The sequence below is a fragment of the Pinus tabuliformis genome, chromosome 8 (assembly GCF_031772625.1).
Source record: "Pinus tabuliformis cultivar Carrire ecotype Pingquan chromosome 8, CPIR1, whole genome shotgun sequence".
NCBI lineage: Eukaryota > Viridiplantae > Streptophyta > Pinopsida > Pinales > Pinaceae > Pinus > Pinus tabuliformis.
This window is the reverse complement of record NC_142294.1, coordinates 1,808,926,734-1,808,998,822: the sequence shown is the minus strand read 5'-3', so window position 1 is coordinate 1,808,998,822 and position 72,089 is coordinate 1,808,926,734. Positions and strand designations below refer to the sequence as shown.

At 38.3% G+C, this 72,089-nt stretch overlaps 1 protein-coding gene and 1 pseudogene across 4 annotated transcripts; both read left to right on the top strand.

The window, feature by feature from the left end:
- The first annotated feature begins 25,464 nt into the window (after positions 1-25,464).
- On the top strand, positions 25,465-42,512 carry LOC149243491 (potassium transporter 6-like). 4 transcript variants are annotated; one of them, XM_089374537.1, is made up of 10 exons: positions 25,465-26,054; positions 26,951-27,131; positions 29,118-29,352; positions 29,676-29,921; positions 30,019-30,066; positions 40,041-40,301; positions 40,424-40,476; positions 40,612-40,735; positions 40,890-41,144; positions 41,272-42,512. In XM_089374537.1, the coding sequence occupies exons 2-10, from the start codon at positions 27,036-27,038 to the stop codon at positions 42,345-42,347; spliced, it is 2,394 nt and encodes a 797-aa protein (XP_089230663.1). In that variant the 5' UTR covers positions 25,465-26,054; positions 26,951-27,035; the 3' UTR covers positions 42,348-42,512. The 4 variants fall into 4 exon arrangements, with proteins under 4 accessions (XP_089230663.1, XP_089230661.1, XP_089230660.1 ...); XM_089374535.1 differs by lacking the exon at positions 25,465-26,054 and adding an exon at positions 26,095-26,459; XM_089374534.1 differs by lacking the exon at positions 25,465-26,054 and adding an exon at positions 26,466-26,823.
- Positions 42,513-42,763: 251 nt separating this feature from the next.
- LOC149243490 (potassium transporter 7 pseudogene) lies at positions 42,764-45,330 on the top strand (annotated as a pseudogene).
- Positions 45,331-72,089: the final 26,759 nt, after the last annotated feature.

The following is a 72,089-nucleotide window of genomic DNA, read 5'->3' as shown; positions in this document are numbered from 1 at the left end:
AGTGTTTATTACATTGAAATTGATGCCTATGAGATTAAAATTCTAATATTTCCTATCCTTACATGATCCTAAGATTTTGACTAAAAATTATAGAATTTCAAAGTGAGGAATTTGAGTGTTTATGGTGTTAGGAACATCTCAAGGACACAACGACCTCAAGATTGGAAACAAGAAGGCTAATGGATCCTTAAACAAAAATGTATAACACACTTCAAATGGTGAAGCTCATATCACATTGTGCATGTCATTATTGTCATTATTGTAATATTGGCATTCCATCTCTTTAGATGTTTGTGGCTAAAAATTTGCAACCATATAATCATGGTACGGTGATTTATTATATTATTTTTTCCAAATGTACATGGATGGAAGGCGATACTTCTTCTTAGTTTATTAGTCATCAAACTCCAAAATACTTGCCAAAAATAGTTCAAAAATATATTCTCACAGTTGGATATGATCAATAATGGTAATCTAAAGTGCACCCAAACTCATTCAAAAAAAAACTAAGCAACTTGATATAGTACATTCATATTCTTGCAATATATCGTCATAATCATTTTGTTAAATCGGTCCATGAATATCATTAAATAACAATCAAATATATTTGCTATCAATAAACCTCTTCAAAAAAATCGTTGATACCAACTCACATGTCCTACACACTGTAGAAATTTTGAATAATTTAACACATATTCAATGGAGATTATCCTGATCATGTACTATTGCGGAAAACATACACAATACATAAGCTCCTCTACGTTGATCATCAATATAGCAGCATCAATAACAATAAAACATCAAGAGCATTCACACATTAACACAGTATGTATCCCGGGGAAAGCATCTCGCTAAAAACCCCAACTATCTGTATATTAATGATTGAGTCATGTAACATTACACAACATAATACTTCTCACAAGTATCTCCACCTCTGTTACACACAATACAGCTCAGATCTGATCTCCAAATCTCTTCCACTGCTTGCCTGCCTCCACTGCTCAATACTTGCTCAAGAACTGATGAGAATGGCTCACCAAACTCGTTTTTCACCTGCAAAATAGTCACTCACTCTTTGTTGGACGTGAGCACAAGCTATAATGTGGGCAAATACGTGAGCAAACTCATTGGCATACTCAATCCCTTGATTGTGCAAGATCTGGTGCACAACTATAGTCACAACTGATAGCAATCTGATTCTCTACCACCTGTCCCTGTTGAACTGAAAATGCACTGACATGCAACTGAGTTAACTGATGTATTCATTAGTTGTATTATGAGTTAATAACTTGTGAATTAATTAATAACTAATTCACCCAACTCATCTCTAGTCTATTTGACAGTTAGACTAAATACAACCAGTTTAACAAAGCTAAACTGAACACAACTCCATCAACTCCACAATCAACTCCACCAAACTCAACTGATTGAGTTCTAACTGAAGTCATGCATGCAACAACTCAACTGACTCATAAGAAAAGCGTATTTCCTTCTGACAGCTGCATGTGCCACCTCTGTAGCTCAAACTGAAGTGCTCCAAGAGAATAAGATTAAGTTTATAGTCCAAATATTATTGTGAGATAATAATATTTGACTTTTCTATTTTTGACAGCCAGTCTAAAAATAGACTTTGATCACTCACACTGTGATCACTCACACTTTCATCAAAAATAGAAGTCCATCTATTTTTCCCAACTTGATCAATCATCCATAAACGGCAACCTGCAATCCATAGACATGATCCATATGTCTAAAAATAGACATAGTCTAAAAATAGACTTGCGCCAAAAATAGCCTGCGGGCCCACTTAGTGAAGGCGACTCTTTTCACTAAGCTCCATCATCTTGTTGCAATCTCAACACTCCCTCTCGACAAGATATGGATTATCAGCAACCCCTATCCTGCCTCGGTGGTACTCGAATTTGCTCCTGGTGAGAGCCTTCGTCAGAATATCAGCATCCTGATCCTCCGTTGGAATGTACGAAAGTAACATGATCCTCCGCTGCACACAATCTCTGATATGATGGTACCTGATGTCAATATGTTTAGATCTATCATGAAATACAGGATTAGCCGAGAGTTTAATGCAACTTTGGTTATCACAGTAAATCACAGTAGGATCCAAATGAGAACCGAACAAACCAACTAGGATCTTCCTCATCCATATAGCCTCGCATGCAGCCAAACTTGCTGCCATATACTCGGCCTCCGCTGAACTGAGTGCCACGGATCTTTGTTTCCTGCTGTACCAAGAAACTGTTGTCGATCCAATACTGAAGACCCCTCCTGATGTGCTCTTTCTGTCTGTTGGGCTCCCTGCCCAATCTGCATCCGTGAAGCCACATAGCTTCACCTCATCCTCCTGTCTGTACCACAAACCATATCCCGATGTGCCTCTCAAGTAGCGCAATACATGCTTGCCCGCCTTCCAGAAGAGCTTGGTAGGCTTAACCATAGCTTGTGAAAGCTGGTTAACTGCATAGCATATATCAGGTCGTGTATTGACCAAATACATCAGCGACCCCACCAACTGTCGATAAACAGTGGCATCCACTTCTTCTCCCGAAGTGGCATCCTCCTTCCTCCAACCTCCAGGAAGAGGAGTATCAACAGGCTTGCAGCCATGCATGTTGAACTTCTCCAGTATCTCCCGAGCATACTTGCCCTGAGAAACAAACAGTCCACCACTGCACTGCCATATTTCCAATCCCAAGAAATAGTGAAGGAGGCCCAAATCCTTCATCTCAAACTCTGTAGCAAGATCCTTCTTGCATGACAGTATCAACAGCTCATCACCTGTTAGAATCAAATCATCAACATACAGTACAATGATAAGCAACTTACCCTCCACCACAATCTGGTATAGGTTCGGATCCGCCTCGCTCTTGGAGAATCCAAGTCCTGTGAAATAGCTGTCTATCCGTGTGTACCAAGCACGTGGTGCTTGCTTCAACCCATACAGCGCTCTCTTGAGCCTGCACACATGCGACTCGCTGCTGAAGACTTCAAAGCCTTCGGGTTGCTCAATGTACACCTCCTCCTCAATGACTCCGTTGAGGAACGCAGTCTTCACATCCATCTGATGAATGTGCCATCCCATCTGCGCTGAGAGAGCAAGAATCGTCCGTATGGAAGAATACCTTGCGACAGGTGCAAAGGTCTCCTCATAATCGATCCCCTCAATCTGTGAAAAGCCTCGGGCAACAAATCTTGCCTTGTACTTCTCCACACTCCCGTCAGCTGCCTGCTTAACTTTGTAGATCCATCTCGAACCCACCACTGATTTCCCTTCCGGTCTAGGAACAATCTCCCATGCACTGTTTCTGACAATAGAATCATACTCTTCCACCATGGCGTCTACCCATGCGGGAACCTCCACAGTTTCCTCGAAAGAGGATGGCTCAGTCACAACACACTTGCTCATAAGAGCCATGTATCCAGTGTACCGATCAGGTGACTGTCTCTGCCTGCGTTGGGCTGTAGGTGGTCCTACAACTTTCTCTGCATCTTGAGCCAGTCGCTCAGCTTCTGTCAAGCGCTTTCGCCCTCTGATGGTTGGCGCTGCATGAGTGGTCTCTTCCACTCCATGAACCTCGTCCTGTGGCTGATCCACGTCCTGAAGCTCATCCTTAGGAACTAATAGCTCCTCATCTGCATGCAAGTGTAGCTCCCTCTCAAGCGAACACTTCATGGCTTTCTCCTCCTGAAATTTTATATCCCGTCGCACAACAGTTTTACCACTGTCTGGCAAATACACACGATAGTTGTGGGGCGTATCAGTGTACCCCACAAATATCCCAACCTCTGCGGTCGGCTCCAACTTCTTCCTGGCATCCTTCGTCACATGCATGTAAACGTTAGCACCAAAAATCCTCAAATGAGAAAGATCAGGCTTCTTACCAGAATAAGTCTCCTCAGGTGTACTCATGCCAAGTATCCTATGAGGACAACGGTTCTGCACATAAACTGTTGTATTGCATGCTTCCGCCCACAAGTGAAGGGTAGGCCCTGATCATGCAACATTTCCCGTGCATCACCCACAATCGTTCTGTTCTTCCGCTCAGCTACCCCGTTCTGTTGTGGGTTATGGGGAGCTATGAGCTCTCTACGAATCCCTTCTGTCTTGCAGAAATCCTTGAACTCGTCCGAGATGTATTCACCACCATTATCGCTCCTAAGAGCCTTCACCTTCTTCCCCGACTCCTTCTCGACCAGTGCTTTGAATTCACAGAACTTTGAATATGTCTCGCTCTTCTTCTGCATGAAGAAGATCCAGCACTTACGAGAGAAATCATCAACAAAAATCACATAATACCTGTGTTTTGCTGTCGAAGCAACTGAGAAAGGTCCACACACGTCTGTGTGAATTCTCTCAAGGATCGTCGTGGCGCGACTATCCTTCTCGTGAAAGGTGGCTTTCACAAACTTCCCCAAAGTACACCCCTTGCACTGATCTGACTGCGCAAGTGTGCCTTTAGGAAGCCCTGTAGTGATCTGCTGCAGTATCTTCAAGGCTCCATGGTGAAGGTGACCCAATCTCCTGTGCCACAACTCGCCATCATCCCGGCTCACCAATCCTTCTGCCTTGCCTGCCATTGCTGCGCATCCATCTACATGCAACTGATAAAGGTTCCTCACTCGAACCCCTATCTTCGGGTCTCACCAGTTGTCTTGCTGCGCAGGAAGGCCTTTCCCTCGCTGAAAACAACATCATACCCCTTGTCTTCTAACATCGCCACTGAGATGAGATTCTTCTTCAATCCTGGAACATGCATGACTTCCTTCAATACAAAGGGTTTACCAGACTCCCTCTCAAAGGAAATGGTACCGATACCGGTCGCACTGTATCTACCATCATCGCCCATCTCGATGTGCACTCCAAGATCTTTGTCCTCCAGATCAGAGAACAAATCTCTATCTCCCGTCATGTGAAAAGACGCACCACTGTCCAAGAACCACACTGATCCCATCACACTTGAAACCAAGCATGCGATCAATGAAAAATCAAGCTCAAACTGAGAAGCTAAGGCCTCTCCCCCTGCAGATCCAGCAGCTTGCTTGTTCTTCTTCTTCTGCGGACAATTTGTGGCATAGTGTCCGTGCTGGTGACAGTGAAAACACTTCATCTTGGACATATCCTGCTTCTTGCCTTTCGCACCAGACTGAGAAGCTTTCTTGCTCTTCCCTTTCTTTGCTTTGGCAGCCAAAGCGCAATTCTCTTCATCAGATACCTTTGATGAAGATCCATTCTCACCTTTATTGTTTCTGAGTTTATCCTTGAGCGCCAGGTCGCTCTTGCTTTGGAATAACATTTGCAATCCGTTGAAAGACATTTTCAACAACACTGTTGCAAAATTCGAATTCCACCAGCACCAACTCAACTGCTTCCAATCTAAGATTCGTGAGAACACAATATTTCTCGTACAGAGATCGACTGTATGGGCTTTTACCGGATATTTCACCTTCCAAAGGAAGGATGAATCCAGAGGCTACCTGGCCCGATTACAGGCTCTGCCTAGAGAAATAGAATGTAAACACTTCCTGAATAGTAGATATGATGATCAACTGCTCCGATACCATGTAGAATTTTTTCTACAATTATCTAGCTCGCTCTGATACCATGTAGAAATTTTGAATAATTTAACACATATTCAATGGAGATTATCCTGATCATGTACTATTGCGGAAAACATACACAATACATAAGCTCCTCTACGTTGATCATCAATATAGCAGCATCAATAACAATAAAACATCAAGAGCATTCACACATTAACACAGTATGTATCCCGGGGAAAGCATCTCGCTAAAAACCCCAACTATTTGTATATTAATGATTGAGTCATGTAACATTACACAGCATAATACTTCTCACAAGTATCTCCACCTCTGTTACACACAATACAGCTCAGATCTGATCTCCAAATCTCTTCCACTGCTTGCCTGCCTCCACTGCTCAATACCTGCTCAAGAACTGATGAGAATGGCTCACCAAACTCGTTTTTCACCTGCAAAATAGTCACTCACTCTTTGTTGGACGTGAGCACAAGCTATAATGTGGGCAAATACGTGAGCAAACTCATTGGCATACTCAATCCCTTGATTGTGCAAGATCTGGTGCACAACTATAGTCACAACTGATAGCAATCTGATTCTCTACCACCTGTCCCTCTTGAACTGAACATGCACTGACATGCAACTGAGTTAACTGATGTATTCATTAGTTGTATTATGAGTTAATAACTTGTGAATTAATTAATAACTAATTCACCCAACTCGTCTCTAGTCTATTTGACAATTAGACTAAATACAACCAGTTTAACAAAGCTAAACTGAACACAACTCCATCAACTCCACAATCAACTCCACCAAACTCAACTGATTGAGTTCTAACTGAAGTCATGCATGCAACAACTCAACTGACTCATAAGAAAAGCGTATTTCCTTCTGACAGCTGCATGTGCCACCTCTGTAGCTCAAACTGAAGTGCTCCAAGAGAATAAGATTAAGTTTATAGTCCAAATATTATTGTGAGATAATAATATTTGACTTTTCTATTTTTGACAGCCAGTCTAAAAATAGACTTTGATCACTCACACTGTGATCACTCACACTTTCATCAAAAATAGAAGTCCATCTATTTTTCCCAACTTGATCAATCATCCATAAACGACAACCTGCAATCCATAGACATGATCCATATGTCTAAAAATAGACATAGTCTAAAAATAGACTTGCGCCAAAAATAGCCTGCGGGCCCACTTAGTGAAGGCGACTCTTTTCACTAAGCTCCATCATCTTGCTGCAATCTCAACAAGACTAGAAGTGGAATATACTTACTTATATTTTGATTTATTGGCATCAATATTGTACAAATATAACAACTTCTTGCAAATTTTACCACTATCTATAACATTCTCAACTAGAAGAAATATATCTAGAAATTAACATGTGCTAACCTCTCCATAGTGTTCTAATATGTTAAAATGGTGTGCCTTACACAAATACTATAATTTATGCTCTCCCTTGGGAATTCAAATAATGCTTATCTTCTATGGAATTTCATCCTTCAATAGATAGTTGTAAAACTATTCATCTTGTGTCGTTATTGTAGAGTTATGTAGGAATATACAAATCTATATAGACTTTGGACATAGCATGTAAGCTTCTTCAAATGAACTAAAGTCAAACTATTGAAATTTTGTCAAACCAATGCTAGTGGCTACAATAGAAAATTTTATATTTTATGTATGTTCCTTTCTAATGCTTTGTCACAATGTTGAATTGTTGGAAATAATCTATCCACTTCATGAAATGTGCATTCTTTTTGTTGTCGTAAGTTTGGAAGAAGTAGAAATGATTATGTTCCTCATGAATGAATATATATTTTACAAGAAAATAATGTTTCACTACTTGATCAAACACATATATGTCATGGATATACAATGGATAATTTGTAACAATGAGGTTGATGTGTGATGTGTCTTTAATATTGCATCAAAATTGCACCTATTAAATGACCAAAGGCATCCACCTCAATACGAAATACTTTTTGGATGTCAAGTAAGGGAAGGGCATTAGTAGCCACAAATAAATTCTTGTCTCTTCAAACTCTACTTGTTGTGTGGCTTCTCAACTGAAATAGATTTGGTTGTAATTTAGTACATTAAGAAGGTGCATGACATGGGAAAGTTAGATAATATAATTTATAAGATAATTTTTCATTCCCACGAAACTTGGCTTGCCATGACTATTCTTTAATAATGGGATGAAATCTTCATCAGATCAATGTTAACCTATCTTGGTATAGAGAAATTCCAACATAAACAAGTTCCCATTGTCCAAAAGCATGTTCCTTATGCTCACTAACAATTTATCTCTACGTGATGTTGTAAGTTCTTAAGGATCCAAATGGTGTGCATGATCACAATTGAGTCAAGATGCATTATTAAAACTTCATTCATCATCTTCATGAACATCACAAGGGAATTAGTAACCAATTGACATTACAAGTGAATCCAAAATATGTTTGTCACATTTTGAAGGCTGTCTTTCATGTATCCTTTGGTTTGATACATACTTGATGGTAATTTGACTTTAGGTTGATCTCATTGAAATATTTGGCTTCATCAAGTTGACGTAACAAGTTTAGTAATGGATATTATCCTCAAGAGCCAATAATTCGCATTCATTTTTCACATGCCATATTTTTCAAAACAACAACAATGGCATATTCACAAGGAAATAAACTTGGGCGAATAGGTCCTTATTTAATAACCCATGAACGCACCTCTTGACATATTCATTCTCCAAAAAATAAGCCTTGTATAACATCTTATTTGAGAGAAAAACGAATCTTTAGAAGTAATGGAGTACTTGATCAATGGTAATTCATGTGGTTCCTAGGGCAACTTAGAATAATGTTGAATCAACTTGTCCAACTACTTATTCTCTTCTAACTTCTCATTAGTTTTAATATTGGATTCATGCATGTTAATCCTTTCCATCATGACATAGAATGGGGAGTACCACTCTCTCCTATTTCTTTGGAAGAATAACTAAAAAAAAAATTGTCTTAGGACTCTTTGATCAATATCTAGACTTCAATGTTTAAAATATGTGCTAAGGTTGGATTTTTTTGCATTGTGATTGAGCAAGATTAGTCATATTTGATAAGTTTGTGTTGGTTTAGGTGTCATTAATAGATTGGATATTGACCCCAAGTATATAGATTGCAAAATATTACTCTACACAAATCCAAAGGAAAACCATTGAACTCTACTTCTGATGTAATCGATTAACATGGTGTCCTTGATCTTTGCATTTATTGTGGAGATGAAAGTGCTTTTTCTAGCTAAGAAAAAATAAGAAATTGGCTTCAGGATGCACAATTGTTAATAAAATGGGTTTCTTTACTATCACATATATGTTCAGGTCCCACTCACTATCATTATCAAAATTTGTAGTTATAGTTTTTTTCTTTATTTGGATCTTAATAAAGAAAAGTTTATTGTCCCGCACAACTAGGAAGGTCCATTTTCATCAAATAAACTCATTTTCTCACAAAGTCAAGTGCCCTTATCCCTTTTTCTCTCTACTTCAAATGTGTGTACTTTTGGGGCTTTCCCAACTGCAAGTCTCCAATAAGTATATTTATCATTTCCTTTTTATTTGCAATAATTGCAAAAGGTCGTATTTTTTCTTTAATGCTCTCTATCCTTCTTTTAAATATTTGGAGTATATATTATACATATTCACCTACTAAATGGCTTTCCTTTTTTACCATCTATTGTAATAGTATTCTTTCCTTGACTAGAACAAGTGCCAACAATGCTATTTGGATTCCTCCAATTTTTATTTGCTTTTGCTAAATTACCCTTTTCATATGTATCTTTAAGAGTGTGGATGCCAAACATATTAATCTCCTTTTCAAGTTGAATGAAAAATTAACTAATAAGTCACCAAATTTTCTTTTCCATCCATTAGACATTAAATAAATGGTATAGTGATTGAACACTAGGATATTGACATATACTACATAGTTGAAGGTCTCTCATGGAAATTGGCACTACTGATGTTATTCCTTCCAATGCTTGTTGAGCTATAATTTTCCTTGATAATGGCCTTGAAATCTGTTGAAATTGTAGCAAGTAATGGCTTCTTTGACTTGTGCCTTAGTCAAAGATGCTAATTTGAATTCAGACTCATATTTATTTGAGTTAGCTGTCAATTAACATGTGTGAGGTGGCATGCCACTAGTTTATTGTCAGTTAATTCGAGTTACATGGCTTTTAGTGAGTTGTGTACTGGTTGATAGCTAAAAGTTAGATATCTAGTGGAGTTAGACTCTAGTGTATGTCAATTAATTGACCTCAGTTCTATAATAGAGACAAGCTTCGGTTCTTGAGTTTAGTTGAGTAGTTTGACTTTTGTTAACTCAACTGACTCTCAGTTAACTAGTTGCAACTACTAAATTTAACCCTAGTAGGTCATGCAATTCGAAATGCCTATTGAGATTGAATGAAGGCACAAATATATTTATTCATTGTACACAATTTTTTGTGTAGAGGGTTGAGAAGCAAGTAAAGCAATTTTTCTTGGGAATTGTGCAAAGAAATAGGAGAAATTCCCATTTTTTAGGGGCAGAATTGCACTAGGAAATAAGAGGCTCCTAGCAAGGCTAATTTGCCTAAGTGTTGGGAAATCCTTGAGAGAGAGTTGATTAGTATTGCAGGAGCTTCAAGATTGAAGAAAATTCTTTGCAATAAATCATATTGCTCAGTTGATTTAATACAAGCAAGAGGGTTTTTTCCTAGTTGGGTTCCCTAGATAAATATTATGTTTTTATGTGTGATTGTGTTTCTATACATTGTTTTCTTTCCACATAATTTTGGTAGAGAAATATTGTGTCTTTTGTTACCAGTTTGATCTCATTAGCATTTGTGAGCTTTCAAGTATTTTCTATAGGGTATCATAGCACAAAACAAGATAGAGACCGAGTTCCTTGATCATATTCAAAATGTGTTGGAGAGAAGATCAATTATTATAGGAATTCTACAAGTGCGGCAATCATGTCATTCTATGGTTTGAGGATAGAGCATTCCCTAGAAGGGACTTCAAAATTTTGTGCATGAAAAGACAGAATGGAGGTTGTGTTAGATGATAATGGGGTTTTGGAATACATCAAAATTGATATTCATAAACCTCTTGCATTAGTTTCACAACCACTGACTCAATGGAAGAAGGACACTGCCAAATCTAGGAGGATGATCCTAGAAGGAGTGAAAGACCATAATGTTCTAAATTTGTATGTGAAGGAGACACCATTCCAGATGTGGAAGGACCTTGTTAATATGTTTGAAAGCATTAGTGATGCCAGAAAACTAGCATTGAAGGAAAAATTGAGGGACATTTGAATGGGCAAGAATGAGCCCATTCTTACACACCTATCCATGTTTTCTTAAGTGAGGGATGAACTTGGAGTTTTTTGAGAGATAGTTCCACTAGAAGATCTTGTGAGCCTTGCTCTTCTTAGGCTTCCCAAGTCTTGGCAGAGTTTCTAGGATGTAGTGAATGGCAGAGATAAGCTCCCTAATTAGGAGAGACTGTGGTCAGATATTGTGCAAGAAGAGATAAGGAGGAGCACAAGGGATGGAGCCTCATATAGGGTAGAATATGAGGAGAACTTTGCTTTAGCTGGAAAAGGGAAGAAAGCCAAGGGAAAGAAGGCCCAAGGAAAAACCAATATAATCAGATTGGAGGCAAGAAAAAGAAGGATATTAACAAGATCAAGTGTTTTCATTGTCATGAATTTGGACATTACGCTACAAAATGTCCAGAGAAGAAATCCAACAAGCATGATGCAACAATAGCATGAGGAAAATCACTCTCTTCCCAGTTTGAGTTGGATTTCTCTTTGGTAGCTTGCATGGCAAGCTCAACTCGAAGTAGCAAGTGGTACATTAACTCAGGGGCTTCATCCACGTGACAAGGACTAAAGAAAACTTCAGCAGTTTGGAGGATAAAGACATGCAGTTCCATGTCAAGCTTGGAGATGATCATAGATATATGACCAAAGGAGTTGGTTTAGTGAGCTTTAAGAGGGAATCCGAAGAATGTGATGTATTTTCCAGGATTGAAGAAAAATCTTGTCTCAATAACATTCCTTGAAGACAAAGGGTATGATCTAGTATTCAACAAAGTGAAGGCCTACCTCAAGCATTATGCTTCATGACAAGTCAATAATATTAGTTTCAAGATCAAGAACCTCTACAAATTTGAGGTTGAGGCATGTGAAACCTTAAGTAGCAAGACAAAGAATTCTTAGATTAAAGATGTGGTGATTGAGCAAGAGAAGGATAGAGCTCTCAAGGTGGAGCCTTAGACAATATCTCAGATTGAATCTACGGTAATTGGAAGTTGGGTTGATCAACACAATGATAAGGAGCATAGCCCACGACGAGAGGAGGCAACCACTCAATAAAAAACTTCTAGTATAGGGAAATTTTGAGCCAAGTAGGTAGAGGATTTGGTTAAGGGAGATCAGAAGAGAATTGAGTCCCTCATCTTCAAGAAGTAGAGAATGATGGGAATTAAAGAATGTGTCTTCAAAACAGGTTCTATAGAAGAAGAAAAGAATTCTTCTAGTTCAGGGGAGTAGCTGCAGCAACAAAGAACTTGGTAGAGTTGAAGACAGATCCAAGTGGATAGGTTTCTTCCAAGAAGCCCTTCCTCGCTAAGAGGGAGTGTTAAAATCATCGCAAGGAATAACTTCTTTGACTTGTGCCTTAATCAAAGATGCTAATTCAAATTCAGTCTCATAAAAATTTTAGTTAGTTGTTAGTTAACATGTTTGATGTTGCCTATCACTAGTTTATTTTCAATTAATTTGAGTTAGATGGCTTTCAGTGAGTCATGTACTAGTTGATAGCTAAAATTTAGCTATCGAGTGGAGTTAAAATCTAGTGTTTTTCAGTTGATTGATCTCTAGTTCCATAATAGAGATAAACTTGAGTTCTTGAGTTTAGTTGAGTAGTCTGACTTTTGTAAAATCAACTGAATCTTAGTTAACTAGTTGCAGGTACTAAATTTAGCCCTAGTAGGTCATGTAATTTGAATTGCATATTGAGATTGAATGAAGGCAAAAATATATTTATTCATTGCACATAGTTTTTTTGTGTAGAGGGTTGAGAAGCAAGCAAAGTACTTTCTCATGGGAATTGCACAAGGAAATATAAGTTATTCCTAATTTTTAGGGTAGAATTGCACTAGGAAATAGGAGGATCCTAATAAGGTTGATTTGCCTAAGTGTTGGGTAAGCCTTGAGAGAGAGTTGATTAGTATTACAGGGGCTTCAGGCTTGAAGGAGATTCTTTATAATAGATCAGCTTGCTTAGTTGATTTAATACAAGCAAGAGGGTTTTTTCCCAGTTGGGTTCCCCTGATAAATATTATGTTCTATGTGTGATTATGTTCCTATTCATTGTTATATTTCGACAAAATTTTGGTAAATAAATCTTGTGTCTTTTGTTATCAGTTTGATCTCATTAGTAGTTGTAAGGTTTCAAGGATTTTCTACAAAATCATCCTATGTCATGGCTTGGGTGTACTTGGATATAAACATCTACTGCATAGTTGGAGGTCCCTCATAAAAAGCAGGCCCCTCATAAAAATTGACACTATTGATGTCATTCCTTCCAATGCTTTTGAATCTATAATTTTCCTTGAAAATGGCTTTGAAATCATCCAATGTCATGGCTTTGGTGGCATCATTGGTTGAAAATTTAGCCTCCCATAAATTTTCCCACCAAATGTTAGCTTCTTCACACATAATTTTGTGAAGGCATTTATTTTTTCTTCATTTATAACTTTTTATACCGCAATAAAAATAATCTAGCTACCTCAGTGAATCATAAAGGTGCGGGGCATCCATCTAACCCTTGTAGGTGAAAATATTCACATTGATTTATACGTTGAGACAAGAAACCATATTCAATGACTAACATCCACCTTTACCTCCAATCTACACTTTTAAGTTTGGATTTCTTCTTAGGGTTTGTGGTCGATAACAATTTGCAATGGTGTGAGATAAGTTGTTAACATCCACAACATATGTAAAATATTGTTAATTGTGCATCTATACTCTACTTTGAGACAAGAACCCTATTCAATATATAACTTCCACCTTCATTCTTCAATTTTAAGTCTGGGGTTTGTGGTGGATAGCGGTTTGTAATGTTGTGAGATAAGTTGTTAACATCCACAACATATGGGAAATATTTTAATTGTGCATCCATACTCTACTTTAAGACAAGAACCCACATTCAATATATAACATCCACCTTCATTCTTCAAATTTAAGTTTGGGGTTTGTGATGGATAGTAATTTTCAATGTTTTGAGATAGTTTATTATCATCCACAACATATGGGCAATATTGTCAATTGTCCATCCGTACTCCTAACCTTTCTAGTAAGATTAAAAACTCTTTCTTTCAATATTCAATTTGACTTAGTAAGTCATTCTCCATTTCTTTCTTTTATGAAAGAATGTATCACAAACTTTGTACAAACTCCATAAATTATGCATGGAATGAAGCTCTGATATTGTTTTGATCCATAAAAAGAGTGCACTAGTAAAATTAGCATAACTACAATAACATCTTCAACAAGTTCCAACTTATACATATAACCCAACTTATGGTGCAAAAAATTGACAACAAATTTATAAAAATGTTTTATACATTCAAACATAATTGATTTGACAATATATGAAACAAAGTCAACCCAAAACCTTCTTGAATTCACTAAAAATAAACAATGAGATTCGACCAATCTAAATTTCTATGTCAAAGAATAAAACCAACCAACCTATTTACAATCTTAGGGTGATGTATATATAATTTACTATAAAAATATAAGTTATTTGTTTTTTCTTTGTTCATATCCTAGATTACATGTACAAAATTAGGGAAAATAAAGAGAGAGAAAATAAGGCGATTCATCATGAATATTGGACTTTCGCACACAACAATGCATCAATTTATCCATCCACACAAATGCTTACAGTGTTTTAGGTTCAAAGCATGTTTGTAAGAAAGGTCAATGTGTTGAAGTAGTGTGATAATGTATTAGTGCGATGTAACTTGCTAAGTGCATGATAGGTTGTATCATTAGGGTTGCACATCTAACCACTAACTTAATAAACCAACCAACCTATTTACAATCTTAGGGTTGTAAAATTGAGGGCAGTGTTATTGCTAGACTTTCGCAGTTCCATCATCGGAAATTTAGGGAAGCTCTTGAGATTGAAAAGAGGCCGAGCAATCTCAATAGAGAGGATGGTTGGAAAATCAGTAGGTGTTGGGTCCCAACACTCTCTTCCTGGTCGTTTTTTCCGCCTCCCTCCTCGTTTTTTTTCTTTTTTGGCTCCTCTAATTTATTTATTTATTTTAGACATTATTAAATTAATTTAACATATACAATTATTTTTCTGATATTTTTAGAATATTAGTACTTTTTATAACCAACTTTTTTCTTAATTAATTAATTTTTTTTTTTTAATTTTTTTTGGATAAGTTATTTATTTATTATTATTATTTATTTTTCTATTTTTTTTAAGGTTAATTTAACATTTAGATATTTAATTTAACTTAATATTATTTTCTCGTTCTAATATGTATTTATTAATTCTAAGTAACTATTATCTTAACATCCTATTAATATTACTTTATATATTTATGTATTTATATATACATATAATTTATACATATATTAAAAGAAAGGTCCTTTATATAACTAACTTCCATTTGAATTACTAAATATCTTATAATTTTTAATTATTAAATAATACCTTTTTAACTAACTATTAGCATATATATATATATATATATATATATATATATATATATATATATATATATATATATATATATATTTTAAGGGAATGGTCACCTAATATAACTAACTTCCATTAAATTATAAAATTTTTATGACCCTGATCCCAAAGTCAAAATTAGTTGTTGGTCAAGTTAGCCGTTGGAGGCTCTGCTCAGAGTATTTAACATGCAAAGCTGGATCTGTTTCTTCAACTTGTCCTGACGATGAACCACACTGGTTGGTTCGAAACGCGTCGACAAATGGTATTTCATGTGATTTTCGCCGAAAAATCTCTCGTAAATCTTAGGGTTGTTAAGGAATCTAGGGCATTAGTATTAGTTGATTTCTCTTCTATTAGTGACTGCTTGTGAATTCTTTTTACTTGATTAGATTAGGATCTTATTTACATTAGTTTCTTAGTGTTCTTCTTCATCAAATAGTAACCAATGCATGAACATAAATAGACAAGAGACATAGTATGTAGGCTATGAGCCAGGGCCAAAACCTCTCTCTTTGAGAGGAAAACATGCACAAATTCTTCTTATAGAGATTTCAATTAACAAATACCAATACCAAGACCCTTGACCTATTAGCCACTCCAATACCAAGACATTGTCTTCTCTTCTTCTCCTCCTCTTCGATCTTCTTGTCACCACCAAGATCTTCTTGCTATCTTCATATTGAGAGCATCGATCTCTTTCCTTGATCTAGTACTGATGTCCTTCCTTCAAGGTAGCACCGAGACCTTGATGTTCGACTGCCTCACTGAATTCCAACTCTTCCATGACACCTAATTGTCTTTTGCATTATTGTAATCATTGTTCTTGATTACTAGATATGAACTCCTCTCACTGCAATGACATACAAAATCACCCACCAAAACAAAGATTTGAATTGCTAGAGGTTCGAGCCCATCACTATTTTTCTTCATCTGAAAATATCCACATTGTTGAGTGAGATTACCCTCTGAAAATATCAGAGAAATACGAACCCTCTAAATGTGCCAAAGTTTTGAATTTATCTCTGTCTTTCCCATATGAAAAACTTCGAGATGTCACTGAAATGTTGGCTCTACTCCATCATCCAAACTTCATAAGAATCCGAACTTGTGACTATTTCAGGAGTATCGAACTATGGTCTATACAGAGACCAATCTTCATTATCATTGTGATCTACATTTAAGAGGGATCTGAATTCCATTCTCCATATAACTGTAGTCTTGTAACCTTCAAACTATATCCTTCACCGAAACATAGATGATTTGAATCCCTTTATTGTCTCTATTCACTGAAATCTCAAATATGTGTAGTTATGGAATGTATTAATGTGAGGAGCCTAGCCTCCTATATATAGTGATTCGACCATATATTTAAGTGGACTTGAACCATGTGAACTTATGTGACTTCATAAGGTAGGTCGACGTGATCTTTACTTTGTTTGGAGGCCGACTTCAAGAGAGAAGAATTGTGCTTGTCTTTAGAGGGCTTTCTAGACACTTAATTGACTCATATACATTTTACACATGCTCAAGAAGAGCTCTTCATACATGACATTAATTCTTTAACCTTAATGACAAATCCTAAGGCTCTTAATAGGGGCCATCTAAAATAAAATTCACTTGCTCATGAAACCCATGAAGCAAGACTTATGAAAATAATTTTATTTTCTTCATTACATCATTTACAAAAGTCAAAATTACATGTCATTATGAAGACCGAACCTAGTTACACTTTTCAACACTCCCTCTTAATTGTGGAGGTATTCATAATGGTACTTGGTCATTCTCAATCTGAAGAATTTCTCAAAAGAAGAATCAAATTGGTAACCCATGTGTCTAGCATCATATCAATCAGCATTGTCACATAGCAAGGCCTTGACTAACAACTCTATCAAAGCACAATGCTGGTGAGACCAATGATTCCTAGACACCAAAATCATTGTCTCTCAAGGTATATACTCCACTCGGGTGTTCACAAAGTATGACCTTCTTTGGACTATTCTTATCTTAGATAGCTAGTCCTCAAAGAATATTGGTCCATGACTACTCTTATCTTGGATTCCCTATCTCATCCTCAAAGAGTATCGGATGTCAAATGATTACCCAATCCTCTGTTTTGTCTTCCCAGGTGAAGACCAGAATGATTTGTCTATATTTCCCTCTCAATTAAGGAGGACATATCAATTCCAATAACATAATGTACTCATTCCTATGGAAGGAATGTGCCTAAGCTCCCTCTTGGATTAGGAATTTCCCAGTTTCTTCCAAGTAAGAAACTTGCTTTTAGGCTCCCTCTTAATTAGGGAACTATAACAGCTCCTCGACCAGTTGCTTGAAGAGCTCATTCCTTTGATATCATGAATTTATTTGTCCAAGAGTCTTCATATTTTGTGGCTTCTACATAGGGCACAAACCATCCATCACTTTCATCCACGAGTCAGTCACATCATCATTCCTTTCATCAGAAACTAATCCTTCAATCTTCATCTAACCTTGCTTAATGTCATGTTGCTTTATTCATGCCATATTTTCAGAAGGATCTTACATCCTTATATATGGTCCTCTTGGAATTTATCCATAATTCTTCCCTTTGGTAGTCCTGCATAAGCCCATCCATATATTTGTTAAAAAATAAGAAATGAACACATAAATTAAAAAATTACCTTTGTGATGGTCTTTCATCATGACATCTTCTTGTAGGCATCAACATCATGCATACATGTTGACACATCTCCCAAATATATCCATTTTCAAGGGTCTCCATCTTTTTCAAACTTCCAGCAGTCTTCATATCTTTCTGTGATATTTCCTAGTCAAATGTTCTTGGTCTTTTGGATGTTGATTGCCTTTACCATGGTTGTATATCTCACGATCTCTTCCTTCCTTTTTTCACACATTTTATTCCTAGGAGCTTCCAATCAGAGTTCCTTAATTGTAGTCAACCACCTCATACTTCATATGAGGACATATTATGTTGATTTCATCTAGTGTGACTTATGCCTTCTTGCATCCTTTTAGAGGAGGAAATCCTTTTCCCTTTTCACACATTTTGTTCCTAGAAGCTTCCAATCAGAGTTCCTTAATTGTATTCAACCACCTCAAACTTCATATGAGGACATATTATGTTGATTTCATCTAGTGTGACTTATTCCTTCTTGCATCCTTTAGAGGAGGAGATCCTTTTCCCTTTATCATGCTTCTCAAGATAGAAGTGTGTTACCTACAATCATACAACATGACATTATAATATTAAATACAAGCATACATACCTCATTTACCTTTAGGTCATCTAGGCTTCTTTTAGTAGCTTCCTTGATTGAAAATATCTTCAATCCCTTTATCTGCTACATCTCTTATGTCATCATATCATCATCCCATGAACTCCACAATTTGGAGTCCCTAATGAAACACTTGCTTCCTCTCTAGATCGATGAACCCTTCGATGAGGATTCCATCAGAGAATCTTGAGGATCTTGTATATCCATATCTGGAAAATGTTTCCTTTTTGACTTGATGTATGATGAGCCTTTTCCTAGATGACTTCTTCCTTTCCTTAAGTTTTGCAATGAGGTTTCCAAGAGCTATATCCTTCATATTTGATTTCCATGGATTTTGTTTCATCTGTCCTTCATGATTCCCTATGGTGATGTCACGAACTCTTATTTCTAATGCTTCCATGATGCCACGATGCATCTTATTATTTATTATAGCCATATCCTATAATATTTAGAAGGCATGTCAAGTCCTTTTGTGAGGGAGACTATCTCAACACAGTAGAGCTCTCTTACTTCCTCTTTTCTTGGGCTTATTCTCTTTGGCTTCCTCCACTTCTTCGGTGATATGGGTTTCTTCTCTTCCTCTTTTGATATTGTCCCTTTAAGACAATATTTATTGTAATGTCCATAATTTTTACATCCATAACATTGAATCTCAGCTATGCTCTTCTTTCTTTTCTGAGGAACAAATTTTCCAAACTTCCCTCTCCTTCATGTAAATGTTTGAGTTCTTTTACTTTCAACACTTTTACCGTCAACTTGTCGTCTTCACTCTTGCATAGAAACCACAAGTTGTCGAATGAGGTAACTTTATTATCCCCATGGATATTTGTTAATTTGTTCATCAGTTAATGCATTTAGAGCAATGAATATTATCTTCTTAACATTTCTCTCATATCCCGCAGTTGAGATCTTATGAAGATATCCCTTCGTTATTTAATACCTTCAATTTTGTCTAGATTAGATCTAAGTCATGTGACCTTCTTTGTTGCATCTTCAGATAATAACCTTACGAACTTATCATATACTTCTCTTTTATGTCTCCAATATTTCTATATGAGGGGACCTTTCATAAGAATCCCTTTCCATGTATTCAGAGGAGACCTTTTCATTGATATGTTCAATGACTTCACTTTCTTCAAGGACTATGTCTATCCTCCTTTTCCATGCAAGGAATTTCGATGACCCAACCAACTTATATATCTCCTTGCAAACACGAAGTCATTTTACCAAATTTGATCAAAGAATGAAAGATACTTACTTGACAAGTGAAGATGAAATATTCAACTTGGTCACTTTCATGATGGTTGAATAATATCTATTAGTGCTCCTTCTTGGATGATCTTCTTCAAGGAAAAGGAGAGGATCCTTGCTTCAGTGAGAGGGAACTTGCCTCATAGATTTGAAGATGATGATAATGCCTTCTTGATTTCAAGATACTTCAACTACTTTGGTAGTGAATGAGTGCAAATAAGAATTTATTCTAGGGTTGCAACTTTCTCCAAGATGATGTGATCTTTGTCTTTAAAGTCCTTCGAGCTACCTTGCTTTGTAGATAACTTGATGAGGGTCTTTGTGGTCTTTTGATGATGACTAGAGGATCCAAAACTTTTGTTGTTGTAGATTGCTTCTTTGATCTAGGGTTTTATTCTTCAATGTAGATCTTGATCTTTTTCTTTGATAACCTTCGACTTGCTTAGATGCCTTTCTTGAAACTCGATCCTTGAGTGTCTCTTTGATTAGATGCACTTCGTTTGAATTCAACACCTTAGCTTTGACTCCATGCCGAGAAATCTAGGGAATTAGTATTAGTTGATCTCTCTTCTATTTATGACTGCTTGTGAATGCTTTTTAGTTGATTAGATTAGGATCTTCTTTATGTTAGTTTCTTAGTGTTCTTCTTCATCAAACGATAACCAATGAATGAAAATAAATAGACAACAAACTCAACATGTAGGCTATGAGCCAGGACCAAAACCTCTCACTCTTTGAGAGAAAAACCCGCACAAATTCTTCTTATAGAGATTCCAATTGATGAATACCAAGACCAAGACCGTTGACCTATTAGCCACTCCAAGACCAAGACATTGTCTTCTCTTCTTCTTCTCCTCTTCGATTTTCTTATCACCACTGAGATCTTCTTGTTTTATTCATATTGAGAGCATCAATCTCTTTCCTTGATCTAGTACTGATGTCCTTCCTTTAAGGTAGCACCGAGACCTTGATGTTCCACTGCCTCACTAAATTGAAACTCTTCCATGACACCTAACTGTCTTTCATATTACTGTAATCATTGTTCTTGATTACTATATCCAAATTGCTCTCACTATAATGACATCTGAATTCACACACCAAAACAGAGATCCGAATTTCTAGAGGTCTGAGCCCATCACTGTTTTTCTTCATCCCAAAATATCCATACTGTTGATTGAGATTACCCTCCGAAAATTTCAGAGAAATCTGAACCCTCTAACTATGCCAAAGATTTGAATTTATCTTTGTATTGCCCATATGAAAAACTCAAAGATATCACCGAATTGTTGGCTCTACTCCATCATCGAAACTTCAGAAGAATCCGAACTTGTGACTATTTCAGGAGTATCGAATTATGGTCTATACAGATACCAATCTTCATTGTCATTGTGATCTACATTTAAGAGGGATCTGAATTCCCTTCTCCATAGAACTGTAGTCTTGTAACCTTCAAACTACAGTCTTCATCGAAACATAGATGATCTGAATCCCTTTGTTGTTTTTGTTCACTGAAATCTCAGATATCCGAAGTTTTGGATTGTATTAATGCGAGGAACCTAGCCTCCTATATATAGTGATTCAACCATATACTTAAGCCGACTTGAACCATGTGAATTGATGTGACTTCATAAGGTAGGCTGACATGATCTTTACTTTATTTGGAGGCCAAATTCAAGAGAGAATAACCGTGCTTGTCTTTTGGAGGGATTTATAGACACTTAATTGACTCATATACATTTTACACATGCTCAAGAAGAGCTCTTCATACATGACATTAATTATTTGACCTTAATGACAAATCCTAAGGCTCTCAATGGCAACCATCTAAAATAAATTTCACTTGCTCATGAAACCCATGAAGCAAGACTTACAAAAATAATTTTATTTTCTTCATTACATCATTTACAAAAGTCACAATTACATGTCATTATAAAGTCCGAACGTAGTTACACTTTTAAAAAAGGGTGGTATATAAATAATTTACTATAAAAATACAAATGATTTGTTTTTTCATTTCTCATATCCTAAATTACATGTATAAAATTAGGGAAAAGAAAGAGAAAAAATAAGAGAATTTATCATGACTATTGAAATTCCACACACAACAATGTATCGACTTATCCATCTACATCAATGCTTGCATTATTTAGGTTCAAAGCATGTTTGCGTGAAAGGGGAATGTGTCAAAGAAGTGTGATAAAGTATTAGCATGATGTTCATATCACTAGGGTTGCACACCTAATATTAGCACATTTGTGACACACCATCAAATTTTCACTCTAATTTGTGTCAAAATTGTCAATTGTAACATACACCTTGTATTAGTGATTCAATGTCACCCCCACTTGACCATGGAAATTCTTAACTTTAAGCATTATTACAATACCATGGGCCAAGATCATATTGATACCACATGCCAAAAGAACCATAACTCATTTCATATGACACTGGTTCATATAATATTTTTTTTTAATTAATTAATTTACTTCAAAGGGAAAAAAGGGAATAATTGATTTTGAGATAATTCTCAACCTTTAATCTCTCACTACTAGTAAGAATATCCTAGAATATTATGTGAAGTTAAATCCCTACTTTCCACCTAGGCTTCTAGAATTTTAATTTATTTATCAATAATTATTATGTGGATGGTAGGAATTTAAACTCCATAAAATATTTTAGAATATTCTTAGTAATATACAAAAATCAACAATTGAGATCTATTTCCAAAGTAGTTATGATTTTTTAACATTTTAATTAAATTCATTAATAAAAAAAAATGTCATGTGAAATGAGCCAATGGCTACACCTAATCTCAAATCCGTAAGGCCTTTCCTGATGTTTCCAATCCCAAATCCCATTATGTTTCCTCTTGTCCTCCCCAAGGTCAAGTCTCTATTCCCTATATTAAAGGGACCACTATCCACAGGTTTTGTGGTCCAATCCTAGACAAAACTATGTATGCCTAAGAGCTGCTCCATGCATGATTTCTTCAGTTGAAAAAAAGATATTAAAGAGACCACTAACCTCATTTCAAAAATCTTATCAAAAGCAACATTCAAATCACCTTTAAACTTCAAAAAATATGAAATAGATGCTTCAGTTAGCCAAAGATAAGTATGACCCCATGCTATGCTGATTTACCAAAATCTTTGTTCATGCGAGAAATCTTATATTGGTTAGACGGGTCGTCCCTTCAAAGCTCGCTTGAAGGAGCATATAGTTGATACCAACCATCTCTGTTTATCAAAGTCAACCATTGTTGAACACTCATTTAATTCAAACCACCTTGTTTGCTTTGATCAATCCAAAATATTGGCCTTGGTTCCTTTTCACAACACTGGCATAAATAGGGAAGCTCTTGAAATCAAGATGCACCATGATAATTTCAATAGAGAAGATGGATTTAAATTAAGTCAATATTGGAAGGTTTCTATCCATCACCTTTCTTGTTAAATTTATTTTCTTTCCTCCTCTTTTCTCCCTTTTTCTTTTTTCCGATATAGTTTTCTATGGATCTTGATTTATTTATCTAATTTATTTTGGTTGATTTGTTCTCTCTAATTTAATCTAGTCTCATCTATTTTGTGTTTTGGTTTTCATTCGGTTCTTTGTTGCCCACCTTATTCCTCCTTAGTCCACCCCAACCATTAGATAGCTTAATAATAATCTTATACATAGTTTCATTAACAAATCTTCATTATATCATATATATATATATATATATATATATATATATATATATATATATACATATATATATATATATATATATATACATATACATATATATATATATATACATATACATGTACATATATACATACATATATATACATACATACTATATATATATATAACTTTAAGATTCACCCCAACTTGTTTCTTAACTTATAAATAGATATTGTTACAATACCACATGCCAAAAATTCATAACTCATTTCATATGACACTTGTACATATGACATTTATTTTGAATTAATTAATTTAATTAAAAGGGTAAAAAGGGCATATTTGTTTTTTCAACTTTTGATTTGTGACCACTGGTAAAAATATTCTAAAATATTATGTGAAGGTTAAATCCCTACATTCCACCTAATAATTATGATAATTAAATTAAAATTCTAGAAGCCCCACTATGAAATAGGGATGCCTCTTGGTATAATTAATCAATAAAAGTTATATAGTAAAAAATGGTAACGGTTAAAAAAATTAACCATCTACTTCTTACTAATAAAAATGATAAAGTGTTTTTTTAGAGAGGCTAAAGCCTAGACTAACCCATCTATTAGATGGAAGAACGAGTTGGGTAGAGAACACTCCCCCAAAAATAACTTGCATCCTCAACCTCTCCCAATGAGATTTGAACCGCATACGGAGAGAAACTAAACCCCACTCAAAGCAATTGGTTTACACCTCATAGGTAAAGATCAAATATTTTATTATGCCCACTAAAATCGAATTCAGTTGTTTAATATGTAATAAGTCCTTTTGATAATAAGAAAAATCAATATCTAAAAATAATACACTACATTTACATTTAATTTCATCTCCTATTTTCTACTTCAATATATATTAATTATTTTAATTTAATTAATTTATTTATTCTAGTTAAGTTGAAGTCAAAACAAGTTCCAATGATTTTCTCACCTATAAAATGATGTCACCAATCCAATGATTTTCTCATTGTAAAATGATGTCACCAAATTTGTGCTTCTAGATGCCCCATGCCCATGAGATAATTTGAATAATTCTCACTCTCAAAACCTTTTATAAAATTTAAACCAATAACTTAACTAAAAGCAACCTGGATCCATCTTAACTATGGATTTATTAATTGTGCAGAGGGATCAAATCTTTTTCACACTAAAAGTAGTTTTCACTTCAAAAGATTTGATTCCTCTAGAAACTTGAGATCAAATCTTTTTCACTCTAAAAGTAGTTTTTTCACTTCAAAAGATTTGATTCCTCTAGAAACTTGATAGATCTTGAGTTAAAATATATTATTTCTTCATACGTAAAAACACGTAAAAACACCTTAGGTTATCAAAACTTGTAGCCAAAAAAATACCAACATTAAATTGACTATTTCACTTTTTTTTTTACCAAATCAAAATATTTAAACAAAAAGACATTACAATATCAAAAAAACACAACATTACAATATATCTTCTATACTAATTAAAAAACACCACTCAAAACAACAATTAAAAATCAATTATCTACGCATCATGAAATTTCTAACTTCAACTTACACCTTAATTTCTACTCTCAACTTCAACTTACACCTTAATGCCTCACCTATTTAGCAAAAATGACACAATAAAGTCCATTATTGATTGTCTTAATAATTCAGTATTCACGCTTAATAATTAATTTTAATTAATACGTAAATTAATGTTTGCCTATATTTAGTGAGTCCCCATGTTTTATGGTTGTTGTTTTGTGTAACCTCCTCTGGCATATCCCTTGTCAAGACAGTGGTTGTCTTTGCAACGTCTTCATTTCACTGACCCAAGCCACATGTCCTGATGATCCGATGATCCATGTCTACACAACGAAGCACGGAAGCATAAGCCCGTGCAATGTAGGCATTCACATTTTGCAATAGCAACGATCCTTATACCATTTTTTCCACTTTTATTGCACCTGGTTTCATTGCAATCGTCAAGGAATCCTGCCAATTCCCAACTACCCACTAAACCCTGCTAGCAGATTCCCTGCGCCCAAATCCAAGCAGCCAACCTTACATCTTGATTCCGAAACACTTTATACTATTGTTCTCACTCGAACCTTCACCAGATGCTAGCATAAAGTTGATTTTCAATCATCCAAATAGCTTAAAAAGGGGCCCAGATAATTTGTTCTGTTCTAATTGCAGTCATCATGATAGTATTATGATGAAATCTTTCACGCTTGCTATTTACAAACTTCCAATCTCCAGTCAATTTCAATGAAATCACTGTCTACAACTTTTACCAGCCATTGGAACAGGGCCATACCAGTTATATGGCTATCTAGGGCACAGTCATTTGGTGTATTGTTGTAGTTTTACATAAAATGAAAACCTCATTGAAGGTAAATTCTGTGAAAGCCGGAATGGGAAATACCCACTTGAGTTCTCATTGGCATAAACTTATATTAGTGATTATAGGTGAGTTCTCACTATGAATTTTCATTCTGGGCACAGAGATCTCATGTGTTTTTATCAGCCATTGAACCCATAAGTCCTTTTAGATCTGTTGAAACTGATCCATGTAATACTGTGAAGTCTTCATCATTGACATGCATGCTTTTGACCGCCTAAAAGAACAAACCCACAATCAATCTTTCACTCTTAAATGCACTACACGTTTTCGTACTCAGCCAATCGCCCATAGCCATATGGCAAACCTTCCCTATTTTATCAAAAACAATAAAATGACAAAAATCCTGTGAATTTACTGTGGCGAATGATGGCTAAATGTCCTTAAAATGGTAGTCAAATCATCTATATATCAACCCATTGAGCTACTTACTCCCATATTCGCAGTTCTTTCCGCCTGATAATACCCTTGAGGTAAAATCCCGAGAAACAGATCACGTAAATGCTATTCTGTCATGAATGTGCATCATACTCATATGAACCAGCAAAGCCCTGTAACCGCCCTTATTATTTTTTTAATTCTCATACCACCAAAACTCCCACTGTATTGAAAGAACTTTTAAAAGGCCAAAACCCACCTGACCCAAGAAAATTCTTTTGTATCTCCTTCATTTCCATTTATGCCTCTTGGCTCTACCCCACTACCGTTTTCCTGTTCTCTGAGCATTTTGTCGGGTGTCTGGGCAATTTATTCTGTTTTTTATATATCGTCTGGTTTCCTTTTAAGTGACAAGTGTTGTGCACAAGGTCCATTGGAGAGGCTGCTTCGAAACACCTGGTGATCAGAATCCCATGTTTATGTGATTTGGGGACTTTGGATATTGTGCAAAGCATTATAGTTTTGTGTAATCGAAATCCTTCTTCTGTGTTATCTCTTACCAATGCCAATCTCTTCATGGCCACAGGCACTCTCACAGCATGATACGGTACTCTGTGCCCCACCTTGCAGTGCTGCTTTTTGTGTGGAGGTGAGACAGAAGATGATTACCTATGGAGAATAGGCATATACCTCTATGTACTAACAAGATTGACTGGTACTACCCTCAAATGGATCTTGAAGTAGGGGCCTATGCCCATGTTGCACAGGTTAGGTTTTTCCTGCCTTGGGCCTCTTTTCTAATGCTCTTTTGATCAGTTTGTGGTGGTGTGTGCATATATTTCTCAGGCGTATTTGATCAGATTGTGGTGGTGTATATGCATGTATACTTTACGCTTATTTGATCAGATAGTGGTGGTACAAGTTACAACTAGTTTGGTCTTATTGTTCACTGGATCATCAAATTATGGTGATAGTTACAGGCCTTAGTTCTTTCAGCTCAGATTGTGGTAGCATATATATGCCATGCCTTAATATAATCTAACCAGACTGCCGTGACATGTTCATGGAGGCCTGCTGCTTATATCAGACGATGGTGCTATATAAACAAATTTTTGTTTTGCTCTGCTGCACGGTTATTGGCAATGCCTATATTGATCTGGCGTGCAGTATTGGGTACTCAATCAGACATTCCCATCCACCCCACAGACTTTCTCATTGTCTTATATTACTCCTAACATTTTGAGTTAACTCTTGGACCTTGGGTGAACTATGATTAGGGAAAAATCTGCGTCATGGATGAGAAAGTCTGTCCAATCTCAGATTAGTATGATGCTCCTCGGAAGATATTTGCAATTTGTTGCTACATTAAGGATTTCTCTGCTCTACTCTAATCTCGTGTTTTTAATAGATTTCAATTGAAAATATCTTATAGATATTTCAAAGGTGATTCAACGAGGGGAACTGATGTCCATCAGACGATTTCAAAGGTGATTCAATGAAGGGAACTGATGTCCATCAGACTCACACTGTGTTTTCGGGAAAGGCCATTAAAGTTGTTCGATCCTAAATCTAGCTCTTCCAGTAGTTTTCCGTTTGCAAGTACACATGCAAATCTTTAATTACCGCTTTTGAATAAGGTAATCCGTGGAACTGCTTCTCTGAATTGCCCACGAAACCATTCCCGAGATGATCTGTTGCAACATATTTACTTTTTCCTTGGATGATTCCAGTAGAACAGTTATTGCAAATTCCCAATCCAGAGTTTCAGTAAAAAAAATCATATTTAATATATTCATTTCCTTTGAAGACTAATTTTCGTTACGGAACACCACTCAAATTTTAGTCTGTGACGACAATATAACAAGGTGGAGCTGGGCATTTCCCCTACGAATTGGATCTGGTTAGTTGTTTAATGTTATTGTTTCAATCTTGGCCTATGCACTAATTAGACTTTGGCTATAGTGGAAATGGATAGTGACACTGGCTGAATGGTATATTCATCCTTATGTGTTATTGCAAGTCGTGCTTGAGGAGTCACTCTGTATTCCTCCACTGGGTGCTTCATCCATTTCAACCATGGTTTTTATGTGCTTGTCTTCTTTGGTTTGTGTTTTTTAAAAGCAGCTTTTTAAAACTGTTCTGTTTCTCTTCATTATGCTCGTTTTTGCTGGGGTTGGTAGGATATACAGATAGGTAAGTTGTAACGAGCCATTAGTTTTCTGGGTACCATATCGCTATTTCTAAGAACCCACTATAATGAGGATTGTGAATCTTACACTGCTTTTATTCGGCAATTTATCTGCTTTCAATATAGAAAACCAAGGCAGACAGTGCAATTACTTGAGATCAACTGCTGAGTATTATTGGCAGTATTGTTTTTGTGCACAGTGAGATTTATATATTTGATGTATTAAATTTCTGCTATCACTGCCTGTTAGTATTTTTTGATGTTACTGGCAATTGTATTCAAGGTAAAATTTTAGGAAAATGCATTTTAACGAAAGAACGCATGTATTTTGAGATCAGTTAGACTGCAACAATCAAAAGTAAGTTAGCATTTCTGAAATAAATTCCAGTATTAAATGCAAAACATATATTTGAGCCCTATGCGTTCTGATACAGCTAGCAAGGCATCCCAATTGGTGAGGAGTTTGAGAATGCAATTCAGTTTTTTCTTTTCTCTTAAGAAGCATGGCATCAAAGAATCGGGATTTCTTGACTTACGAAATATTGTTCATTTGCTCCTTGTGCAGAAAGAATCTTGGAAGACTATTTTGACTTTGGCCTATCAAAGCCTTGGAGTAGTCTATGGAGATTTGAGCATATCTCCACTTTATGTTTACAGAAACACTTTTGCCGGAGATATTGAGCACTCTGATACCAACGAGGAGATATATGGAGTATTGTCCTTTGTCTTCTGGACTCTAACCTTGATACCACTGTTTAAGTATGTTTTTATAGTTCTAAAAGCTGATGACAATGGAGAAGGTACCTTCTCAAAAGTCTCAATTAGCATATTTAAATAGTTATTGCAGTTTTCATCTGTGGAAATCACAGGATTGCTTTCTATATTATGGGGGTCAACGCTGATACCTCTACGATTATGTCTTTGCAGTACATAGGGAAGTTTAATTATCACGTGTTCAAAATTCAAAGGCAATAGCTTGCTGATATCAATGTTGTAAATTTTGTGTAATGTGTGCTAGTTATTCTTGGGCAAAGATGATATTCTGGTTTATCCTCTAGCATCTTAATATGACACAAGGATTTCTACCTCTCTGTGGCCTGTCTAATCCTGCAGATTCATGCAGGTGGAACTTTTGCATTGTATTCTCTATTATGCAGGCATGCCAAAATTAGCCTTTTGCCAAATTGCCAAGTGGCTGATGAGGAGCTTTCAACATACAACATTGATGATTTCCCTCAGACAAAGACTGGGTCAAGGGTGAAAAGTGTGCTTGAAAAATGTAGAATTTTTCACACTATGTTGCTTATTGTTGCTCTAATTGGCACATGCATGGTTATTGGAGATGGGGTCCTGACTCCCGCTATTTCTGGTATGTTGTTTATATTTCCTTTGCATTAAATACACTGCTGTTAATAGACATTCTTACTGGCATTTGCTAAAACAAAAAACCTTATTCTACTGTGCAGTTTTTTCTGCAGTGTCAGGCCTCGAACTCTCAATGTCACACCATGAATGTAAGAGCTCCTTTTTACACTAAAACTCTGTTGATATGCCACTATTAAAATCAATGTTGAGGGAACCTGCTACACCTTGTATATGCTCAAGCCTCAATATGCTATCTTATGTTGTGCTGGAAATAGTCAACAGTACTTATCATTGCTTTTAAGTTTTTCTGAATTGATTATGTCATACATAATACTATTCGAGGTATCTTCTTGTTTCTTTTTAAACCACAAGAGTGCCATAAAGCATGCAAATTGTAGACCTTTGGTGAACAATGCACCGCCAATGAAGTTTGTAGTATACAAAACCCAGTCAATGGGGATGGGGTGGACTAACTATCAAACAAAGAAAGCAAGTACTAAAAATTTTGATCCTCGAGATAAAGCCATGGATCTTTGTAATATTAAAGGTACTATGAACCATGGCCCAATGGAATACCTCAATTTCCAGGAATAAAGTTCACCCTGCCTGAGCTAAGACTGTTGGCTTTGTCTCCAAAAATTGTATTTATCTTCCTTTCTTCACCAGTGAGGCAATTATACAACCATTGTGCTTAGGCTTTTCCATGTATTTATACTCACTTTCTTCCTCACAGTTTGGTACAAAATTCTTGGATTGAAACTATGTATATAGGACAATCCTTTCTCTTCTATTCACAAGCATCCAATAGTCTAGTGTTGAAGTATTTTCCTAGGTAACGTAGTTGTAATTATGTCCTAACTTTTCCCTATGTGCTTTATATTTTCACATTCTTTAATAGGCTTAGTGAAATAACATGAAGTCACGGTATGACATAGTTCGTTCATTACTGTCATCCAGAAATTGTTGTCACTGTTACCATTTAAACTTGATTTATCTCCACGAATGCTTATACGGAAGTTGTTACTAGTGTACTCTTATGGCATGCAATTCTTATACCATAGAAAATATTTTTTCAGTATATCCCTTTTTTTGCTTCTGTAATCCAATGCCATCTAGCTATTAAATTATATTTTTGATTTATATGCCTAAGATAGGTACAGTTGAAAGTAGTAAAAAGAAGACTACATATTAGCGAGCCAAGAACATTGGTGCTGCCATATTGGAAAAATTAATATGTCCAGATTCTAGTTAAAAAAAAATTCAATATGATAAATGTCTAATGCCAAACAAGTGCTATCTGATTTGGGAATAGTTTAATCCTCACATTTGGCTCAGTCCACTCATATTGTGTCATTAATGCATTTGGTTAGGCATTAATGCAATCATTTATTATAGTACTAGGTTGTGGTTAAGGCCAACCTAGTCAGCTTCAGCCTTCATGTAGGCCCACGGTCCCTCCATGGGAAAGCACCCTGGTCCCCATCTACTCATGTATAAGTACACTAGAACTCATTTGTAAGATATCATCTTGTGATCTTCTTGATCTCTCTATATAGTGTTTATTCCTAAGGGCACCTATATCCAATGCTGTGCTCTATTGTTCAAACTTCATGGGCGTATTTCTCTCTAGTGATTGCTGATCCTTTCTCTAGGGCACTTTATGGTTCAGCTCTAGTGTAGTGCTGTTTTGCCCCTTATTGCAGGATTTGGGTTGTTGTTGGTTCCATTTGATCCCGTCTATTCTCTGGTGAACTCAACATGTGAAATTTTTTCTTTCACATGTAGTACAATCTTGTCAGCCAAACCATTGTCAAGTCTGAAAACAACTAAGACTAAAAGATTTATATTATAAAGGAAAAATTGTTAGTAAATAACAGACACAAAACTTGGGAGGATAGATGTCTAAGGAACCTTGAAAAAACAGTCTTGATTATAATCAGCATAAAAGATGGCATTATAATTTTTAACACGGTAACATGCAAATGAAGATAGTAAAGCGTAACGTATTTTCTCCACAGCCTCAAGACCACACATGAACTCGAGTACAGATCATACAAGAACTATTGAGAATAGCTCATCTTGTATGGGAAAACAGTTACCATATTTTTCCATTTCATTTAGATTTCAAGTCAAGACTCATAATCAATAACTTGGATGTTAGAGAAAAATCACAGCGATATGAAGATAGCAGTGCCCTTAAATTGATTGAGCATGTGTGGAAAGAGTCCAATCTATCATGCTCCAGCATATGGTTTGTTGTAAACAAGCTGTTCCGTATGTCTTTGTCCAACCCAAGTTTAAGACCCAAGTACTTTTCCGACATGGAATTGAGCATTGTTAGATGTGGAATTCTGGACATTGACCTATATACTCTTGTCAACATTAGTGAGAAACTGGAATGAATGCAATCAAGTTCTATGTATTTAAAAAGTTTACATATCAGAAGCACTTTGATCTGGAAGTTCTTTGCCAAATGTTAAATTTGGCAACTAGGGCCAAACTCCACCTTGGACAGCTCATATGATGCAGCTGATATTCTTATTGGATTCCTCTTTCTGAGAGGTGTAGGATTGATCTAAAGATCATCTCATTCTGAATGTTCAAATGGAAATATGAATTTATTTCCTTCATGGACAAATTGTCAAGGTCGGCCAGCAATCTAATGTAGGCTCAGAATCCCAAAAGACATGTCTTTTCATCTTCAACGTTGCTTATAAATATAAGGTGCATCTACCTCATTTGGACATCATTCATCTCACGCATATTTCTCTCTCCTCATCTGAATGGGTCGTATAAACTTCAGGCTGCCTTCTTCTCCTCCACGTGCGAAGTTTGAGTGCGATTTTCTGTTTCCAGCATTGACCAAGTTGCAGAAAGTTTGACCAGCATTGACCTTGTTTGACTGCGATTTTTGTGGGATTATTTCTGTTTGGGCAGGCCGCATTTCTGGGCACAAAAATTGAGGCATTCTGATTTGTTTGACCAGTGTTGACCATAGAGAAGTTGACCGCAGGTTTGACTCTGTGTTGACCAAGTTTGATTGATATTTTCAGGACTGTTTTGCACTGATTCAGACTGTCCTTGGAGGTCGAATTCACTGGGTTTGACCGAGCTGATTTGGAGGTGTAATTCTGCTAAGTTGACCAGCGTTGACTTTCTGGTTAGGGCATCCTGTTGACTGCAGTTTGACTGGACAGATTTGACTGTGATTGGGCAAGTGAATTTTGTATATTGTACTCTCTCTCTCTACTGAACTTTTGAAGAATAATAAGAAGACTTGATCAAAGGGTTTCCCCACATTGGAGTTTGTCCCTGGCATCCGCCAAATATTGTGTCCTCTTGTCTTGGCTTGTCTTCTGCTTTTTATTTATGTTCTATCTGCATTTACTGTCATGTTAATGTGATTGCTAATCTGGAAATTGATATTGGGCTAATAAGAAAAATTGAAGTAAATTGCTCTTAAGCATAGAACATACCATTGTTATCTAAAATTAACATGGAATCAGAGCTGAGGTGAAGACAAAGCCCAAGCAAGAGTGAAAAGAGAAATCACTGAGATTTGTTGACAAGGACAAGAGTCAATGGCCTCCGCATCTTACTTCAAGCCTGATGACAAGCTCAATGATAAGTCTGATTATCATGCATGGAAGATGTCTCTTGATTTGACTTTGGAAGAGCAGGATGTTATCGACTATGTGCAGGGAAATATTATTGAACCTCCTTCAAGTGCACTGGCTGCAACTAAGACAAAGTACAAGAAAGGTGAAGTCAAAGCTAAGAAGATCATTAGAGATTCTATTAACAAGCATTTGGTTGCATACATCTCCGATTTGAACACATCTAAGGAGATGTATTGGTTGGCATGTTCAAAGTTAGCAATGCAAACCAAGTTCTCTTCCTTAAGAACAAGTTGAAGGACATAAAGAAAGGAAGAGGTGAAGATATCCAATCCTACTTTATGAGGATTACCGAGATAAAAAATGGACTTCTTTTAATTGGAGAAGTTATTGCTGATAGGGAGCTCACTCTCATTGCCCTTTGAGGTCTCCCTCGTGAATGACATGTGTTCAACACTACTATCCTCAACAATGACAAGATTCTAGGTTTTGATGAATTGTTGACTAAATGCACTCAAGAAGAAACAAGGATGATGAAGAGAGACATGCCGTCAAATAGGAATGAACCTACTGCATTCTCCGCTCATGCTAAAAAGAAGAACAATGCAGGTTCAAAGAAGCAATGTCAAGGAAGACCGGGATTCAAAGATGGAAGGAAGGGAAGATGCTTCATTTGTAACATGTTTGGCCACTATGCTAGGGAGTGTACTAGTAGAAGGGATACACCTCATGATGATGACAACAACAACCACAACAATTTCAGGGGCAACAATAATCAAAGGAATGGCAGATTCAACAACAAAGGAAAAAGGAATGCTCCCACTACTCAACATGGAAATGGTCTACCTCCCAAAAGATCAAGAAACTCCAGCTATGATGAATCTAATGTTGTAAAAAACAAGCAAAAATAATCTTATCTTTTATCTGCCCTCTCTACTGCTTCTCCACCAGATACCTTGGGAAATTGGTTGATTGATAGTGGTGCCTCGAGGCACTTCACTGGGTATAAGGAAGTTCTTTCAAATCTAATAGAAAATGATACAAATTTGGAGACCATTTTTGGGGAAAATGCCACCTATCCTGTGAAGGGAGTTGGGAATGTTACTCTTCAATTGAATCAAGGTAACACTATTCATCTACAATAAGTACTATATGTACCTGATCTAAAGAAAAACCTTGTATCTATCTCGACGATGGAAGACAAAGGATTCAAGGTGGCATTCATCGATGGAAAGGTATGTGTTTGGAAAAGAAATTTCAAAGAAGCATTTACACTTGGATTCAGGGTTGTAGCCTATATCAAGTTGGAGGAAGCCCATTGGCAGATATGTCTTGCGACACATCTCTTCAATCCGAATTATGGCACCAGAGGTTTGCTCATCTACATTATAAGGCTCTACCCGATGTGAGGAAGATGGTGACAGGTATGCCCAAATTTAAAGTCGAACATGAAGGTGTTTGTCAGGGATGTGCTGAAGGAAAACATACAAGGGGACCATTCCCCTTAAGTGATAGCAAGACTACCGACATTTTGCAATTGATTCATTCTGATCTATCTGGTGTGATGCTTGTGACATCCTTGGGTGGATATTTGTACTATGTCGTCTTTGTGGATGATTTCTCTCGCAAAACTTGGATATATTTCTTGAAGAAGAAGGACGAAGTATTCGCATGGCTCCGTTCTTTCAAAACCTTGGTTGAAAATCAAACAGGGAAGAAAATCAAAATATTGAGGACCAATAATGGAACCAAATATGAATCAAATGAATTCAATGACTATTGTAGAGAAGCTGGCATTAAGAGGGAGACTACTACCGCATATACTCCTGAGCAAAATGGTGTTGCTGAAAGGAAGAACTGTTCTATTATAGAAGCCACTCGTGCCATGCTTCATGATCAAAGCCTTTCGAAGTTCTTATGGGCAGACGCTGCCAACGCTGCTGTGTATGTTCAAAATAGATGCCCTCATCAAGCATTGGACTCTAAAACTCCCAAAGAAGTTTTCACTGGTAAGAAACCTGATGTTTCTCACTTTAGAATTTTTGGTAGTCCCGTATACTTCCATGTGCCGAAAGAAAAGAGAAGCAAATTGGATGCATCTGGGAAGAAAGGAACATTTGTGGGCTACAGTAAAACTTCCAAGGCATATAGGATCTATGTGCTTAGTCAAAGGGAAGTGGAGATAAGTCATGATGTCACCTTCGATGAAGACGCTGCCCTTGGGAAGATTAGTAACCTTCCTATTCCAAGGAAGGACAAAGAAGCAAATACAGGAAAGCAGGAAGAACCGTAGGATGAGCCGATGCCCGATGTTGAAGGACCAATGGATCCCGTTGATCTATCTCCTCATGAGCCGTACTCCTAAAAAAGGAGACCCTCATGGCTTAGGGAAACTCTCGAAGATGTCAAGAATCATATTGCTCCAGGGGGAACTTTTCGTGAAAGTAAGAAGCCAAATAGGTACCAAGGGTACTTAGCTGCCATGAGCACCATTATTCAAACTGAGCCTTGCACATTCGAAGAAACTGTGAAGCTCCAAGTCTGGAAGGATGCTATGAACAAAGAGGATGAGTCGATTATGAAGAATGATGTCTGGGATGTCGTCCGTAGACCCAAGGACAAATCTGTTGTCACCTCGAAATGGCTCTACAAGATCAAGCATGGAGCTAATGGAAGTGCTGAAAAGTTTAAGGCCAAGTTTGTTGCTCGAGGCTTCTCTCAAAAGGAAGGTGAGGACTATAATGAGATATTTGCACTCGGTTGCCGATATATCACCATCTGTTTGATTATAGCCCTTGCTGCCTCGCAAGGATGGAATCTACACTAGATGGATGTCAAAACCGCCTTCTTGCATGGCTCAATTAAGGAGGAAGTCTATGTAGAACAACTTGAGGGGTTTGAAGTTCAAGATCGTTAGACACATGTATGCAGGTTGAAGAAAGCCCTCTATGGGTTGAAGCAAGCTCCCCGAGCTTGGTATGAGAGGATCGACAACTATCTGATGAAGCTGGGTTTTACAAGAAGTGAAGCTGATCTGAACCTTTACTTTAAGGTTGAGAATGACAGACCTCTCATCTTGGTACTTTATGTGGACGATCTCTTTCTGACAGGTGCAGACCCTCTCATTCATCAATGCAAGAGGGAGTTGGCTTCCGAGTTTGAAATGAAGGACCTAGGACTGATGCATTATTTCCTAGGGTTGGAGGTCTGGCAAAAGCCAGGTGAGATTTTCCTTTCTCAAGGAAAATACATTGTGAAGCTACTTGAAAGATTTGGGATGGTGGACTGCAAGTCCGTGACTACTCTGATGGAACTTAACTTCAAGAAGTTATGCAAAAGTGCTACTGGGCCCGATTTGGGAAATCCTTCTGAGTATCGTCAACTCATGGGGGCCCTGATGTTCTTGGTGAACTCTTGTCCAGACATATGCTTTGCAGTGAACACACTGAGTCAGTTGATCTCGTCACATTCATTGGATTGCTGCCAAGAATCTCTTGAGATATATCTGGGGCACAATCACCTATGGATTGAGATACACTTTCGGGAATGTGAGGCTCCATGGTTATTCTGATGCTGACTGGGCTGACATTGTGGTGGATCGTAAGAGCACATCTGGATGTTGCTTCTCACTAGGTTCTGCTTTGATATCCTGGATGAGCAAGAAGTAAAAATTGGTTGCTTTGAGCACCGTCGAGGCGGAATATATTACTGTTAGTATGGCCTCCTGTGAAGTTGCTTAGTCGAGGAAGCTCTGTAGTGAGCTGTTTGGACATGCGCTGGATACCACTGTGATCTTCTGCGACAACCAAAGTGGGATTTGTCTTTTTGAGATTCTCGTGTTTCATGACCGCTCCAAGCATATTGATATCAGGTATGGGGAGCAATAAGGCACCATCACATTGGGACTGATGATCAGGTCGCAGATATTCTTACGAAGTCCCTAGGGAAGGTCAAATTCTTAACCTTCCGTGAACGACTTTGAGTCATGGAGAGACCCTCTTATGAGGGTCCCATTTGATTTGAATACTGAGCTCTGGGAGCTCCGGGGAGCTTGGGGTACTTCTTAGAGCGATGAGCGACCATAGGGTGAGTGGTTCACCTTCCCCTAGTGGTGCACGATGTACAGGGTGAGTGGTTCACCTTCCCCTGTGATACCCCATGATGGTTGATATATGCATAGGATGAGTGCTTCACCTTCTCCTATGACATATGAGAAGGATAAGTGGTTCACCTTCTCCTGCCGATACATCCTACCCATGCAGTTTGGGACTCATGGGAAGTACCTCTCATCTGGTCAATGAGTAGGGAAACAAGGATAGGGACCATAGTACTATTGATGGACGCATTGTGTACTACCATACTCCTTATGCTAGGATGTTTGATATTGATCTGGGATCAATGGAGATTGACTTTGGGTCAGTGGAGAATGGTGTGACACATTCTCGATCATTTCTTCTTCATTATTTCTTCATGGTTCAACAAAGCAGAGCAGAGTATAACAGGGATGTCAGAGATGGTACTAATAGACAGATGATTTGGTAGGTGGAGTTCTTCCTAGTTGAGAGGGAGTGTTAAATTTGGCAACTAGTGCCAAAACTCCACCTTGGACAGCTCATATGATGTTGATATTTTTATTGGATTCCTCTTTTTGAGAGGTGTAGGATTGATCTAAAGGTCATCTCATTCTGACATGTACAAATGGAAATATGAATTTATTTCGTTTATGGACAAATTGTCAAGGTCGGCCAGCAATCTAATGTAGGCTCAGAAGCCCAAAAGACATGTCTTTTCATCTTCAATGTTGCATATAAATAGAAGGTGCATCTACCTCATTTGGACATCATTCATCTCACACATATTTCTCTCTCCTCATCTGATTGGGTCGTACAAACTTCAGGCTGCCTTCTTCTCCTCCACATGTGTGAAGTTTGACTGCGATTTTCTGTTTCCAGCGTTGACCAAGTTGCAGGAAGTTTGACCAGTGTTGACCGGGCAGCGTTGACCTTGTTTGACTGCGATTTTTGTGGGATTATTTCTATTTGGGCAGGCCGCATTTCTGGGCACAGAAATCGAGGCATTCTGAGCTGTTTGACCAGCATTGACTGCAGGTTTGACTCTGTGTTGACCAAGTTTGACTGATATTTTCGGAACTGTTTTGGGATGATTCGGACTGTCCTTGGAGGCCGAATTGACTGGGTTTGACCGAGCTGACTTGGAGGTGTAATTTTGCTAAGTTGACCAGCAGTGACTTTTTTGTTAGGGCATCCTGTTGACTGCAGTTTGACTGGACAGATTTGACTGTGATTGGGCAAGTGAATTTTGTATATTGTACTCTCTTTGCTGAACTTTTGAAGAATAATAAGAAGACTTGATCAAACAGTTTCCCCACATTGGGGTTCGTCCTTGGCATTCGCCAAATATTGTGTCCTCTTGTCTTGGCTGGTCTTCTGCTTTTTATTTATGTTCTATCTGCATTTACTGTCATTTTAATGTGATTGCTAATCTGGAAATTGATATTGGGTTAATAAGAAAAATTGAAGTAAATTGATCTTAAGCATAGAACATACCATTGTTATCTAAAATTAACACCAAAGAATAGCATACTAATATTATTGATATGGCTTTTTAATTGAGAAGAATATTGTTAACAACTCGAGGCATATGCCAACAAACTTTGCAGGCCAAGTCCTTACGATAGATCGTGCAATGGACAAGAAACAAACATATTTTTTTCATCTTTTGAAAATAGCATTCGCAAGATCTCAATCTGGAAGGCACAATGACTACAACAATATTTTTGATTATTGATAAGAGGTTTCTTATCTCTTACCAATAACATTCAAGTTCGTACAAAATAATAGATGGGCAAGATGAAGATATTTTATGGAGTCTCTAGTGCTTGTCCCTCCTGGTTTTTCCAACTCAAGATTAGATTAGGATGCGTTTCATTCTCAATTTATTCTTGTTTTATGTTATAGTATTTTAAGGAACATTAGGATGCTGTGCTAAGATCCAATTAGTTTGAATTTTGAGATGAATCAAAATAGCTTTGAAAAAGAAGCCTTCTTACACACTCGTAAGGACTTTCCAGGGATGCAGTTAAGTCTCAGGAGTGTTTGGAAAGGAGTATAATATGGCATCTATTCCATATTTCCATCATGGTTTTTCTGTTGTTTTAGTATATAACTGAACTTTTGAATAATAATAATGGTTGGAAAGAGTGTCTGTGCAATCATTTGGGCTTGGATCAGCTAGAGCCAAGGTTTGCAGGGACTAGGAGTTCTAGTGTAATTTGGATATTGGGATGAAGCTGGCTGGTGGTTGTTGATGCATTTATAAGCCTCGTCCTCAAATTTAACATAAAAATACTTTTCTTGGAAATCATTCTCCATCAAAGTTCATCATCTATCATATTTGTCAACACTTCATTTGCTTATATTCAGCTTGCTTCAAGGGTTTATAATTTCTGCTTGCTTAATGTGCTCTGAGTAGTTTCTATTTTCCAGATGCGGTGGTTCCTATTGCATGTCTTATACTGGTAGGCCTATTTGCACTACAACACTATGGCACACATCGGGTGGGATTCATGTTTGCACCAATTGTTTTGACTTGGCTACTATGCATCAGTGCGATTGGCCTCTATAATATTATTCGCTGGAATCCACATGTATATCAAGCACTCTCTCCATATTACATGTACAACTTTTTGAAGAAGACACAAAGAGGCGGTTGGATGTCCTTGGGAGGCATTCTATTGTGCATCACAGGTGAGTTGGAGAGTTCCTTGAAAATTCTGATGCCATTGAGAGTAGGGTGGTATGGTCTGTAGTTCAAGTCATTTTGGAAGTCCTCTGATAACCTATGTAACTTGTTTCATTTATAATTTCAGGTTCAGAGGCAATGTTTGCAGATCTCGGGCACTTCTCACAATTATCAATCAAGGTCCAACACAAGCTCAAACCTTACTAGTCTTTCATGATTTTATGAATGAGATACAAACTTAAATAGCATGCATTTCTGATGGTGTTCATCAGGAACCTTAGCATAAGTTTTTCATAAGGTTTCTTCTTACCGCAGATTGCTTTTACTTCCCTAGTCTACCCTGCACTAATTTTGGCATACATGGGCCAAGCTGCATATATCTCAACACATCATGACTTCACTGGTGCTTATCAAATTGGCTTTTACGTATCTGTACCTGGTAATGTTTCATTTTTATGCTTTGTAAAGTTATTTACCTTATTTTTCCGTGTATTATTGTTAATAACTTTTGCTATAAGTTAAAAGATGGGAGTGTTTGCCTAGTTAAGTTCAATAACAAATTAACTGATCTTTTATATTAAATCCATTTGCAGAACATCTAAGATGGCCAGTACTGGCAATTGCAATACTTGCATCAGTGGTTGGAAGCCAAGCAGTCATCACTGGGACATTTTCAATCATTAAACAATCCTTGGCATTAGGCTGCTTTCCAAGAGTGAAAGTGGTGCACACGTCCGATAAAATATATGGGCAGATATACATTCCAGAAATCAACTGGATATTAATGAGCCTCTGTCTTGCTGTTACGATTGGTTTTAGGGACACTAAACACATGGGAAATGCTTCCGGTTAGTGGCTGCTCATCCCCTAACACCCTTGTTCTGAATAGCTTCATTTCACCAGACATGTCAATATTAATCATTTGACTAATAGACTAGTTTGGAATTTCTAATTTTGAGGCATTCTCCTCTGCAGGTTTGGCTGTCATCACTGTTATGTTGGTCACAACATGTCTCATGTCACTAGTAATTATTTTGTGCTGGCACAAAAATGCCTTGCTAGCTTTTCTCTTTATCCTCTGCTTCGGATCAATTGAGGCCCTCTACTTTTCAGCTTCTCTCATTAAATTTCTGGAAGGAGCCTGGGTACCTTTAGTTCTTGCATTCATATTCATGTTTGTAATGTATGTATGGCACTATGGAACAATTAAGAAATATGAGTTTGACTTGCAAAATAAGGTCTCCATGAAGTGGTTGCTTGGTCTTGGACCAAGTCTGGGGATTGTGCGCGTTCCCGGTATTGGACTTATACATACAGAGCTGGTCACAGGAGTACCTGCAATTTTTACACATTTTGTAACCAATCTTCCAGCATTCCATCAGGTGCTTGTCTTTGTGTGTATCAAATCAGTGCCAGTACCTTATGTCCGGCCAGAGGAACGATATCTTATAGGGCGTATTGGGCCTAAGGAGTACAGGCTATATAGATGCATTGTTAGGTACGGATATCGTGATGCCCACATAGATGACCATGAATTTGAGAATCAGCTTGTTTTCAGCATTGGAGAGTTTATTCGTTCAGAGAGGCAAAATTTGTCCCCAAATGTGGATTCTTCTCAAGATGGGAGAATGACTGTAATTGGAACTCCAAGGAGAGAAGATATGATAAGTGATGAAACAGACGAGTGTATGCAATCTGCTTCTGCATCAAATCCTAGGTCCCCAATTATTCAAAGCATCCATGATATTATAGAGGTAAACTCTCCTAAACTTGTAAGGAGAAAGAAAGTGAGATTTTTGTTGCCGAATAGCCCTGAAATGGATCGCACTGTAAGAGATGAGCTGCAAGAACTTTCAGACGCTAAGGAAGCTGGAACTGCCTTTATAATAGGCCACTCCTATGTGAAAGCAAAAAGAGGCTCTTCTTTTCTTAGGAAGTTCATTATCAATGTGGCATATGAGTTTCTCAGAAAGAACTGCAGGGGACCATCAGCTGCTTTGAATATACCTCATATTTCTCTTTTAGAGGTCGGCATGGTTTATCAAGTTTAAGTCATAGTGTTTGTAACCTAATATATATTTTCTCTGGCTTATGTTACCTTACTAACACTTGTATTAATACTTTTTGGGCTGAACTCCTTGTAAGCCATGAGAAATAGACTGTAATAAAATGCACAACCATGAATAATTTCCTGGAATACGTCATTTGGAAATACACCCGGAAATGCTGCATTCAGTGCTCTTTAGGTACAAAGAGCTTAGAGAACTTGTATAATTATTCATGATTAAACTCATTTCTGAATTGTGTACTGAATTCATTTGAATGTATGTCCAATGCTAGGAGAGTCTAAACAGACAGCACATGGAAATCCACTCATGCTCAGCTGTTGGTTAATCCTGGACCTTCGTATAAGTATTCATGATTAAATTCGTTTCTGAATTGTATACTGAATTCATTTGAATGTAAGGTCCAATGCCAGTAGAGCCTAAACAGACAGCACATGGATATCCACTCATGCTCAGCTGTTGGTTAATCTTGGACCTTCCAATAACATTTGTTTTGTGGAAATTTGTATACAGGAATAACATGGCAGAGGGTTTTATTAGATCAATAACGGCAGCCTTTGTATGACTAAAGGTCACAATCTGAGGGTTATAACCCCCTTTAAAAAATACAACACAGAGGACTAACAACAGTTCTTTGGCTCCAAGCACTGGTTCAATTACATTGTTAATGTACCAAGATCGAGGAGACTGAAGAGTCAGAGAGACAATATTGCTGTAATTTGGTTAAATATATAAATATGTTGAAACAGTGTTGCAAAAATCTCTTATTTCTACCAGTTTTCCAAAGATTTTTGGTTGCCGATATTTCTGATCTTTCCCATGTTTTTCAGGTCTCAAAATATGCTTGCCAAGTTTTGTTTATTTTCTCCCGATTTTGCTAATTTTCCAAGCTGATGACCCCTACGCTGATTTCTTGCCAAAACTGAGTGTTGCAACATTGAATAAATAGCGGCTGCAACTAATATAGAGAACTTTTTCACAGATCATATAGGTTTTACAATATGGGATATAGCTTACAATATGGGAATTTCTGACTTTAAGGCATTCTCCTCTGCAGGTTTGGTTGGCATCACTGTTATGTTGGTCACAACATGTCTCATGTCACTAGTAATTATTTTGTGCTGGCACAAAAATGCCTTGCTAGATTTTCTCTTTATCCTTTGCTTCGGATCAATTGAGGCCCTATACCTTTCAGCTTCTCTCATTAAATTTCTTGAAGGAGCCTGGGTACCTTTAGTTCTTGCTTTCATATTCATGTTTGTAATGTATGTATGACACTATGGAACAATTAAGAAATATGAGTTTGACTTGCAAAATAAGGTCTCCATGAAGTGGCTGCTTGGTCTTGGACCAAGTCTGGGGAATGTGCGCGTTCCCGGTATTGGACTTATACATACAGAGCTGGTCACAGGAGTACCTGCAATTTTTACACATTTTGTAACCAATCTTCCAGCATTCCATCAGGTGCTTGTCTTTGTGTGTATCAAGTCAGTGCCAGTACATTATGTCTGGCCAGAGGAATGATATCTTATAGGGTGTATTGGACCTAAGGAGTACAGGCTATATAGATGCATTGTTAGGTAATAGGTACGGATATCGTGATGCCCACATAGATGACCATGAATTTGAGAATCAACTTGTTTTCAGCATTGGAGAGTTTATTCGTTCAGAAAGGCAAAATTTGTACCCAAATGTGGATTCTTCTCAAGATGGGAAAATGACTGTAATTGGAACTCCAAGGAGAGGATATGATAAGTGATGAAACAGGCGAGTGTATGCAATCTGCTTCTGCATCAAATCCTAGGTCCCCAATTATTCAAAGAATCCATGATATTATAGAGATAAACTCTCCTAAACTTCTAAGGAGAAAGAAAGTGAGGTTTTTGTTGTCTAATAGCCCTGAAATGTATCGCACTGTAAGAGATGAGCTGCAAGAACTTTCAGACGCTAAGGAAGCTGGAACTGCCTTTATAATAGGTCACTCCTATGTGAAAGCAAAAAGAGGCTCTTCTTTTCTTAAGAAGTTCGTTATCAATGTGGCATATGAGTTTCTCAGAAAGAACTGCAGGGGACCATCGGCTGCTTTGAATATACCTCATATTTCTCTTTTAGAGGTCGGCATGGTTTATCAGGTTTAAGTAATAGTGTTTGTAACCTAATATATATTTTCTCTGGCTTATATTACCTTACTAACAATCGTATTAATACTTTTTGGGCTGAACTCCTTGTAAGCCATGAGAAATAGACCATAATAAAGTGCACACCATGAATGATTTCCTGGAATACGGCATTTGGAAATACCCCCGGAAATGCTGCATTCGATGCTCTTTAGGTACAAAGAGCTTACAGAACTTGTATAGTTATTCATAATTAAACTCATTTCTGAGTTGTATACTGAATTCATTTGAATGTATGTCCAACACTAGTAGAGCCTAAACAGATAGCACATGGATATACTCTCATGCTCAGCTGTTGGTTAATCTTGGACCTTCGTATAAGTATTCATATCAATCTTGTGTTGGGAACCTCCACTATAACACACCCCCATCTACAGGGCCGGCTCCGGAACATCATTCATCTACATGGCACACTTCCGGGGGTCACTATACATGACATTCGCAGGGATCACAACACTATTGCTGATGCCATGTCTAAGCAGGGACTATTAGCCTCCAATGATGGCTTACAAATCACTCTGGAGGTGGATGGGTGTTCGATGGATGCTGGTTTTATGCCTCTCCCCTGATTTCGGTTTCTCAGTTTTCTTTTATGCTATGTTTATATCTTTTTGATTCTTTTCGGAAATATGCTCCCTTTCATCTCTCTATTTTTGAATATGCTATTCCCACATCGGTTTTTGGAAATACGTAGGATGACAGTACATTGTTTTATGTTTTTACTACATGGTTGTATTTCGGCATAGACAGGATGCTATATGAGGGCCTGGGATCTTATCTTAGACACTAGACTAGATCTGATATGATATAGCATATGGCTACTACATACTATATGGACTGTGCGATGATATGCTGCATTTCATGTTGTTTCTAGATGGATCTTGATGTACTGGTTTTACACTACTATAATAAAATCAGCGCTTTTTTTCTTTCTGAAAAAAAGAGTATTCATGATTAAATTCATTTCTGAATCGTATACTGAATTCATTTGAATGTAAGGTCCAATGCCAGTAGAGCCTAAACAGACAGCACATGGATATCCTCTCATGCTCAGCTGTTGATTAATGTTGGCCATTCCAGTAACATTTGTTTTGTGGAAATTTGTATACGGGAATAACACGTCAGAGGGTTTCGTTAGATCAATAACGGCAGCCTTTGTATGACTAAAGGTCAAAATCTGAGGGTTATAGCCCCCTTTAAAAAAGACAACACAGAAGACTAACAACAGTTCTTTGGCTCCAAGCACTGGTTCAATTACATTGTTAAACATACCAAGACTGAGGAGACTTAAGAGTCAGAGAGACAATATTGCTGTAATTTGGTTAAATATATAAATATGTTGAAACATTGTTGCAAAAATCTCTGATTCCTCCCAATTTTCAAGTTTTTGGTTTGCCGAGATTTCTGAACTTTTCCATGTTTTTGAGGTCTCAAAATATGCTTGCCAAGCTTTGCTTATTTTCCCCTGATTTTGCTAATTTCCCAAGTTGATGACTCATACGCTGATTTCTTGCTAAAGCTGAGTATTGCAACATTGAATAAATAGCTGCTGCAACTAATATTGAGAACTTCTTTAGAGACGATATAGATTTTACAATATGGGATATAATTTATTGCAACATTGAATAAATAGTTTCTGCAACTAATATTGAGAACTTCTTTAGAGACCATATAGGTTTTATAATATGGGATGTAATGTTATGCTCTTGACCTGCGAGAAATTCCAGAATACCAAATATGTGAAGAAATACAACCTAGAACATAGAATAGAATAAGAAACAAGTATTTTATTATTAAGAGATAAAAGCAATGTTCACTTGCCTCTTCGAGGGGGCAACCCCCAGCCTATGTCACAAGGTTTGTCGAACTTTAACCTTGAGGTTCAAATTTTGGCGAAACTTACAATTTTTTTGAGGTTCCGCGAATCTCATCGAACCTCATAATTTCATGTTGCAACTCAAGCTTGTAATATATATATATATATATATATATATATATATATGTGTGTGTGTGTGTGTGTATGTATATATATATATATATAGACGAACCTAATGGCGAACCTCATCAAAAAATTTGAACTCAAACCGAACCTAATAATTGCCGAACCCGAACTCGAACCCGAACCATGTGACATTGCCTCCAGTAGAGCAGAGCTCAATTACAAAATAAAGACTCAATGATCTTTTCCTTCTAACTGCGATTATTTATAGCTAAATGACCTTCAACAACCTAACGACTAATGGTCCTTTGCATAACAAGGGTTAACCACTTTATTTATTAATTATGGCCCGTTGCAACTAACTGTGGTCCCTTTCTTAAATGCGGGTCAACCACTTACAATTATTAATACGAGCTTTATTGACTCCTTAACTAACTATGACTATGACTCGACCATATTGGGTTTATTACATAAATAAAGGGGTTAGGGTTGGACCCTAACATGCCCTCCCCCATCAAAAGCAGCCTTGTCCTCAAGGTTGAAGCTACGGAAACCGCTGAAGAATAGTGGTTGGTTCCTAGGTCGCATCTTCTGGAGAGGTGTCTTTCCACTTGACTAGGACTTCCTTGATCGTGTAGCCGCGCAGATGTCGTTCTCGAGTATCGAGGACCTGTTCAGGTTGGAGCCAGAGGGGACCTTCTTCATCCAATTCAGGTAGACTGGTTTGAATTCTGCAATTGCTCCCCACCACTTTCTTGAGGCATGATACATGGAAGACTGGATGGATTTTGGAAGTTGGTGGCAAGGCCAGCTTGTAGGCTATTGCTCCAATGCGCTGAAGTGTTTGATAAGGTCCGTAGAATTTTGGAGTTAATTTCTAGCAACCCTTTTCTTTGAGCGATGTTTGCTTATATGGTTGCAGCCGCAGGAATACCTGATCCCCTTCTTGAAATGTGCACTCTGAACGATGTTGGTTTGCCTGTTGCTTCATTCGATTATGAGCTTGATGGAGATTATCTTTGAGACGAGCTAGCATGGCTGCACAGTTCTGTAGGAGTTGATCAACTGCTTGCACCTTAGAGCATCCAAGGATATAAGAAATAGGTGAAGGTGGGAGTTGGCCATACACTGCTTCATATGGAGTCATCTTGGTGGCTTCATGATAGTTAGTATTATACCACCATTCAGCTAAAGGTAGCCACTGTACCCATTGATGCTGCTTTTCTGAAGTGAAGCACCTTAGGTATGTCTCCAAACATTTGTTGACTGCTTCAGTTTGACCATCAGTTTGGGGATGATAGGAAGTACTTAGTTGGAGTTGGGTGCCTTGTAGCTTGAAAATTTCTTGCCAAAAGTTACTGGTGAAAGTCGGGTCATGATCAGACACAATGGAAGTGGGCATGCCATGCAGTTTGAAGATCTGGTCCATGAAAGCTTGAGCCACCAAAGTGGGGGTAAATGGGTGGGGTAGAGCGCAAAAATGAGCATATTTAGAAAGTCTGTCCACAACCACCATGATGACTGATTTGTTGCCCGACTTCGGGAGACCAGTAATGAAATCCATAGAAACATCCGTCCAGATGGAGGCAGGGATTGGCAATGGTTGTAAGGTTCTTGGTAACTTGATTGTTTCTCCTTTGTGGTGTTGACACACATCACATTCAGCTACAAAAGTAAGAATGTTAGTTTTCATGCTCGTCCAAAAGAAAGAACGATGAGTGCGAGCATAAGTCTTCTGAAAGCCTGCATGGCCTGCAGTGGGAGATGAGTGCAACTCTGCCAAAATGTGTGTTTTGAGGGTGGATGTCGGCGATATAACTACTCGATCCTTGTAGTGAAGAATCTCATCCTTCCAAGAGTAGCCAACTGAGGAATTAGGATCTGCTCTCAAGTTATTAATGAGTTGGGAGAGAGAGGGGTGTGAAAACCATTCCTCGCGGGCTTCTTCAATCTAATCTGGTATGGGAAGAGAGATTGATAGCAGGGTGCTTTCATCCTCAAGTTGGCGTGATAAAGCATCCGCTACTACATTGTCATGCCCTTTCTTGTAAATTATCTCATAATCATATCCCAACATTTTGGCCAGCCACTTATTTTGCTGTGGTGAGGATAGACGTTGCTCCAAAAAATATTTGAGGCTTTGATAGTATGTGCGGATTTGGAAATGTCGCCCCAATAAGTATGGTCGCCAGGTATCCACTACATGTAAGATGGCCATCATCTCGTTCTCATAGGTAGATTGTCCCAGAGGTTTCCCACTAAGTTGTTGGTTGGTGAAAGCCAAGGGTCGACCTTCCTACATTAAGACAACGCCAATACTAGTACTTGAAGCATCACATTCAATCACAAAAGATTTGATGAAGTCAGGTAGTGCCAATACTGGAGTGGAACACATGGCTTGTTTAAGAGCCATAAATGCATGTTGTGCTGCATCAGTCCAGAGGAATGATTTTTTCTTGAGAAGGTTAGTGAGGGGTCTAACAATGCGACCATAATTGTGGACAAATATGCGATAGTAGCCAATGAGACCTAGGAATCCCCTCAAACTCTTCAAGGTTTTTGGTTGGGGCCAATCTTGCATTGCCTGTATCTTTTTGGGATCAACCCTGACACCTTCACGACCTATAATGTGTCCCAAATACTTGATTTCTTCCACGCCAAAAGAGAACTTGGACAATTTGACAAATAATTTGTGATTCTGGAGCAGTTGCAAGATCAGGTTTACATGTTGAAGATGTTTTTCCCAGGTTAGGCTATAGATGAGAATGTCATCAAAGAAAACGAGGACAAATTTTCGGAGATATGGTTTCAGTAGGTGATTCATGAGGCTTTGAAAAGTGGATGGGGCATTACAGAGACCAAATGGCATGACCAAGAATTCATAATGGCCTTCATGAGTTCAGAAAGCAGTCTTGGGAATGTCTACTTCTTTCATGCGTATTTGGTGATAGCTAGAGTGAAGATCTAGCTTAGTAAAGAATTGAGCACCATGTAGTTCATCAAGCAGATCATCAACAACCGAGATAGGGAATTTGTCTTTGACAGTGAGCTTGTTGAGGGCCCGAAAGTCTGGACACATGTGCCATTCCCCATCTTTCTTGAGCACCATGACCACTGGTGATGAATAAGGACTGATGCTAGGACAAATAACACCGGCTTTAAGGAGTTCCTTGATGATTTTTTCAATTTCATTCTTTTAGGCGAAAGGATATCGATATGGGCACACATTCGACGGTTGTGCCCCTGAGACCAAAGTGATGCTATGATCATGTTCCCCTCTAGAGGGTGGAATCTCTTTAGGTTTTTCAAATACCTGTTGGTGGCAGTTTAAGACATGTTGCATCTTAGAATGAATATGAAGAGTAGTGGGTTCTATGGTCTGGATGGCATTAAACTGGGTGATAACTCCATGATGGACCTTTTTCAACAAATTTTCCATTCGATGTGAGCTGATGATAGAAGGAGCACCTGCCTGGAGTCCACGGAGTGTATGCATGTGGTCATTCTGCTTAAAGCTCATATATAACTCCTGGAAATCCATTGTGATTGGTCCTAGTGTGTGAAGCCATTCAACACCCAAGACAATGTCACAACCACCCATGTTAATCACAAACATGTGGGTCTTTAGGTGGTAGTCTCCCGTCTGAAGTTTAATATTTTCGCAGCGTCCTTCACATTTCATTGCCCCCTCATCAATAATAAGGACCTGGAAATTAGAGACTGACCTTACAAAACAATGAACAGCTTCGGCGACTCGCTGATGGATAAAGTTACGAGTGCTGCCACTATCAATCAATACTACTATTGGGCGATGTTTAATAAAGCCTCTGATTTTGAGAGTTTGGGGCGCAGAAATGCCCGCCAAAGCATGTAGCGAGATAACTGGTTCCTCTAGCGTAGCTGTGAGCTCATTGTCCTACTATGTTTCCTCAACTTTGTCCTCTGGTCCCCCAAGGGGTGGGGCTTCCTCCGATGAGCTGTGATCAGTAGAATCAATTTGAAAGAATTTTGGTTCCTTGCATTTATGCCCCGGGGAGTATTTGTCATCATAGTAGTAGCACAATCCTTGTTTTCTTCTTCCAGCCATTTTTGCTAGGGACACCTTTTGAACCTTAAGTGTTTGGGTAGGGCCCTGAGCTTGGGTGGGGCGTCCCTTGGCTATGAAATTTTGACGAGTAGACTGGGCAACTAAAGCACATTCCACTTCGACAACCTTTGTGCAAGTGTCTATCCATGTAGGTGGGTAGTGCATCTAGATATGTGCTTGGGTGCTTGGATGGCTTCTTTGAGACCACTTATAAAACATTCCAAGTAGAATTCATCTCCTAGACCTTTTGTTCGGATGACCAATGTCTTGAAGGCTGCAATGTAGTCTTTTACTGTGCCTGTCTGTCGAAGCTTAGTAAGATGACCAAAAAAATTAGATTCTCTGTTAAAGCGGTCACAAAGGGATTTTGAGAACACCTGCCAAGTCATGTTCCCGGGATAGCATTTCCGATGCCACTGCCACCATTGCCATCTCTCTTGGTCCAAGTAAAGGGTTCCCACACGTAGTTTAGTTGTATCATCACGGATATCATTCAGAATGAAATATTGTTCCATTTGTGCTACCCATACTGTCGGATTAGAGCCATCAAATTTATACATGTCCAGCTTGGGTGGTCGAGGGTGGGAATGTTGGTGATTTCCATGGAAGTGAATATGATGGCTAGATTCTCCTTCAAGGTCTTCATTAATACCATGTGCCTCCGAATGCAAACCCGACGTGCTCATATTGAATTGTGCCATGAATTTCTTCATCTCTTCCTAGAAAGAATCCAACTTTTGTTCAAGGCACTCGATCTTCTCGTTGGCCATGAATTGAGCTCTGGTTTCTACCATACATAGATGTCGGTCACTTGACGCTACTTTGACAAAATTTGGGACCGCCCAAAAGTTGAAGCTGACAAGTGAATGGTACCACTATGATAAGCTTGTCATCCTGAATCTTATGGGCTAAGGCTCTTGTAAGCGTCCTGGGAAGGTCTCAGATTTAACGGAGTTTTACTCCCCGTTGATCAATACGGCAGTGGCCAATTTCCAGAAAATTTGATCTTGCCCAACGACCTGCGAAAATCGGGCCCACACTATAGCAGCCACAAGCCTTACTGTGCAGAGGGTCAGATCTGCCTGCGAAACCCCAATGACTGAATGTGAGTTGGACTGCGGCAGTAGAACCCCAACTGGTGGATCTAATTGGTGCGGCGACGACATACCCCAACTCCTAGATCTGAATGGTACTGCGTGGTAGAACCCCAACTGGTGGATCTGATTGTGGCGGCGGCGACAGAACCATGACTGCTAGATCGGAATTGTACTGCGGCAATAGAATCCCAACTGGTGGATTTGATCTTGCAAATAAGATAATGGGCGATCTTCAGAGAGTCGAGGGAACTATGGTCACAAAGGAGTGTCAGGTGCTACAGATTGCAATATACATATGGGTCCAAAAATAGTACTCAGCCCAATCTTTCAGGGTGCTAACTAAGGAGGATCAACCGTACCCTTAGCCATACTACCCGACTATTGTTGAAATGTGGCAACAAGAATATTCCAATTTATTTTGTCCTTGAATTAAATTGTGAATTAAAATCGAATTTAGTCATAACAACTACTTGAAAATAATTAATTAAGTTATTTTGACTTAATTAGTTGGAGAAATTTAAATTAAAAGTCTTTTTGAAGTCATGCAAGAGTTATCCCTTAAATTAAGGAGATAAGCCTTAAATTAAGAAGATACGATTGAGTTATATTGAGTTGTAATTAGTTGCTCAGTTTACTGAGTTAAGTCTAGTTAAATTAGTTCCAAATTGTTTGAGAAACTAATAGAGAGTTTACAGTCAGTTGATGCATGCATGCACTCAACTAGTGTACTCCAGTTAACTAAAGCTTCCCTCATCAGAAACTCATGCATGTCTATTTTGAGAAAGACCCAGTGGATATTAAAGACAAGGACAGTGTACTATCAGTTGCATGTGTTTTCTTATAAAGAAAAATCATGCATGCAGAAGGAATCATTCCTTGAGGATTCCGCAGTTCTGACAGTGTGTGAGACTAGGAGATTATCCACTTGGTAAATCGAGTTTTTACACTTGGTTGAAGGATATCATCCCAGAGGAACGACGCAAGGAAATAGGAGCTTGGAGGGCAGAGAGGAAGGTTGGTGAGAAGCCAAGATTTCCTGTGAGGATCTGTGAGGATTGTACTAAGAGCTGGCTAGCTGTGACAGCTAAGGCTTTGTATAATTCCTATGTATTTCCATCTTGTATGATAATACAAATAGTGGGGTTTTTAGCTGAGGCTTTCCCCAAAGTATTTTCATGTGGTTCATGTGCATTGATTCTTCTTCTTTTGGTTATATTGTTCAACTCGATCTTTAAGCTTTCACAAATTGATAGTAGAAGTAGGTTATAGTATTCTGCTTTGATTTATATTGCATTATTGAGTTAACCTACAACAGATCTTCTACATGGTATCAGAGCAAAGTTTATCGGATCTGTGAACAGTATAATGAAGAGAGAATTCGAAGTTTGAAGTTTAGGGTTGCAGGTGCAAATCAAATTCATACCATACTTCAAGGTTAGCCAATGGCGTTCTATGGCTTGAGAGTCGAGTATGCCATAGAAGGTAGCTCGAATTACATAGCATGGAAAGATAGAATGGAGGCTGTATTAGAAGACAATGGCTTGAAGGAATTCATTGATCAAGAAATCCAAAAGCCAGCTTCAACTAATGCATAAGAGTTGGCTGAGTGGAAGAAGTGTGTGGTGAAGGTAAGACGGATCATCCTTGAGGGAGTTCAAGACCATATTGTCTTGAGTCTCTATGGGAAGGATACTCCATTTTTAATGTGGAAGACATTGAAGGACCTCTACCAGAACAGTAGCGACCAGAGGAAATTGGCGCTCAAGGATAAGCTTCGAAGAATCAAGATGGAGAAGGGAGATATTATTTCCACATCTGAACATGCTCACCACCTGTAGAGATGAGCTTGGCAGTGTGGGAATAACTACTACCGATGATGATATGGTGAGCCTCGCTCTCCTTGGCCTTCCAAAGAGTTGGAATAGCTACCAAGATTCTGTGAATGGAAGGGAGAAACTACCGAATTGGGAATGACTGTGGTCGGATCTCATGCAGGAGGAGATAAGGAGGAGCACACGAGATGGTTCTTCATCCAAGAATGATGATGAAGAAAATCTGGCCTTAGCAAGTAAGGCAAGGAAAGGGAAGGGGAAGGCTTCCCATTCCAAATCAAATTCTTCTCATGGAGGGAAGAAGGGTGACAAGTCTAAAGTGAGATGCTTTAATTGTCACGAGATGGGACATTATGCAACTAATTGCCCATCAAAGAAGTCCAAGAAGGGATCCTCAGAAGGATCGAAAGGTGAGGTATTAGCCTCTCAGTTCGAAATGGACTTTAACCTCATCGCATGCATGGTGTCATCGATGATGGGTTGTGTCTGGTATCTTGACAGTGGAGCCTCATTCTACATGACCGTTGATAAAAGTTTATTCAGTGCCTTGGAGGAGAAAGACCTCAAGATGCGCATAAAGATGGGTGACGATGGAAGGTATAGTGTTTCAAGAGTGGGCACGGTTGCTTTTCAGAGGGAGCATGGAGCTCCTCTCACCTTGACAGATGTGATGTATGTGCCTGGATTGAAGAAGAACTTGGTATCGGTCGCGATGTTGGAGGACAAAGGCTACGATGTTGTCTTCAGTAAAGGAAAGGCATTCCTAAGACACATAGCCACGGGTCAGACCAAGAGGATAGGGATTCGGGTGAAGAATCTCTATAAACTAGAGGTAGATGATTGTGCAGCATTGAGTACGAAAGCAGAATTGGTGCAAAGCCAAGACATTGGCGAGTTGTGGCATAGGCGGTTGGGCCATTTGCATCATGGGGCTTTGAAGATAATGCAACAGATATCTATAGGACTTCCCAAAGGTAAACTTGAGCAAGTTGACACATGCAAAGGTTGTACCTTGGGAAAGTACACGAAGTCTTCCTTTCATGATCGAGATAGTCGAGCAAAGGCTATCTTAGGGCGATTTCATACTGATGTGTGTGGACCATTCTCGACGACATCCACCGCGAAGCAAAGGTATTATGTGATTTTCATTGATGATTATTCTCGTAAATGCTGGATTTATTTCATGCAGAAGAAGGACCAAACCTTCACAAAGTTTTATGAGTTCAAAGCTTTGGTCGAGAAAGAGTCAGGGAAGAAGATCAAGGCCTTAAGAAGCGACAACGATGGAGAATATGTCTCTCAAGAGTTTAAGGACTTCTGTGCAGCGTAAAGAATTAAATGAGAGTTGACGACAGCTCATAACCCACAACAGAATGGGGTGGACGAGAGGAAGAACAGAACTATTGTAGGGGCAGCATGGGCAATGCTGCATGACCAAGGCCTACCACTTCACTTGTGGGCTGAGGCATGTAATACAACGGTCTATTTGTAGAATAGAAGCCGGCATCACATACTTGAGATGAAGATACCAGAGGAAGCTTTCTCGGGTAAGAGGTCAAATGTGGGTCACTTCAGGATCTTTGGCTCATTGGCATATTTCCATGTGACAAAGGATGCACGGAAGAAGCTTGAGCCGACAGTGGAGTTGGGGATACTTATGGGGTACACTGATACACCTCACAACTATCAGGTGTACTTGCCTACGAGTCGGAGGATAGTGGTTCGCAAAGATTTCAAGTTTGATGAGCAGAAGGCCATGCGAGTTTCCCTTGAGAGGGAGCTCTAACTACAGGCTGTGGAGGAACTGTTGGTTCCTAAGGAGGAGGAGCCTCAGACTGATGCGGAGCAACCGCATGCAGAGGTTCCAAGAGTGGAGACATCCACTCAAGCAGAGTCTTCCAGAGATGGATGGAAGCGCACAAGAGAAGCTGACAGATTGTTGGAGGATGCGAGAGAGAATGTGGGAGCACCATCTTCTTAGCGCAAATAGAGGAGGTCACCTAAGAGGTACACTAGATACATGGCCCTTGCTGGGGAATGTGTTGAGACCGAGCCATCTTCCTTTGAGGAAGCAATGCAACAGCCGATTTGGGTTGATGCTATGGTGGAGGAGTATGACTCCATAGTTCGTAACACTATTTGGGACGTGGTTTTGAGACCGGAGAACAAGTCAGTTGTGAGTTCCCGTTGGCTTTACAAGGTAAAGCACGCTGCTGATGATGGGAGAATCATTTTGCTACAGTATATTTCGACAGAGGAGCAAGATGTTGACATTTTGACAAAGGCATTGTCAAAGTGTAAATTCGAGTTCCATAGAGATAGGATCGAGGAGGCAGATAATCCCTTTCTTGTTGAGAGGGAGTGTTGAAATGTAGCAACAAGAATATTCCAAATTAATTTGTCCTTGAATTAAATTGTGAATTAAAATCGAATTTAGTCTTAACAGCTACTTGAAAATAATTAAGTTATTTTGACTTAGTTAGTTGGAGAGATTCAAGTTAGAAGTCTTTCTGAAGTCATGCAAGAGTTATCCCTTAAATTAAGGAGATAACATTGAGTTATATTTGAGTTGTAATTAGTTAACTCAGTTTACTGAGTTAAATCCAATTAAATTAGTTCCAAACTGTTTGAGGAACTAATAGAGAGTTTACAGTCAGTTGATGCATGCATGCACTCAACTAGTGTATTCCAGTTAACTGAAGATTCCCTCATCAGAAACTCATGCATGTCTATTTTGAGAAAGACCCAATTGAGATTAAAGACAAGGACAGTGTACTATCAGTTGCATGTGCTTTCTTATAAAGAAAACTCATGCATGCAGAAGGAATCATTCCTTGAGGATTGCGCAGTTCTAACAATGTGTGAGATCAGGAGATCATCCACTTGGTAAATTGAGTTTTTCCACTTGGTTGAAGGATATCATCCCAGAGGAACATCGCAAGGAAATAGGAGCTTGGAGGGCAGAGAGGAAGGCTGGTGAGAAGCCAAGATTGCCTGTGAGCATCTGTGAGGATTGTACTGAGAGTTGGTTCGCTGTGAAAGCTAAGGCTTTGTATAATTCCTATGTATTTCCACCTTGTATGATAATATAGATAGTGGGGTTTTTAGCTGAGGCTTTCCCCAAAGTATTTTCATGTGGTTCATGTGCATTGATTCTTCTTCTTCTGGTTATATTGTTCAGCTCGATCTTTAATTTTCCACAAATTGATAGTAGAAGTAGGTTATAATATTCTGCTTTGATTTATATTGCATTATCAGGTTAACCTACAACAAATTTTCTACAACTACCCTATCGTAGGCGCGACTAATCTCCTCGAGCGCTGTTCTCAGTGTACTGTAGCAGCAAGATGACTGACGAATTATCTAAGGCGAGGTTTCAAGTGAGCCTAGGGGGCTTCTGATATACCCAGAGGGTACGTGGAAGGCAGTCTGTGCACGGTTCTATCTAATGCGCTACTACTCGAAGGGGTACCTACAGGGGTTACAAGGGAGTCCAACAAGCGTGACCACCTCTTGTATTTCTTGCGTGCATGCCTCCCCAAATCTGCAGGTTTATGTGCTCAATGACAAATCCCATGGTTTAAAGACATCGGAACACGTCTCTAGCCTAAAAGAAAAATTCTGCAAAAAATGGAGGTACCATTGGCCCTGAAAAGTGCTCTGATACCACTTGTTATGCTCTTAACCTGTGAAAAATTCCAGAATACCAAATATGCGAAGAAATACAACCTAGAACACATAATAGAATAAGAAAAACAACAAGTATTTTATTATTTAGAGATAAAAACAATGTTCACTTTGCCTCTTCGAGGGGGCAACCTCCAATAGAGTAGAGTTCGATTACAAAATAAGACTCAATGATCTTTCCCTTCTAACTACGACTATTTATAGCTAAATGACCTTCAACAACCTAACGACTAGTGGTCCTTTGCATAACAAGGGTTAACCACTTTATTTATTAATTATGGCCCATTGCAACTAACTGTGGTCCCTTTCTTAAATGCGGGTCAACCACTTACAATTATTAATACGGGCTTTATTGACTCCTTAACTAACTATGACTATGACTCGACCCTATTAGGTTTATTACATAAATAAAGGGGTTAGGGTTGGACCCTAACATATAATTTATGGGCAAAAGAAAAATTAAATTTTTTCTAAACAACTTTCTTAAACAAAGTCTAATACCCACAAAAGTTTATATTCCTTATCATCAATGTGTGTTAGGTGCAACTTAGGAAGACCCCCTAGTGTCACCTCAATAGCTCTTATTCTCTTTTCTAGTTGGCTCTTCTTCAACTCAAGGGGTTTCTTTCCTAAATAAAATTGTTAAGGCTATGGAGTGGGGCGCTTAGGTGATGTGGGAAGTGTAACCCTTAACAAAATATATGGTTGTAGGAGTATATGAAATGTTATGAAAATGGAAATGAGATGAGGACAAAATAGGAAAAGGAATAACAAAACAATGGAAGGAAACCTGTTCTTATCAATTATGGGCTAATGGATTCATAAGGCGTTTGATAAATGAGAAAACTAATGTGTCACAAACAATGACTTTGAAGTAAGTCATATAGCAGAAAATACTTGTTTACTATCTTTCACCAATTGGTGGATGAAGAAACTATATTTGATACATTCATGTTTAAGGTGTTTGCTTAAGGTTAAAAGGGACATTACAATAAAATCTACAGAGTAAGTCATATAGTAGAAAATACTTGTTTACTATCTTTCACCACTTGGTGGATGAAGAAACTATATTTGATACATTCGTGTTTAAGGTGTGTGCTTAAGGTTAAAAGGGACATTACAATAAAATATAGTGCCCCATATGATGTAAAGTCCCGAGCATCAAGGGGCTAGTATTTTACAACTCAAGAAAGCTATCCATTCTCAAAATTAGTAGCTCTTCCTCTCTCTTTTGATTGACTTTTTTCTCCAAGTCAAGCAAGGCTTCCCTAAAAGGTAGGATTGCTAGGCTATGGAATGGAGCCACAAGGTGATTCAATAAAGAGTTAGCTTAAGCAAAATGAGTGGTAGTTGCAGTGTATGAAATAGAATGACAAATAGAAACAGGATAAGGATAAAATCGGAAAATGAAGAATAAAAACAAGAAATGAGAAGAGATGAAAGGAAATCAATGTCTATATGTCATGGGCTAATGAATTCATACAACAATGGATAAATGAGAGAACTTTTGTGACACAAACTACTTTGAAGCAAGTCATATGATAGAAAAGGCTAGTTTACCATCTTCCACCAATTAATAGATGATGAAACTACTTGATACATTCATTTTAAGGTGTGGACTCAATGTAAAAAGGGCCTAATTTGACACATTTGAACATCAAGTGTTTTTTGGAAATGTGTTGTAGAAAATTGGTATTGGAAGATTAATATTGTCACTCATGAATCAAATGATAAAGGTGGTGTTTTATAGCTGAAATATGATTCTAAATCTATAAGTACAAGGGAGAACCATGTCAAAGTGCTCTACTCTTAGATGAATAGATTTATTAAAAATCCAATTAGAATCAACAACAACATGAACAACAAATTGAAGAGAATAAATTACATATCAAAGTGGATCAATACCTCAATCTTCTGATAGTCTTAATGAGTGGTACTTTGAAGGTGATATGTGAAGCTTCAACTCTTAAGCTTGAAACTTCCATCACTTTTCTAACTCCTAAATCTCCAATTGCCAACTATAAATGAAATGGAGAGAATCTCATCCTTATATAGAGAGTGAATTATATTACATGATAAAATATGTCATCTTTCTAACTAACTCCATGATAAGTCAACTAATTATACAATATTAGAGTAGTTAGCTCCATTGTTGACAAGAACAAGACATGTGTATACTAAGCTTCTCAAGAGAGGTTGTATTTGGATAAAATAGACAATGATGTGCAACAAAATCTTTAAGAAAAGATGCACCATTCAAAAATAGGTATTATACCAAGTTAAATTTTAGATGGGTCCACATAGAAATCACCCCCTAAGAATAAATGCATGTGAAATATTCTTCAATATAGGAGAGTGTCATCGAGGATTGACCTAGAAGAGCTCACAAAGTGTACTCCCCAAAATGTATAAGAAATATAATAATAAGCTATTTATCCTAGTAGAGTGTTCCATAACCAACCTCCGAAAATAGAAAGTGGTCCAAAAGATGCATGCAAACACACTACATGTGCAAATATCAAGGCAACCAATTTCGTGAATGAATATGCAGAATGAATTAGTTAAATCCAAAAATAGTAATTGAGAAATATCCAACAAAACAAATCTAGGGAGAGAATGGCGAATTAGGGTTTTGACCATGGAAATACTCCATAAAATAAATAAATATACAAATACGAGAATAGCAAGAAGTGTCTCTACAAGCTCGCCCTCCTATATGCCCAAATGCATTAAGATGAGTAAGTAAATAAATGTTATGTGCTGTTGGGCATGGAATCCCCCCAAGGCATGTTTTGGGGCTCAAAGCCCAAGTTTTGACCTGATATTGTTGTAAAGACTCTGTGAATTGCGGGCGCGGAGTGCGAAATGTATGATAGAGTCACAAGGTTGTCCGCCCTAGTTTTGTAATGTAATGTTGGCCTACCCATGGTCCACAGACCATGGGATTGTATAAATAGAGCGAAGCTCTAAGTGAAAGTAAGCGAAGTAGTAGAGAGAGGAAAGAGTCTGAGGGACTAAGTGTCTTTGGGTTGTAGAGTAGGAGAAGGCTCTGCAGCTGAGTGCATAGAGGCCTAGTAGTCTGTAGTTGAGTGCACAGACCCCTACAACTGAGTGCGCAAGGCGGAGTCGAGTCTGTAACCAAAGAAGGGATTAATAAAGAGAAGTTTGATATCAATTTGTGTATTTGTTCTTGGATTAATGCATGTTTGATATAAATTGCAAATATACTGTTTATTTACTGCGCGCACCTGTATGAATGATTTATGTGTTAAGTATAACTGAAAGCACACAAGTAGGATAAAATAATCAACTAACATTGGAATACTAGTAAGGACTTGGGTGATAACAGCGTTCGGTCCCCGAGTAGGGCTGCGTAAAGGCAACATCCCAGGCTGTGAAGTACGGGAAAGTCCGCGTAGCGACGTGCACGCAGGGTTGAACTGTGGACCACTTGAACTCATCAGACATCTCTAGGGCATGGAAACTTGGTTCTAGCACCCTCCCATTCTACTTCGGGTGAGACCTTAGTCCGCGCTCCGCGGATTGTTACCGAAGGGCCAGTAGTACTGGGATTTGTTTGGCTAAATCAACTCTGAACCTGGTCAGGCCCCTATAAGCCAACAAATGGTTCCGTTTCCGGGACCGGGATCTGCATAAGAGATGTCTGATGTCGTGTCACAGGAATCTTAAAAAGAAAGAAATTGAAGAGTGGTTGGACAGAAAGATTCACGAGTTCGCGGCGCAGGAAAATAGGAATCCACAAGTATCGAAGGAAGAGTGGTTAGAGTGCTACTTATATACAGAAATCCACGAAATTTTCTTTGCATCCTTCCCCTCTGAGTTGTACGAGTGGATCGCGAAGCTAGCAGATAGTCAGGGAAGGTGTAGGCTTGACAAACCTATTGTGTGGACTCTAGAGTTGGTGTGCAGACTGGAAGCATCAGAAGATAAGATCGCGCGCGCTGTGGACCATTGGCTTGATCGAATTATAGGAGGGTTTATCATCGAGTTCGTGGTAGATACTTTAGTCAGCTATAGCGAGGCGGAATGACACTTCCTCAAAGGACCGTGAGGTAAGTACGTTAAATCTTTGAACACTTGGATTAAAATGCTACTGTGTGAAAAGTGGGTTATGCGAATAAATTGATGTTTGGGGATACGCAAAGTGGGAGGATCTACAGAAACGAAGGTAGCGAAGAATTAGAGACTAGTTCCTTGATTTCACCTCCGTGGGAGAGAAAGGAGGATCTCGCGAAAGTTTCACCAAGAAGTGCGATCAATCTGATAAGACAACGAATTCCGCGCATACCACCCCCACCTACACCACCACCAGTTTCACCATCTTCACCCCCATCTTCGCCCACACCACCTCCGCCACCACCACAATTCAATATGGTGAGTGCGATAAAGTTGCCAGTGTTCAAAGGAGTAGGGAACGAAGATTCGGACCAATTTTGGTTCGTGGTAAAGGCTGTATGGGAAGCACAAGGAGTCACAGATGACAATATAAAGAAGGAAACACTGGTAAGCGCGTTGTAGGATTGCGCACTGACGTGGTACATTAAGCATTCCAATGAAAATCCAAACGCAGGGATCGTGAATATCCAAGTTGCGCTAAACAGGGAATTTAGCAGGCCAAAATCAGAGACACAATCGATTATCGGATTTAAGGAAATCACGATGCTTCCAGGTGAGACCCCCTGGGAGCTAGATTAGAGACTGAAGGGTATGGTTCGGGAAGCCAACATGACCTTGGCGGATGGGCAACATTGCACATGGTTTATAGTGTCGCTAACACTGCATCTAAGGAAAGCATTGTCACAACAGAAGCTGTCAACTCAGGTCGAGGCCTTGGAGATCGCAATGAGACTACACAAGACCCCGATACAAGATCCTAACTTGGGAGTCCAACAGATCCATGCGTAGTTGGAAAACCTGTGTCTTGAGATGCAGAGTTTGAAACAAGACAGGACAACTCGCCCAAAAGCACGCGAGGAGGTATGGTGCATAAAGTGCAAAGGCCAGGGACATGACAAGGACCATTGTCTAGTCTTCCCGAACTACTTGGTGGGAGGAGGGCCAATGCCATTGAGACGAGAGGCACAAGCAGGATCGAGCGCGACACCTGTACTATGGTGCATGATTTGTCAGACAGGAGGAAAGCATGCTACAGATAATTGCCATCTATTACAGAAGTATACGCAGATGTCCCAACAATTGTTCTGTAATTTCTGCAGGTCAGTAGGCCATGATGAGCGTACTTGTGGGAGTTATGAACTGATGATGGATCAGACTCCTACCTATAGAGTTCAGACCAAAATGCGAGCCCTCGATCAAAATGCAGGGATGGCGCGCACTGGATTTCAAGGGCGCAGACGAGGTCGAGGTGGAATAGGGCCAGGAAGGGGTCGCAGACAACTAATCTGTTACAATTGTGGAGGGTCAGGGCATTATGCCTGCGATTGTACAAATCCGATGAGAGCATCATGTTTATATTGTACCTAGTTTGATCATGAGATGAAGGACTGCCCCACACTGATAGCGAGGTTGCGCGATAAAGGAGCACTCCAACCTCCCCCGACTCAGAACCTGCAAATGATGAGGTATGAGCCGCACGAGGAGGACTCAAATGTAAACATCATGCTCCGAAGCGGTATCATGACAGGAGATGACAAGGGCAAGCAGCTCGAAGAGAGTGCTTGGGTTCGCAAGGCTCCAAAAAAGGAACCAGAATTTGATTTGGAGCGCGCTAAGGAGACATTCATGGAAGCTAAGAAGAGCTTCATGGAGGCCTCCACTTCAGGTAGTAAAGACAAACTAGAATTGGAGATGGACCATCCATGCTCACTACTTTTCTAAAGACATGCATGAAGCTGCTACACGACAACAAAGCGGTGAAGGGGCTGCAAGAACTCATCACGAGATGTGCTGGACTGGGAGAACCGCGTGTAGTTTGGAAGCTCGGAAAGAACACAACGTGAACATGGAGGGAGATGAGATTCACTGCGCAAATCAGAGAATATGAGATGGATCAAGTGATTTTGGATCTAGGATTGGACGCGAACGTCTTGCCAAAGCAGATGTGGGAGTGCATGGGCAGGCCCGTGTTGCAATGCTCTCCTATTAAATTGCAAATGGAGAACCAGCAAAAGATCTTACCTATGGGGAGACTACAAGGAATAACGGTGGATATCGAAGGTGCGAGCGTGCTTGCAGATTTCGAAGTGATAGAGATTGTTGATGACAACAATCCCTATCTCGTGCTACTAGGAATAGATTGGGCCACTGACATGAATGGAGTGATAAATCTAAAGAAGCGCAAGATGATTTTTGAGAAAAAGTCACTACGCATAGTGGTACCTTTAGACCCTACGGAAGGATCACGCTACACAGAGCTGGTGCGCGACTGCAATAGTGATGACGATCGAGACTGTATCTACAAGATAACCACGCAGGAGTAGGATTGGGTGAATCCAACAGCGGATGGCACCTCAGATTCGGACAAGGAGATAGAACGATGGCAGAATCGGTTACACGAGGTAACCACGCTCAACTACAACACGATGATAAGGTCACTACGTTGTGTAGCAATGGAAACAAGAGATCTGCCTATGTATGACAGGTTGAATGAGGTGGACGATTTCCTGAACAAGTTTGAGAGAGAAGTGCTGGAACAACAACATTTTAACGCTTTGAAATGGGCACTGCGCGCAACGCCCACAAAATGGTGGGGTACACATCAAAGAAGTTTTGAGGACTGGTGTGAATGCAGAAGGATGATGCTCAAGCAGTTTGGAAAGCCTCAGATGCAGATGAAAGCTGGGTAGGACAGACGAAACAACCTGCACGCCCATTTCTCTAGATGGGTACAGGCGTATGGTACGCAACCTGCATGAACGCACACTGTCCTCGCGATAGGAAATAGGACCAACAAGCAGGAGCATGCAAGACGATGGCACAAATGAAGAAATATGATAAGACCAAGCATGCCAATGATTATCCGCGTGGAAACCTTTGACAGAGTGTGTAAAGTACTGAACGCAGTCCACCATGTGAGACGCACTGACTGGGAGCTACGTGTACCCGCAGTACTATGGGCTTATAGGACAACGTGCAAGAAATTGACGGGACAAACACCTTTTCAGTTAGTTTATGGCGTGGAAGCTGTCATGCCGATGGAATATATCGTACCTAGTCTATGCATAGCAGCGTTCACAAGGATGACGGATCGCGAAGCTATGGAGGAAAGGCTTGTGCAATTGGAAAAACTTAAGGAGGAACGGTTCTTGGCAGGTTTTCATCAGCAGGTACAAAAGCAGTGTGAAAAGGCCTGGCACGATCGCCATATTAAGTTGCGCACCTTCAAGGTAAATGATTTAGTGTTGCTGTATGACAGCAAGTTTGAAAAATTCCCGGGAAAGTTCAGAATGCATTGGCTGGGACCATACGTGGTTAAGAGGTCACAGACAGAGGTGTAATAAAGCTGGTCAAACTAAATGGAGAACCTTTCCTAGGCAAAGTGAATGGCAGCCGCTTGAAGCCCTACACAGGTGGGCCAACTATTTGACTAGCTGACAGAAGCAGTCTTCGTGCTCCAAGGAGCTGGACAAAGGCGCAAGACTATAAACATATGCAGCAGATACCTGTGAAGATGTATGGAAACAATTTAGAAACAGAGGTCTCGGAATAGCGGATGCAACAAATCTAGCAAGCAACAGCTCAGTGCGTTGCTAACCTCAGCACAGTTCGAGAACAGTTGGAGGGACTCTGTGCAAAGATCGCCGCGCCGACAGAGTGACTCGAGGGCGAGTCATGATGTTTGTGTTGGGGGTCTGTTGGGCATGGAATACCCCTAAGGCATGTGTTGGGGCTCAAAGCCCAAGTTTTGACCCGATTGTTGTAAAGACTCCGCGAATTGCGGGCGCGGAGCGCAAAATGTATGATAGAGTCACAGGGTTGTCTGCCCTAGTTTTGTAATGTAATGTCGGCCTACCCATGGTCCGCAGACTATGGGATTGTATAAATACAGTGAGGCTCTAAGTGAAAGTAAGCGAAGTAGTAGAGAGACGAAAGAGTCTGAGGGACTAAGTGTGTCTTTGGGTCGTAGAGTAGGAGAAGGCTCTGCAGCTGAGTGCGCAGAGACCTAGTAGTCCACAACTGAGTGCACGGACCCATGCAGCTGAGTGCGTAGGGCAGAGTCGAGTCTGTAACCAAAGAAGGAATTAATAAAGAGAAGTTTGATATCAATTTATGTATTAGTTCTTGGATTGATGCATGTTTGATATAAATTGCAAATATACTCTTCATTGACTGTGCGCACCTGTATGAATGATTTATGTGTTAAGTATAACTTAAAGCATGCAAGTAGGCTAAAATAATCAACTAACATTGGAATACTAGTAAGGACTTGGGTAATAACAACATTCGGCCCCTGAGTAAGGCTGCGCGAAGGCAGCATACTAAGCTGCGAGGTACGAGAAAGTGCGCATAGCGACGTGTGTGCAGAGTCGAACCGCAGACCACTTGAACTCATCAGACATCTCTAGGGTGCGGAAATCTGGTTCTAGCACCCTCCCATACTACTTCGGGTGAGACCTCAGTTTGTGCTCCGCGGACTGTTGCCGAAAGGGCCAATAGTACCGGGATTTGTTTGGCTAAATCAACTCTGAACTGGGTCAGGTCCCTATAAGACAACATTTGCCACATGTGTGGCCCTCCCAATATGCCACACGTGCACTGATAAAAAATCTCCATAACCACCTCCAACTAACCTCTTCAAAAGGAAGTCAATGAAGTACAGTGCCCAAAATATTAACCTGAATATGAATACAATAGATTAATTTGACTATTAAACAATGAAATCGACCTCAACATTTGTGCACAAAGGTTAATGTTCAACTAGTACAGTGCCCAAAATATTAACCTTAATATGAATACAATAGATTAATTTGACTACTAAACAATGAAATCAACCCCAACATTTGTGCACAAAGGTTAATGTTCAACTATAACCGTAGTCCTCTAATTTTTCATCAACAAATTAAATCAACGAGAACATATACACTAATAATGGGTGCACTTAAATAAAGTGTTGTACCGTGTAAATAAAAGATGTCCCACCATGGTAATAACAAAACATAAAGTTTGACCTAAAATGCACCACCATCAAGGGATTATTACATCAAAAGTAATCATCGGACCTTAGAAACCATCAAATAGTATGTAGTATATCCCCACTCTAACTTAAACTTAGGAAATAACACATCATGTAGGGTGTTAATGTCATTAAACACATTTATCCCCTATGTGATGTCTAGCAAATTTTACAACATGAATCATTCCACCATAACACCATCATAAGAAAATGGGACATAACCAAGTGTTAATCCATCAAATCATTAAGCTTGTTCCCCATCACACATCCAACCATGAGGACTTTGTAAAACAACCCCTCCTAATGACACTAATATCATACATCAATGTGTCATGTCACTAGGAAATATCAATAGAATCATGAAACATCTACCTCATAACACTCCATCAACCTCTTGAGTGGCTAGAACCATCATCCATATCCAGGATAAGCATATATACCAAACCACAACATAATGAGATAGTATGCCACACAACCATACATCAGTGCAAACAAGGGTTGATTAACAAGGCAAGTACATGTGAGAAGCCCACTAAGCAACAAGCACAATCATCCAACTGAGGATAAATGAGATTCCCCAAAGACAAAGACCTCTAAGGAACCAATGATAAATCTCCACTAGTACAATTAAATTAAAAAAGTGAAACCCCACACAATATGAGGTGTAACAATAGGTTCCAACTTGAGGACATGCACTCTTCTTGGGAGTGCATGAGAATGCCATAAATATTTATTTGACCCCATTAAGAAGAAAATAGAGGCAAGACTATGTGGTGGGATGGATATCTATCAACATCCACAAAAACCACATACTTATTCCCCTTTTCTTTTTTAAATACATCATAAAAAGTTCACAATTTAGCTACAATGATGTAAAAAAGATACATAAAGTTAAATTAATGCTTACGTGTGTTGATCTTATTCATCGTAAACTATTCTAACATACGATGGATCAACAAGTTAAGTGAAGTCAAATAGCCAATAAAACCATCTAAACATCACCTCAAGGCCATGGACCCTATCCTTGTGTTTGGAAATGGTCCAAAACAAGATTACATAAAAAATAGGGTCTATATATGTTGGGATCTCTATTACAATATGGTTTCAAATTGAAGTTACATTACATATATGGCAGTGAATATAGAATTTTGAAAAAGATAACATGTTTCAACACATGCTAATTCAATCCATTGTTGAAGGGCGCTGAAATATGCTCTAGAAAAAGTACATGGCAACCCATCATCAATTTGCAAAACATCAACTATGTGCCTTTTTAAAGGAAAATATGCATGACAAACATTAATCATGCCCTCAAACAAAGAGGATGTAGGCAACTCTAAGAATTAACTATCTTTCATCAAACATGAGGAGAATGTGATGAAATTTCAGGTTAGCAAATAAAAGTATACATATTATTTGATAGCTAGAAATGATTCTAAAAAAATCTACATTTAATATTTTGTTATCCCATGCAATTTTCAACAATAAAAACGTAATTTCCAGCTAAAAGTTGTGACACTTTCACAAAAATTGGAATAGAAAGATCACTGATTTTTTTTAAAAAACTAAGCATGGGAAAACATAGTTGCAAATCCAATAATTTTTTTTTGCAAGTGCACCTACTAAACATGGTTTTCCAAAAGACATAATCAACATTCTCCTCCATAAAATCATCTCTAATATAGATGGGATCCTCAAGGATGCCAAATAATGCATTTCCAAAGTATGGCTATCAAGATAAAAGTTTTCCTTACTAACTTCAACAACTTGGCTGCACTCATTCTCATCACATGAAAAAATACCTACATCTAACATTTCATTATCATACAAGGGCTTCCCTCCAAAAACAACAATCTCCAAATTGACCATTGCATAATCAAAATCTGAATTTTGAAATTAATTACAAGTTAAACTACCCTTGTCTTCATGAGAGATTGAGATAGACACTTCATGACCAATGTTTTATTACATATGGATTTGTGATATGTTCTTCAATAAATATATCACATATTTCTGAAATTTAATATGGGAATGACTCAATGGAGGATAAGGTTGCACGTCATCCTCAAGCAATTTTCCTTCTAATATATTTTATATGTAATCATAAGCATAATATCTCATTTTAATCTCAACAAATAAAGAACTTGAAGGTTATTCTCATGAACAATCTTCAAACCAACGAATTTTCCCTCTATTTTCACATGTTGGCCCAAACATATGCCTCATATAAGTCTGTTACATGCTCCTCATTACCATACACACACACCCCCAATGATTATGAAATATCTTTGATGATATATGGAAATGCCTTATCTCTTTAGAGCTAAAATCACAATACCACTCTCATGTGTTCATTTTGTTCAAATGCAAAAACTATAGGAAAAACACCTTCATTGACAATATACTTTCTATAATAAACTTAATGAATGATAAAATATGTATATAAGCCAAATGAGGTTGTCTCTAGAATCTCATAACACTATGAGTCCTAATCCAAAGTTGAAGATGGTGTGGAGATCCATGAATGCATACAAAATTGAAAATATAATCAAATCTTCCAAAACTTCCCCTTGGATGAAGTTGTTATTGTGAGTCCTCAAGTGTTGAAGTTTGAAAATACATACATACCATAATACCTCAAACAAACTTTGAAATGTGGAGTCGCCAAGGTGAGTTCTTTAAGTGTTTTGTTTATTTTCCTCACCTCCAAAATTAGCAAGCCATCAAATGTTGAGTCTCCAAGAATAAAATATCTTTAAAACAAAACCCTCATTACAAAATGTCTTATGGGAAATTGAACTTTATCCCTTGCAATAATGTCAAAATGTTATAACAAAATCTAACACTTACAAAAAATTCAAAGTCTCAATCACCAAGGTATTAGTTTCATGCAACTTAGGAAGGCTACTCATTGTCACCTCAATAGCTTTTCCATTCTCTTCTAGTTGGATTTTCTTCAAATCAAGGGAAAATTCCCTAAAAGGTAGGATTACGAGGCTATAGAATGGGGGCACAAGGTCATTTGATAAAAGGTTAGGCTGAGAAAAACATCTGGTAATTATACTAAATGAAATAGGATGACAATGGAAATGGGATAAACACAAGTTTGGAAAATGAAGGACAAAAACAAGAAATGAGAAGAGATGGAAGGAAAACAATGTTTGTTCATTATGGGCTAATGGAGTCATAAGACATTGGATAAATGGGAGAACTAAAATGTCACAAACAACTAATTTAAGTAGGTCATACGACAAAAACGACTTGTTTACCATCTTCCACCAATTAATAGATGAATACATTGTTTGATTCATTCATATTTAAGGTGAGTACTTCAAGCACAAGGATTTCAACTTATTGACCAATACCTTACCATGTTCATTCAAAAAGGTCCCCTTTTTTTAAATTATGAATATATGCCAATATATTGTAGGTATTGGGGGGTGGGGAGTGTATAAAAAGGGGCATCTACTAAAATTGAATTGTTATTTATTTATTTATATATTGGAAAGATGTATTGGGAGGGGGGTTCAACAAAAGGATTTTAGAAGTATTTATCAATATCTAGTGAAATTAACAGTGTTCTTTAATATCTCATGGATGCAAGTGCTATGCACAGATTCACTAAGTGAAGGCCCCTGGATGACTTCAAGTAGAAAGTGCCTAATTTGACACATTTAAACCTTAAGTATTTGAAAACTAGTATTGGAGGGCTAAGTTTACCACTTATCAATCAAGTGCTAAAGACGTAGTTTATGGCTGAAATGTGCTTCCAAATCTTCAACTTAGTTGATAAAAGAAATGAGAACAAGTGCGACAAAAAATAAAGCGAAAAGGAGAATCTCCTCAAATTGCTTTACTTTTAAATGAATAAATTCATTACTAAGCTTTTATAAAAGGATGACAAAAAGAAGAATATACAACAACATGAACAAAAAAATGAAAGACATAGATAACCCATATATCAAAGTGAAGCAATACCTCTATCTTCCTTTAATAATTAAGAGTGGTATTGCCTATAAGCTCCATCAAGCTTCAATTCCCATGCTTAATACTTCACTTCTCTAACCACCAAATCTTTAGTTTCTAACTATAAATGAAATGGAGCGAAACTCCTATTAATAGAGAGTGACTCTAAATCCATGACAAGTCAACAAATTATAAATACTAGAGTAGTTAGATCTATGGTTGACAATATGAAGATATGTGTATGTCAGTCTCCTCAAGAGCGGTCAACCTCATTCAAAAAAAGACAATGATATACAACAAAAACCTCTAAGTGAGGATACATCATCGAAAAATAGATATTATACCGAGTCAAATGTTAAATGGGTCCACATAAAATTCACCCTCCAAAAATGGATGCATGCAAATATAATAGAGTATTCTTCAATCTAGGAGGATGTGTTTAAGGGTCCACCTAGAAGAGCTGAAAAAGTGCACCCTCCTAGGTGCATGAGAGATATAACAATAAAATATTCCTCTTAGGATAATCCTCCATAATCAAGCTCCAAAAAGAGAAAGTGGTCTAGAAGAATCATGCAACCAATCCACATGCAAATCTCGAGGTATCCAACTCCATGGATGAATGTTCAAGGTGGAGTAGCTAAGCCCTAAACTAGTAAGTGGGTAATCTCTAATTAAACAAATTCAAGAGGACAAGAGAAAAATAGGGTTTTGACCATGTTAAAACTCCATGGAATAAATAAATATACACCTTGAAGAGTAGCAAGAAGTGCCTTCACAATTTCACCTTCCAAGGATATTCCTAAATAGTGAGATGACCAAGCAAATACATGTAATTTGCCACACATATGGCCCTCCAAGTATGTCACATACCTTGCAATAAAAAGCATCCATAACCACTTCTAACTAACCCTTTCAAGTGCGAAAAGGAAGCTAACGAAATAGGGTGCCCGAGCTATAATCCTTAATCTAGATAAATTAGATTAATTTACTCATTAAATAGTTAAATCGACCTCAACATTTGTACACAAAGGTTAATGCTCAAATATAACTATATTACCCCTCCAATAAACCTACAATATATTAAATCATCATGAACATATGTGCCAATGAGGGGTGCACTTTAATAAATGTTGTACCGCATAAACAAAAGATGCTCTCAGGCTAGAGAAACCTCACCATGATAACAACAAAACATAAAACCCAACCTAAGTTGCACCCCCATCAAGGGATTATTACATAAAATGTTATCATCAAACCTTTGGAAAAGTGTTAGATAAACATCTAATCATATGTAGTACCCATCTAGTCTAACTCAAAATTAGGAGATAACACATCAATAAGGGTACTAATATCATCAAACACATTTCCTCTTAGGTGATTTCTAACAAATGTTACATCATTAAGTTAATCACCTAGAAAATTCACCAAATGCAACATGAATAATCTCACCATAGCAACATCATAAGAGGAGGAGTCATACCAAAGAGATAATCCATTCAATCATCGAGTGTGCTCTCCATCACACATCCAACACACAAGGACTGTGTAGAACACCCCCTCCTAGTGGCACCGACATCATACATTAACACACCAAGTGTCTAGGAAACATCAACAATCTCATAAAACATCTACTTCCCAATAACATAATCTAACCAGCCCCTTGGGATAGAATCATCATCCATATCCAGGATAAATATTATACCAAACTCACAAGGTCTCCACTTAGTCAACTTGTGTCATATCACCTGCAATCATGAGATATTAAGATATTGATAGAAACCTACCAAA

Coding starts and splice junctions, on each gene's coding strand:
- LOC149243491 (XM_089374537.1), top strand. CDS start 27,036: ATGGAGAATAGGCATATACCTCTATGTACTAACAAGATTGACTGGTAC. Junction 27,132..29,117: donor CCTATGCCCATGTTGCACAG/GTTAGGTTTTTC, acceptor CTCCTTGTGCAG/AAAGAATCTTGGAAGACTAT. Junction 40,477..40,611: donor TCTCACAATTATCAATCAAG/GTCCAACACAAG, acceptor TTCTTACCGCAG/ATTGCTTTTACTTCCCTAGT.